This window comes from Python bivittatus, unplaced genomic scaffold (genome assembly GCF_059951505.1).
Source record: "Python bivittatus isolate LINGU-HERP-01145 unplaced genomic scaffold, Pbiv_v1 ctg000020_np1212, whole genome shotgun sequence".
Lineage (NCBI taxonomy): Eukaryota > Metazoa > Chordata > Lepidosauria > Squamata > Pythonidae > Python > Python bivittatus.
The window spans coordinates 57,671,009-57,743,097 of NW_028277030.1; the positions used below are offsets into that span (position 1 = coordinate 57,671,009).

A 72,089-nucleotide genomic window follows, 5' to 3' on the forward strand; every position below is an offset into this window, starting at 1 on the left:
AGCACATGTAACACCACTACTCTGTGAGCTGCATTGGTTGCCAGTGTGCTTCCAGGTGCAATTCAAGGTGTTGGTTGTCACCTTTAAAGCCCTTCATGACTTAGGACTGAGTTACTTGAGGGACCATCTCTCCCCAGTTGTTTCAGGCAGGATGGGCATGCTTTGGGTTCTGTCAGCTAAGGAATGCCTGTTGGCAGGACCTAAAAGACGTACCTTTTCTGGCGTAGCACCCAGCTTGTGGAACATTCTCCCTCCAGAGATCAGGATGGCCCCGACTCTGCTGGCCTTTTGTAGGGCCCCAAAGACCTGGTTGTGTGCCCAGGTCTGGAGCCCCAAGTGTGTGCAGGGACCCGCTTCTTGGTTATGTTAGTGATTTGGGTTGTTGTTCCTTGGCTGCTTGTATCTGAACTTTTATAATGTTTTTATTTTATTTTATTTTAATTCTGTTCACCACCCAGAGTCACTCATTGAGATGGGTGGCCAGAGAGAGAGAGAGAGATAAATAGAATATTGCTTAGTCAGAGATAGTTATCCCAAATATTATATTATCTTCATCATACAGCAAGTCTGATGACATCACTGATGCTTATTTGTTTGCAGAAAAACTGGAATTCATTTTTTTAACTGAGATCAGGGTTTGAAAGATCCATCAGTTCCAATTCCAGATTTTCACATTGTTTTTTGAGTAAACAGTCCATAAAACTCAAACTTCTGAACTGGAATTGACAACCTGTCATATTTGGAATTTTGAGATGATGCCCGAGAAACACTCTCAGAATAAGTGTCATGGGGCTTCTAGGAATTATAAACTTCCATTTACCCAGAGACACCCTAATAACACTGTTTCCCGTCCTTTCTCACCGCTGGTCCTTCTCCAATAATTTAAAAAGTTAACTTCATGTCCACATTCAGGCCCTGGATTACAACTCTCCTAAACATGTAAACAAAAGTTCACTACGGAGCCTAATTTCAAAATCTACTTTATTTGATCCAGAGGTTTGCAGAGGGTTTTCTCTGAACAAGAAGTTAGGATTAGGGACAACAAATTTTGTAAGACTGGGACAAAACTGTGATACAAGTAATTTTAATAAACTGCATTCAGTTGAGTCCAGTTAATATTATTTGCCTTATATGTGTTTTATCTCTTCTTTCACATTAAAAATTATAATTTACTGCAACTTGGAGGAGTTCCCAGGGGCCATGTGGAAGGCTTTAGGGGCCTCCTGTGGCAGTGAAGTTTCATGTTTGTCTTCCAATTCAGCTGTTCTTGATTTGCCTGACCCACTTGCTTAGGCAAGATCAGAAAGTGTTCTGTGTGAATAGAGGGACGTAATGTTAGAAATACAGAGAGGTTTCCTTTCTTATTAGCTTTACTGTCAAATTCTATAATTATTTTCTGAGTTAATAAAATTGGAGCAGGGTGAATCAACTCATAATTTCAAAAGGAAAAAATATAATTTTTTTCTGTTAAAAAAATACTAAACTTTTTCCTGATTTTTTCCCCCTTAAAGGCTCCATGTCTAGGATATATCCTTGGAATTGCATAAAAGACATTCCTATTTCATCCTTTTAATTACAAGGAGATTTCATAGTGCATGAATAAAATATAAAGCTTACTGCAAAGACATACATCTGTTTTACATAAGACACATGTATTTAGGAGTGTGAGAAATTACTTCAAGATTACCTTGATATTGAGAAAATGTAATTTACTTTATAATTATCTAGAGTTTGCTTCTGACAACTCCTTTGTAATTTTCAGTATTTGGTCAAAGGAGTATATTAAGACATCCATTGCTACAAGTACCTCACCAGAAAGAATACAGAAGATCAGTTATGACAAACTAAACTATCTCAGAACATAATTAAATACCAAAAATAGTAGTATTAAAAAAAAAGACATGCTACATATTTTGAATACCCACTATTTCCTATCAAAATGCAAGCCAGTCTGTGGCTTATATTCAAAAAAGGAGAACTTTATTCTCAAGTTCTTTCATTCCTAATGTATACTACTCCAGCTAGTTCAGAAATAGAAACACAGTGAACAATCCAATTTATATTTCCTAAATCATCTGCATGCTTGTCAAGTGTTAGCTCTGAAGTCTTTGCTATACCTGCAATTCACTATTTAATCGCAACTATCTAAACCTAAGAAATTGCTTTAGAAATTCCACGCTCTCCTCTGTTCATGCATCTGGATTCTCACCTGTACCATACTCTGCTCACGAATGTGCTCCTTTTCCCCTGCCTTTGCAGACCGTTATACATATATTATTATCAGACTGAAAGACATTAGCATTAGTAATAGAGTATGTATCAAATGGTATCATCTGTACAGCAGTTATTTGATTGCAGTCTCCCACACAGTAGACCTTTTTTAAAATCTACAACTCAACTGACATGTCAATGCGGTGTTGTTTCTGGCTCTCTAACAAGATGGCCCTCTAACTAGATCATGGTAATTCTTTGAAACACTGCTCCTAACATGCAACAGAATTTTAAGACTGACTAGACAACCCATAACCTGTTGGGTCATTGTTTCAGAGATATTTCTTTACCTAAACAGGAACAGAATGACAAGGGCAAAAAAGCAGCAGGAGTGTGAGTGACTTACAATTTGCTGCTGGCTTCCCCATTGACTTTTCTTGTGGGAAGCTGGCAGGGAGCATCAGAAATCTTCCTTCCTTCCTCCCTCCCTCCCTCGTTCCTTTCCACATATAATATAGACTTGTACCGTTTGCCCTCCCCTCACAACCCTCAGGAGAGCCCCGATGAAGCCACCGCCTCCTCCTCCTCAGCTGACTCACAGAACTGCCTGCCACTTTGCTGGGGGAGGTGGAACAAAGGGAGCCATGGACCATGAGGAAAACTGCACCCCCACTCCCCATTCTGGCATGTCCCCAAGAGCCCCCTCCCTTGAGGGAGGAGGAAGATTCACCTGGCATCCCCCAGCCAGCCCTACCTTGCCAGCAGGCATCCAAGTCGCTCCTCATCCTTCCCTCAGTGCCCAAAAGATTTCAAATTTCTGCCTCATTTCCAAAGCAGTCAATCACTGCTCACCTGTTGCACATTGCCACCAGCTGATTGGGTACAGGGGACAGAGGGAGGCGGGAAAGAGGTTGGGGATATGCCCATGATGATCACATGACCTGGGCTGACTGAGGTGGCACAGCAGTGCTGAAGAGGCCACAAATTTCCCAAATTTCGATCCCACAGGAATAATGGGTCCTGAATTTTGGACACATTCTATAAATTAGCCCATTTGAGGTACCTTGGTTCAAAAATTGTTGCCCCATGATGCACCATTTCGCCCAGTTGAAGGTTACAGACACGAGAGTTTTAGTAGTATATGATCATAGCCCCTGAATTAAATGATCCTTCATTTCCAACATAGTACAGTACAAAGTTAATATCAGCACTTGATATCCTTGTGCAGCTGCTGAGCTCTGATTCTGTGGCGAGGACCACCACTGACCAATGGGCTGCTCCTTTGCCCAATAGAAATGTTACTGTGAACACTTGTTAACTTTACATGATTTATATGTATATTACATAGTCTTCTTTCTCTTCTGATTTTCCTGCCTTTTTCCTTCTTGGGTTCTCTCAGTAATATGAGTGTTAGCGTTCAGAAATAGGCATACCTTTTCAGTTTATGTGAAGTGCTTAGTTTATTTTCAGTGCTTACACATAAATATTATAATATCTTCACATAGTCATCGAATTCACTTTTGGAAAAAAACAATATGAACACAGATCCAATAATACTTCTGGGATCTGACAACATGGCTGATTTCAATTAAATTACTTATCTGATGAAACAGTGGTAATGTAATAGCCCAGGACACTGTCATATGATTATTTATGTATGTCTGTTTTTTATTCATTTGTTCAGAATACCTATCTGTCCAAGAGAAGCTAGATTATGTGGCTAGGTGAGAAAGGGTACAAGTCACAAAGGACAGAAACCAAGAGCTCAAGCTCACTGATTGGAATTAAACAGATAACTAGTCAACTTTTCTCAAAAAGCCAAGATGGATTGGACCTCGTTACATAGATAGAAGTTGGCAGGAAATAGCAGCTTTATAAACTGGACCAGTGAATTAAAAAAAACAACAGTATTTGTATTTTGCCAAAGTCAAATTTGACTTGAAAGAATCTTGTTGAAGTTACAATACAAGGCATTAATTAAGATAAGCATAAAAGGTATAACCTAACTCTTCTTAAGAATGTGCTCGGTAAGTGTAATAATTCCCTAGCCCAATTAACTCAAATTATATCTCAATAATTACAACCATTCTTGTAGGGAGCTACTAATGAAAAGCAATAGTCAAACCAATTTTTAAGGTACTAAGCCATTCTTTATCCAGTCAACCCACCCTTTCTTCAGGTGCTTTCTTATTTGTGAGCCTAAATCCCAAGATGCTTCTGAATCAAGTTATTTCTATTAATTAATTAAATTTGTATCCCATCCTTTCTCCAAGAAGAGCAGGAATACATGGTTCTCTGTGCACTTTATACTGTGAAGCGGGTTAGAATAAGTATTAAAAACAGCTTTAAAATACAAATAGCAGTTGCTAATAATGAGTAATAATGCTGTAGACAAACAGACATTTTAAGCTTCTATCTCCTGCTCTAGACTTCTTTGATACTATTTGAATTGGCAAGATTTTACCGTGTTGGCTGGCTAATTATTTGTTGGTCGCATCTTAAGCTCTGGGATTTCTGTATCAAAAAGGGATAAACATGATTGTTTATAAAAATTTCTCCATCCCTATGATTCTGTTACTCTAAATTTCTGAATTTTAGCACAGAAACTATAGAACAATTGATTATTTAAAAAAATGTGTGTGTGTGTACTGCTGGTGGAAAGCTTGTAAATGTTCTAAAATGAAGAAGAGTAGAGAAGAAATAATAACTTCTTTCTGTCCTGGAATTGGAAAGTTAGAGGAAATGACAGCAAATGAAAGCAAATGAAGATGGATGGAACCCTAAAAGGGTGAATGGGGTTCTCCTGAATAGGGGCAGGATGGAATTTTGACTCCTGGGTCACTTTAGAGGCTGTTGTCTTTCAAAGAACATTTTCAGAGGACACCACTTCCTGATGGAGACTGAGGCAGAGTTGAAGACCTTTAGAACTTAACTTGTAGGTTATTCAGAGGTCAATGTAAATTGAACTCACCATTTTTGATTGGCACTGGGAGGCAGAAAGCATTTGGGAATGTGTTTATTATGAATTACACTGTTTTTGTAAAATTAGTCAGGATACAATTGAAAAGCCCTTAAATGGTTACTTAATTATCTCCAAGGGTTTAACTCCAAGGATTAAAGGAAATTGCACCACTTAGATCAATTATTAGTGAAAGAAGCAGAGCTAGTTTTATTTTATGCAGTTGTGATAGAATAAAATGTTTATAATTATTAATTACATGCAAAAAGAAATAGCATTATGGGAGAAAATTATTGATGGGGGGATCAAAGCTCTAGGACTTTTCCATCCCGCAACTCTCAGAAACCCAAGGCAATATGGTCTTGGGCCATGCTAAATGGGAATTTGGTGAATCGTCCTCCCAATGCATCTGAAAGTCACTAGGGTTCCTCTAGACAAGCCCTTGAAATCTTCCCATATAGAAACATCTGTTTCATGTTAACGCTTCTATTGTAAACACATTTACTGAGAAGTAAATTACACTTTTCACTAAGGTATACATTCATTTCATACAATGAATGTATATCAAGATTCTGATTTAGATGTGCAAAATTACTATGGTTTTCCCAGTGTTTCTTTTAGTTCCAAACAAGCTTGGTTATTGCTCATCTCTGCATTACAAATATGGATCTATATGATTACACCCAAAATGTGACATTTTGATGCCTCAGAATGGATCTGTGACAGTTCCTTTAATTTTAAAAAATGAATTCATTATAAAGAATGTCGTGAGTTACCTGCAGCAAAATTTGTTACAGCATGTCATATATCTGACCCAAAGGTTTTACCAAGGAATATGGAACAGATTTTGTGTGCCTTGTCTCATTTACTTTCATTTCTCCCCCGCCCCGCCATAAAAAAATGGGTATGATTGTGGGGGCATGAAATTAAAAATTGTATTCTAAATATGCATGCCAATGTTCAGTTTGTTAGGTTGAATAGAAAGTCACAGAGTTGAAAGCGTTTTAAAAACAGCATTTAACTGCAGCCAGGGGCTTGTCCAAAAAGAAAAAGTGTGTGATTGTTTTCCCTCCGGAAGCCATGCCCAGGTGGTGAAAGTTAAGTATTGTTGCTCAGATAAGGTCTGAAAGCATTTTCCTGAATGTCGTCTTTGCCCTTCTGTTAAATGATCTGTACGAATGCAGACCTGCGGACAGACATAGTGCAGGCCTATTGACAGCGTTAGATGGAGTAGTAGGACTTTAGTCTGCATTTTAGAAACAAACCATTTCACATCTTTCACTAGAAGCTGTAACTAGCAATACAGAGGCCAGAAGTGGCATGAATAAGAAACTGCAACAGCACAACTGCTTTCCGACGTATGTGAAAGGATGTCTTACCCTAGAATGATTTTTCTTTCAGTCTAACTTCTGTATGAACTATGAATAACACGCAGGGGGAAATGTCACATAGCTTTGGCTTTTAGTACAAATGGTCACATATCTTGCTGTTTATTTTTGTATTCATTTTGATTCAGTAGCAACATACAAAAATGCCTTTTTCACCATTTCTTTGTATAGAATTACTATTTTTTTTAGTAATGTGAAGAATTATTTAGTAATATTCAGTAATATGAAGAATTATCTTGCTCAAATACCTATTCCCCTAACACCATTCTCCTTATATCCTAAATAATGTTACAAATTTGGTTATTTTGAACAATTGAAATGAATACTATATTCATCTAAAACCATGGAGAATTTTTGTATAACTACACCAGCTCTAGACCAGAAGAAAGTTAGCTTCTCTATAACCCTGCAGCACTTCTTCTAAGCAGTTGAAATGCTGCCCATGATAATTTTCTTTCCGCCATGAGCTTGGTAGGTAGAGTTTTCCATACTACTCAATGGCAGACTGAGTGTCATATACACACCTCTGTCACAGAATAGAAAAGGGTTAATATCTCAAGAAAGCACTAGAAAGAACTAAGTTCCCATTCACTGTCACCTTCCGGCATCTACCACAAGAGATAGATATCTGCCTAATGGTGGAGATAGTCTTAAGAAAGAGTTCCAATTTCAGTGACCTGTTATCCATTCGCACATTTGATAACCTTATAAAATCTCTGTTGAAAGTACACCAGATTCTTCTTTCACCACCTGCTCGAAGGTTTTTATATTTATACTTCAGCAGGCCAGCATCTTCTGGTTCCATCATTATATGCATTATCTGCTTATTTCTGCTGTATACATCTCTGTTTGTATATACCAGATTACCCAAAACATAAAATATGACATAAACAATATTCCCAGTTGCTTAATGTAAGTGTTCTTTTATATTCTGCGCTATTACTCAATATTATCAGTTGGCAATATGTTGATGATGATTATGCGCCATCAAGTCATTTTTGACTCCTAGTTGACCACATAGATAGATTTTCTCCACTGGTAAATATTATTGCAAATGATTATAATGTCATGTAGGTATATTTGTTTATTATGGTGAAAGTGAGTTATTAAGCCTTCAGACAAGGAGCTGAAATGAGAGTCTCTTGATTCTGTATTTTTGAGCCTGTCTTGAACAATCAAATGCTTGTCCCAAAAATCCTAACAAGATTGACTTCCAAAATTCCTTGGATTTGTAATGCTGGAGTTCTTTTTCACTGGAGCTTGGCTGGATTCCCTGCAGGTAGATTTTCAAGTTTATAAACTACAATATCACTGAGTCGCGCAGTAAACTAGCAGTAGGTGACTTAATACAACATTATAGGAAGGGAGCTGTTTACTTAGGAAAGTCCCGTGTATCAAATACTAAGGGAACAGGGATGGAGAAGAGACCTTTCAATTAATAGTCTGTGTGGCCTGATTGAAAAACTGCCCTGTGGCTAACAAAGCTTTGTCTGTAGTATCAGCTTGCTCCTCATCCAGTAAAGCAAATAGAGGGATTCTGTAGTTGGTCATTAATGGCTTCGTCACTGGGTGGAGGGTTTGTTCTTAAATGGGGGCTTTGTCTTATCCCTGCTGTTTAAGCCCCCTCCAAGCACTCCTCACCTGTCATATCTGTCATACATTTAATTCATCACGCTCCGTGGTCAAAAGCTACACTGATAGTATCAAAGGGAAAGGAGGGGGTTCTTATAACTTTAGCGATCAAAGGAGATTATCAGGCAAATAAGATTTTAATGAAGAAGCAGGTTTATAGAAAGACAATTTACTGCATTGTGATTCAGTAGCGTCCATATTTTTAAAATCTCCACTTGTATCCCTGATGTTGTAAAGTAAAGCTTTTTTGTTGAACTTTCAGATATGAACTGTTTGTTGATATATACCTGACAGTTGCTTGGGGGAGTTATGTGGGGTTTGTTTACAGTTAAAAACACATTTCAAATCCTGCTTTGAAATAAAGTAAAGCTTGATTAGTTGAGTGTGCATTACATAACTACTGAACGTGAGTTCAATAAGCATTTGGATTTTTTAGCTGTTTCAGATGTAAAGTTGACAGAAAGTCTTCATGTTTAGATTTTGTTCTTATAGAGCTTGATATCCAAAACATACTGCAATGCAGGTTCACAATTCAAACCTACACATCTTCTATAAATCTTTAGCAAGTCAATAATTACATATACTGCATAATTACTTACTTGAGTTACTACATTAATTTAATCTTCAACTGCCGTTTAAAAAACTATTGTGTCTCTGATGCATAGACTGATATTATTTTTTGCTTTCTTCATTTAAAGCTTAAATGTGGACTTTCAGCAACAGATGCTGGGGCTACAAATCTGAATGTTCTAAGTCAGTCCTCAAAAAGAGTCCATCAGAGTTGGGCAGGTATACACATTTAAGTAAATAAATAATAACTCAATTAACTGTAAACATATTAAACTAAAAACATAAATCAGTGATTCAGCAAGTATTAATATTACTATACTGTCCTGCCGATGGATATGTCAGCAGTAATACTGTATAGTTTTTTATCTAAGGAATATGATGTTGATAGGAACCATGAGCGATTCAACTAGCTGACTGCTGAAAGGAAAGCAAATTAATGTTAACTACATTATTTTACATTAAGGTAAAATAATATAAGCAGAATTAATATGAAATAACAATTTTAGATCCTGGCGCACACCTCAGTCATAATTTAAAATCACCTAAAGCTATGAATCGGGTTTTTCTAAATACCAGTATTGTTGACTTATAACCGTGTCAAATATTTTAAATGGCCTTATTCTAAAGGATGTTTAAATGCAGAATTATGTATATCAGTGTTATTAGAAATATAGAAAACCTGCTCATCCTCATTAGTCACTTTTTTCCTCACCATAAATCGCATACAGATCACTGTGAGCTATTGCATGCAGTTGCTGCTGAAATATTTCAAAGCACTAAGTCCACTCTGAAACCCTGGCAAGACTTTTGTAAGCATTTATGCATCCCCAATTACTGATATTTTTCTTAACAAAAACAAAAATAAAATAATCTAGACATAAAATAGATTCAGAATAATGACTATAACAACATATAATAACATAATAATAAATATTCATCTCAGAAATTACACCTGGTATATTACTGTGACATCCCTGTTATGCAGCTTAAGATGTCAATTGTTAGTTGATATATTACCATCCTGCATTTTGCAGACTATGTAAGATCAATGCACTGCAATTTTATAATGCGTATTTGCATCAAATTGGCATAATAGTTTAACAGTTCTGAACTACATGCAGACAGATACCTGACAGCAGCATTAGCACATTGTGTGTGATAATTTAAATGTTTACTATAAATATAAGCTATTTTGTCCATTCTATCATCCTTCTTTTTTTCTGCCTAGTATTCTAAGAGTTAAAAGGGGGTATGCCCACCCTCTAACATTCTAAGAACACTGGAAGATCTGTGCCATAAGTTCCTAACTTGTCAGATATGTTGGATTTTAACTACCATAGTAGTGTTTGGGGCTGATGGAGATTGAAATGCAACACATCTGGAACACATGGAAGGCAACAAGTTAGAGAAGAATATGGCAAGATTCCAAAATGAGGTATTCTCTAGAAAGAAGTAGGAGTTACTGAGAAACCTCCATTAAGCAATTTTGATTTGTCTCACTGCGTAGTTTAATAATACTACAAATCATTCTGGTCATCATATAGAGACTTAAAAACATCAGATGACAATGTAACTGCTACCGCTTCCTAGATATTCTCTGAGTTTAGAATTAGTTATCCACACACTTTAGGACTGCATTACAAATCTCTCTTTCTCTAATCACTGCCACCAATCCTAAATGTACTTTCTGATTTGGATCTTGAGATTACCATTTAATGATAAATGCAGTCATTTCTACTGAAATGTTTTACTATGCTTCTTTTAATGGTTATGTTTTAGCTAAAGTGTATCTGATTTCTGCTACTGACTCCTGGAAGTGAAAATAACACAAGAAGGACACATGCACTGTACTTAAATGTGGCTGGTTAAGAGCTCTCCTTTTTAATGCTGTTGAAGCTTTCCTTTATCTTTGTAGACTTCTATTGTAGCACCATCTGTTGAACCAAACATCACCCTGGCTTCTCAAATTAAGCTTTCATTGACAGTCCAGGGTGCTACAAAACCCAATAGTATTTCTTAAGCTATTTTCTCTTTGTAAATTGGCAATATAAATAGAAATCGTCAAGGAATTGGAAATGTCATAAGAACAAGGAGAACATATACTTACAGTGACAGAAGAATTCACTTCATTTATAGAGTTAAGTTTATAATATTGCTATTTGGTGGCAATATTCTTAAGTCTGGGTCACAAGATTTTATAGATGCTATAAAATATGTCCACATAAAATAAAATGCAATTAAACTATACCATGCTTTTCTAGTTGTAAAGACTTTTTATTTTAGAAGAATCAAGAAAAAGTTGCCTGGAGTGCTTTTTAAATAGAAAAGCAGCATAAACATATTGTAAATAAATTATTTAAATTTGCCTTATATGGAATAGTATCATTGTGCCAAAATAGAGAAGTCCCAACTCTTCTTAAGAGTTCTATTTTTTTTTGACAAAGCTGTTATTTGATAAAGGAAGGAGGGAGGGAGAGAGAAGGAAAAAAGCAAAGCAAAAAAAAAGAAAAAAGAACAGACTTTTCTGTGACGCGTGCCAAACACGTGGAAGGCAAATCCCCTAATACGTTCTATTCTTCCAGCATTCCTTGGCGGGTGGCCAAGCTAAATATTTCTGCTGGATAAAAAATGTACTGATGTACATAGCTCTCTACGAGGAGCACTGACTATAGTAGAGGGGCTTTTCCAAGTAGAGCAGGAGCCAAAGTATGTGTTGTCTTATCTATTTGTTTATGTTATTGAAAAGGAGCTTTATAGGGCATGATTAGATTAACAGTCCAGGAGCAAGAGGAGAAACAAATTGGGAAACACGTTTAGCACCACCACTCCTCCTTTTTCTCATCTTCTTTTGGGATTTCCTGGCTGGCTGCCACCTTGAGTCTGTTGAATGTTCTTTAGATAAATCAATTAAAAAGGGTTTAATATTTGGGTGAGTGGAGCACAACATATGGGCCATGGTGCTGGTATCATGTAGTGTTCATAGTTAATTAAAATGATTAATAGAGGTGTTATTTTCTTCAATACTAATTGACAAACGTATAATTGAAAGCAGGGTTGGCTTTTATTTTAGTACGGTTTAATCCTTCTTGATCCTTGCATATTTATTAACCATTTCCTAAAACTAACGCATAACAGAAGCCTGAAAATTAATATATAATAATCAATATTGTTTACCTAAAATACCCAAAATAGGTTTTCTAAATAATTGAAAGTACTGAGTAACATTCTATAAATAGGATGTTTTAATGAACTTCAAACAAATCTGTGGTCTGTTCATATCACAGCGCTTTATATTCGCAATACTGAGCTTTCTGCACCAACTGGTACTAAGCTTGACACTTAGTAATCACTACTATTGCATTACCTTCTAACAGCCGAATGGGTAGGTTGGCATTTTGGTCTTTAGAGACATTTACTAGGTTTCTTTCAAGCCTCCGGGTACCCCATGGCAATACTTAGTTTCCCTGGTGTTCTCCATCCCAGCTCTACCATTAGGCAGTGAGGCTGTTACTTCAAGTAGCAAGTGCTGGGGAGCACTGGTGGCAGTGAATCAGCTGCCTTTTCTGAATCCCCTGACTATTAGAGGAGAAAGTTGTATACATCATTCAGCCTCTCCTGTTCCCCACCCCACCGCACCCCCTCCCTGAGCCTGTGGCTTCTACTGTGATAGCGAAAATACTTTACCTGTGTTGAAGTAAAATTCTATCACCAGCTCTCTTCTGTACATTGAAAGGGGCAAGAGTACCAGAAGCAGTAATTTTAAGCTAACTCTGATGTAGTATATCAGCTGATCTGAGCAAGTATTTTCTTGTCATGCTTTATCTTACATGTTTCTGTGTTTGAACATATGCATACTTAATGGCTTACACCCATTTATATCACAAGTACAGAATCCAGAAAACTACAGTATATGGGCATTATTACATGGCCACTGAACATTTGACCAGCTCTTTTTGAGAAACAGCCTTTCCAGTCTTCCCACCAAGTTTTGGACCATGCAGATATAAACATATTGTAATCAAGTTTCAAAAGCTGTTTGAGGGCTCAAATCAAAGTTCATAACATTCCTTCTTCCATCTTTTCCTCACAGCAACCACCCTGTGAGCTACATTCTACCAATTCTGAAAAAAAAGTTTTATATTCCATCACTAATACCATATTTTCTAATCTAGAATTATGAAAATTTGCAGGAAATTGAACTCTCATATTTTGTGTACAGCTACTATATGCATATTCTTTAGCATCCATCAACAAGGTAGATGTTGTTCTGTTTGAATCCATTCCTGATAAATTAGTTGTTCTTGAATACTCTAACAGTATAATAATATTTGCCCACAAGAAACAGAGATGATACAGATACACCCCAAGATAGATATCTCTGGCTTCCCTTCCTCCTCCAGACAACACTCTCTATTTCAGTCATGTGAGTGGATTGTATGATCCAATTATAGATATCTTGTAGGGCTAGTATTCTGGACTTGTAAACATCTTACGTTATGCACAGAAGCCTAAATCAAATCAGTACCCACTTTTTACAGTCCATCTTTATATCTGTATGCACATGGCATACTTTTTCTGTTTTTATTTTTTGCAGTAACCAGAGTGTGGAACTGGACCACTAGTGCAGATTTGCAGAACATCAATTAGTATTCATGATTCTACTGTTGTGGCCTTTCCATGTTCTACAACAAGGATTACCAATGCTACTGAATTTATGCCATGAACAAACCTCTTCTTATTGAGGCATGTAACACATGAATTTTTGCCTTTAAAATCTCATTGGTGATTTGCCTTGAGTTTTGTTGGCATTGTTCTTTCTGTTGTTGTTGTTGTTGTTTTTAATATGTTCAGTTGCCTGTATAGGCTTGCTTGCAGTAATATTTTTAAAATCACTTCTTGTGAAAAAGAATTATTTTTGTTAGATGGCAGTTGCTTTCTACTACTTTAATATTAGAAAATTTGAAATTGTGGATTTCTTATCAGTTCCAAAGTACATTGAGCTTCTTGTATGGTATTTTCTCATTTGGCATTAGTTTCAAACTATCAGATAGTTGCAATTACTATATATGTATAATATTAGTTTGTTATGCCTGAATAGAAAGCTAATCCATCTGTTCTTTTCTATTGTAAAATAACAAGATAAAAGAGAAAGAGCATCAAACGTCTTCATACTTTGAAATGTTACATGATGTTAGTCCATGTACAAGTTATAGCATTCCTATACATGAATATTTGAAAGGATACCTGCAGAATTTACTTGCATCATGATAAGCATGTTTTTTCTGTACACACACACACAAGCCATATATAATATAGTGCTTGGCAATAAGAAAAAATGTGTATAAAATGGAATTAGTGTACTTTCAGGTCAAAAACTACAACAAAAAAGTTCATAGTGAGCAAGGTGGCCCATTCCATTCTACTTAGTCAGCAAACTGTTAGCATTTAGGAAGGGCTGAAACTTTGTATTTGTCATGTCCAAATACAAAAGAAAAAAGAAAAAAAGTAAAAACTTCTGATAATCTTGGAAAGGAAAAACTAAATGGATTTATGTTCTGTTGGTAAGTGATGGAGAAGAGATAGGGCATATCACGTCTTGCCCTTTGAAATGGCTTGCAACTCAGTGGATGCATTTGTCTAGCATGCTGGGAACTCTGACTTTCATATCCATGATGTACAAGTACACCAGCCGTTGCCAACTTGCTTCTCTTCATAACCTTTACCTTCCATAATCCCAAACCGATGGCCATGCTTGCTAGGCATTATGGAAGTAGTTCTTGAACATCATCAGGGAAAGGCAGGGGTATACCATGGTTACAGAATATAAAATACCCCAGCCTAGGAACAATCAAATACCTGTTTAATATGATAGATGAAGTCTAACTGCGAGAGTCAATGTCTTTTTTTAGGAGAATGTGCATTACAAAATCAACCCAGAGCAAACCATTGTTATGAAACTAAGACATGGGTCATGTGTTGGCTATGGTGGAAGAAGAGACTCTTTCCACTGTAGCCAGCAGGGAAACACAGGATACTGGCTGTTTTTATAAAGCCTTTTATCGGTTGAACTGATACACCAGAGAACTTTCATTCCACCCAGAGTCACCCGTTGGGGGAGATGGGCAGCATACAAATTTAATAAATAAATAAATAAATAAATTCCTCTGTGCTCTAGATTTAAGAAGATTGGTAGAAGATGTTTTGAGATGTTTGACCCTACATGGAATTCCTTGTTGTCTGGTGCTACTATAAATAAAAGCTGTTTGTATGGCCTATCATTTAAATTATAAAATTAAATGTAAAAATAATATAAATTTTTACTAATGTAGGGGTTTACTGCTGGGGGTTGGCAGCAGATACCCTTGGAATTTTAAAAGCATTCTGTGTGCATCTCCGTGTATATTTGCCTTTGTATGGAAGGGGCCAATCCATTCTTAAAATAGTTGCAGTGATGACTGTAGCCAGTCATAAAACATCCATTGTCCAGAACACAAATTAGTGAGGAAGTTTCCTGCTACTTTCCTCTACAGGCTACTCTCTTCTATTTTCCAGCATACCTTTGCTTTTCTTTTCAGTTTGTTTTTCCTAGGAACATGAACACCCTTGATTGCAGCCACCTCTTTTTTATTTTGTAAGAATATGTCTGAACACTACAAAATAATTATGAAGATGGAAGCTGAAACTTCACTTTATAGTATGAGATAGTTCCACTCTTTTCTCAAGACAATGCCAAATTTGCTTAGTACAGCAGAAGCAGGATGGACACCTCCTCTGTTACCATCTTTGGTGGGATTCAGGATGGTGGAGGGCTTGTTTTACTCGCGTAGTTTCCCTTTCTCCCAACAAGTTATTTCCAGGAAAGACAGAAAAGAGTGCTGGCCAACTTTTGTGAGGGTTTGTCCCAAGCCCATGAACAAATAATATTTATTTTCATTAATATAAATATCACTAAACAACAAGAAACTATTTATTGTATTGTGCAAATACAAATACAAGCAGTATGTGCCATATTGGTCTCTTTGAATCCAAATATATTTGCCCTGATCAGTTTGATACTGTTTGAGAGCTTATGCAACAATGGAGACATCACTTTCTGCTGTTCTAATAAATTCTCAGGACAGGGCATTTGGCTGAAATGCATTATTATTTTTATTATTATTATTTATTATAGCTTCCCATTTTCATAGAGTCTGGGCAGCTTACAAATACAAATGCAAAATAATAAAAAATAGTTAAAAACATTACAGGCAGCCCCAACTAAAACAATTACAAATCAAAACAAATGAGGGGCCCCACAAACACATCAACCCCAGGCCTGAGACAAAAGCTAGGTCTTAAGTGCTTTCCAGAACCATAGGAGAGGGTGCCGTCCATACCTCTGGAGGGATGCTGTTCCAGAAGGCAGGGGCCATGACAGAGAAGGCACGCGTCCTCAAGATGACAACACTTAATAGAAGGGACCTGGAGCGTACCCACTCTGCCAGAACGTACTGGGCGGGCATAAACAATTGGAGATAGACAGTCCCTCAGGTATCCAGGCCCTATGCCGTAAAGGGCTTTATATGCAATGACCAGCACCTTGAAATGTACTTGGAATCTGACTGGCAACCAATGCAACTCATGTAGCAGTGGTGACACATGGCATACTGGGAGGCTCCCATTACTGCTCACAGTGCTGCATTTTATATCACCTGTAGCTTCTGGATAGTCTTCAAGGGCAGCCCCCTGTTGACCTCATTGCAGAAATACAGTTGTGAGGTGACCAGGGCATGAGTAACTGTCTGAAGGGCCTCCCAGTTGAGGAAGGGGTGCAACTGGCGCACAAGATGAGCCTGTGCAAAGGTCCTCCTGGCCATAGCTGTCACCTGCTCTTCAAGCCGTAGCTCAACTCCAGAAGGACCCCCAAATTATACACCAGTCTAGAATGACTAAGTGCTACTTCGTCAAAGTGCCAAGTCCAACTATGGCAATGTCTCCAAGAGGGTAATTCCAACATATTTCTAACAATTAATCCAACAGTAATATTTGCAAGTATGAAGCACTTTTTAATTAAATGTAATGATTAAATGTACTTGCCATTATGTTTTTGTTTAAGATTAAATGTAGTTGCCGTTTAATCTTACAACTGAATGCAGTGAACTACAAAAATATAGTCCAAATTTGATTCCATCGATTTACTTCTCTTTCTTTTTCCATTAGATCTATTTTAGAATATTATTTATCTAAGAAATGGTGTTTAACTTTTTAAAGTATATTTTTATATTAACTAAAAACTGAGTGTCAGAGATTGATCTTTTTTTTAATGATGAAAGTTGGTGCTGAATAATGTCTTAATTTTCCTTTTTTTTTTTTTCTTTTGCTTATTTTTCAGAGGTCAGTCAGAATTATCACCCACCACCAACCTAAGCAGAGTTTATTTTGTTAATTGCTCTTGTTAAGCCTAATTACAGAATGGGGTGGAGTGGAAGGAAAGGGGAGGGAGGAGGGAACTCTCCCAGGGAGAAATTCTAAAATCCGAGGCTCATTGTAGGCAGAGTTAGATGAGAGTTGGAAGGAGAAGTAGAAAGCATGTGTGTTGTGTGTTCTTGTATGCCTAAGTGTGTGTTGGGTGCAGGCTTATGTAGTGTAGGGAGTTATAGAAGATATGCATATGGACTAAAAACTAGTGATGCGTGAATGAAGACGGGAAGTCTATCCTCTATGGCTAATCAAAGGTACTGCTAAACATCTTAAGTATTAATCTTATATTTTATGCATTAAATAATTGTTTTTGGCATATACACTTTAAGCATGATACTGACATCTTTTGCTGTCACTTGCCATAAGAAGCAAAAATGCTTTGTTTATCCCTTTCAATTATTTTTGACAGCCCATATTTACCCTATTTTTTATAGCACTGTTTATAGTAGACAATACAGGTAATGTACTAAAAGGGATGTGTTTACAAACAAAAAAGTGTTTAAAAAAACGTGTATTTTCTATTTGCTTCTGTACTGATAATATTCATAGTCCATCATTATATAAGACACTATGTAGCTTTCCATTATTTAAGATACTATTAAAATATTTTCCTCTGGTGTGACTATCAGGTTAACAAAATTGCACAACAGAGGTGGAATCTTGTGGGAGTTCTATTGTATGTTTATGATTGGAAGATTTTATTATCTGGAGACAAAAATGAAAAGCATTTGTATCTTTGCTTAATCAGTCTTTTCTGTGTTGTATGTAGCCCAAAGTTTTCACAGTGCATTAAAGGATACAATGGTTATATGCAGTGGAGAAAATACTACTGTGCTGTGACAAATGAGTGTATGGGTGGCACAGGCCAGACAGTTTCATGAATGATTTTTCCTGGGGTAGTTGAATATATTGCTGAGTAAATGTGTTTACTCCCCGCCCCCCCAGTCACTGGGTATTTATACTAGTTAATGTGTTGCACCAGATAATTCTGCTTCCTGAGTCCATCTTTTAGCTCACTCCTTTCCTTCTCCCTTGACAAATGGTTTGAGTTTGACACAGTTTTATCAGCTGGGCCCCTGCTGGGTGCTGTTTGTTTTGGCTTTTATCATGGAAAGTAAATTATTTGCAATATTCCAACTTGCAGTTGGCAGATCCAATTTAGTATGAATTGCCTTGTTGTCTTTTCTTTGCAAAGCCCAATTGTTATCCTAAATGAAAACAACAGATTGGGGGCATTCCTTATAAGCAAGCTGTTCTCTCTGTTCATTGCAAAGCAGCCCATAGCTCAGTATGCTGAAATGTACGTTGAGTTGTCATTTACAGAATCCTTATCTGCAGTCTCCCTTTTAAAAAGTACTTTGTATGTGTTGCAGCACAGAACATGTTTGGGAAGGGATTTGCAAGGCTATACCATTACAAAAAAAATTGGAACTGTAAAAGTGTAAAATGCTGCCTATTTTAAAAGCAGCATTTAAAACAAATGGAAATTAGTAAAGCATTAGTGTAGGAGTGTTGCTTTCATATCAGACAGGCAGTCTGACTCAAGAAACGAGCAAACAACACTTCCTGATTTTAAAAAAGTAAAATGTAAAATATCACAAACATGTTTGATGAAACTTCACATGTCTGAAAATAAAGGATTTTGGTTTGTCGTAATAAGGTTGTGTATAAAAGCCATATTGCAATTCTAACAAATAGGAAAGGGCACTGTGAGAAATTTGCAGTAGTCACATGCTTAACACATGTAATGTGATAGTTTTTTCTAGCAGAAGGCATTGCTACAATAATCTTTTCTGTTTTCCTCTGATGCTAACCCAAATATTCTTGAAATTATTAATCAAGAAGAGGATTAAATATTCTGTTTTGCATCTAATATACCTAGATAGTTATTTTTTACCTGGTATATTGACAGATGTAATAGTTACTACTCTTGTGAAAGCTATATGTAACTAGTTCCACAGGTTTTAATTTGCTGACTTGCAGATAACACAACTCAAGAACTAGTCTAAGTGAATTTTAAAAGAAAAGTATGGTGGAAGATAGCATGAGTATATTTGGTATTCCAGTGTATCTGGCTTATCAGAAAAAACTCAAACACATGTAGCCTTCTTTGAAATACAGTGAGACTGTGAGTGAGAATGACCTTGCACAAGTGTATGTGTCTGTGTATATGTGTGCAAGGATATTCAAGTGGGGCTTACTGTGCCATTTTAGCAGCCTCTTTTCACATAGTAATTTGACTTCTCATTGTGTATCACTCAATTTTTTGAGCTTTTAATAATTTAATAATGAAAAAGAAGATTAAAATCACTGAGTTTGATAAACTGCAGCTTGCTGATTAGTATATTGTTTGGAGCTCAAGAAATATTGACCAAGACACTGAATTCTGATTCTTCCTCTTTTCCTTTATACTAATTTTCCATAATGGTTTGGAGAAAGAGGAGGGGAAAACAGAGATCCAGATGGGAAGAAAACAGGTCCTGAAAAGACCACAAGAGGAACTAGGTCAGGTACTTTGGAGATTAAAGAAGCATGGCTCATCCCTGTGTACAGGAGGCAGGGACAAGAAGCGCATAATTACGAGGAATTAGAACAGCAACAAGTAGTTCAGTTTTATCAGCTTTAATTGTCTATTGTCAGGACAGAGCTTCTCTTGTCGATCAGGCTGCTGCCAATGCTTTAATACCTTTAATGGACTCTCCTTTGTGGGATTATCACTTTTATGGAGCTTGGTCTTTCTTCAAAAGTTATTGTTTCTGGACATAAAAAAGAACAAACCAGTTTCAGCCTTCAGGTGTTTCCAAGACAGGTCCGTGCTGCTCTTTGCTTTGATTTATTGTCTTCCTAAGGAAGCAGCAAAAAACTCTAAGGTACTTTCTGTCAACAGCTGGTATCCCTTGAGTGGAACTGAGAAAAACCTATTTGAACATTAACCGCCTTCTTCCATAAACCCCATTGGGAAACAATAGCCTGTTGATACAGCCTGTTGATAAAGCCAGAGTGCTTACTTGTGAGGGTAGGGAGGAGGAATCTCTTAGCTCTCATTGTTTTCGAAAGGTTTCATGGAGCAAACATTTTATAGGGTTCAGAAAAGAGGAGAAGGTATGAGCTGTTTAAGGAGACTAGAGGAGTCTTTAGACCTGCAGTTTCTCTAATTGGAAAAGGATATGACTATCACTGATAAGGTTACAAGTGAGGACACCTCCAAAATGGCAGATAATTTACCTGCAATATGAAGAGAGGAATTGTTGTGTAGCTTAGGTGAGTTTCATTTGGTTTCAAGTCAATATTCACATTTTAGAGTAAGTAATGTTTACAAGTAGAATTCAGTTTGGAAACTGTTTTGATGATTTTCAAGAGACACACCTGCACTTTGTAAAAAGAAACAAGGGATTGCAATAAACCTTCCTCTCAAGGTCACCTTTTATTTTTCTCTAAATATAATGCAGCCGCTCCTCTTCAACCACCAGTTTATTTCTAGTTCTGGGAAGTTTTGGTTACTGTTTCTCACATTCTAATTTTAATGCAAAACTTAGAAAATAAGGCACCATCACTGAATTAAAGTTAGTGCAGTTGAATGATGCTTAGGTTTTGGCCTGGATTCAGAATGTTGCCTGCCTTGTGCTATGGACTATTAGAAGTAGAATTTGCCATTAACAAAGTTAATGAAGAACTGTTAGAACATTTTAGCTTCCCTTGCAGAAATACAGTATCCCAAATCACTGTGGAAAGGAATTGCTGAACTAGTTTAACTTCATATATAATGTAGACCAGAGAAGACTTGGCTAGTAATACATCTTCAGATCCATTAGAAAGGTCTGAACTTTTATGTATAGCAGAGAGTTCTAGCTCTTACCACTATACCAAAGATTTGGGAGGGGGGGTGTAAAAAGAAACCCTCGCACACCTGATTCTGTTAGGTAGTACAACTGCTTTAAGACAGCTGTCACCATCCAGGGCCATCTAAAGTATTGGATTGTTTGTCTTCTTATTTAGACTGGAATGCTACACCCATTGGTATACAGGTAGTCCTCAAATTACGACCATTTGTTCAGCGACCATTCAAAGTTATGACAGTGCTGAAAAGACTTATGACTGGTCTTCAAAGTCGCGGCCGTCCCAGCACCCCCACAGCCACGTGATTGTGACCTGGGTGCTTGGCAACCTGTTCACACTTACGACCGGTTGCCAAGCACCCCATGATCACAGGATCACCATTTGCAGCCTTCCCTGCCAGCTTTCCCCAAGCAGAGTCAATGGGAAGCTGGCGAGGAAGGTCGCAAGTCGCCGGGGTAAGTCTCCTCCCCCCAGCCTTTCTTTGCTCCCACACACTACACCCTCCTTCCCCCCCCAACTCACACATACCTTGTATCCTCTTTCCTCGGCCTCCATGTGTTCACACACATGCACACATACCCCGTGCCCTCTTTCCATGGCCTCCCTGCAATCACATGCACCCTGCACTCTCTTTCCACGGCCTCCGTGTGATCACACACATGCCTGCATGTTCCCTGTGCCCTCTTTCCCTGGTCTCCCTATGATCACACACATGCATGCACGTACCCCATGCTCTCTTTCCACGGCCGCATACACCAGGTGCCCTTTTCCTTGGCCTCTCTGCAATTGCACGCACGCACACGCATATAACCTGTGCCCTCTTTCCACAGCCTACCTCCAATTGCACACACCCTGCCCCCTCTTTCCTCAGCCTCCTTGTGACTACATACACACACGTACATACCCCACACCCTCTTTCCATGACCTCCCTGTGATTGCACACAGGACCCCCTCCCCCAACTTGTGCACAGCCTGCGCCAGCCTCCCAGGGCCTCCCCCATCCCCCTACGGCACTACCTGGGACTCCCTTCACTTCCCGTGTTAACAACCCGCATGTCGTCTTGGGTTACCACAACAACCAGAACTGCCTGGATTGCTAAGTGATGCAGTCACATGACATCACACTTTACGACCACATTGCTTAGCAATGGCAATCCTGATCCCAATTGCAGTTGTAACTCAAGGACTATCTGTACCAGGAGGTATTGAACTCAGCCAGATTTCTGAATAGATGTATGCATGCTGGCATTTCTAGCTAACGTTACTGTCATGTCTAACCTCCTTAGCACCAGATGCTTAAAAAGCCATAAGGATATGGATGAAAGATAATTTCCACATGTAGAAGGGATGCTCAAGCTTCAGTACATGGCAATGGCACAATTAAACATGGTATGAAGATCTTACTGAATTAATTAATGCACATTTAACAACAACGAGAATGGCATCAATACCATGGGATCTGGAAATGTTGCTGATAGATTTGCAGTTATTGTTCCAATTTTAAGGAATTCAGAAGTGATGCAATCTAATAATCTAGTATGCTCTATAATTAAAGAAAGATGGAAGCACCTAGAAAATCTTGGCTGATTGAAAAAAGCTTAGAAGGCTCAGATCTAATTAATATTTGAAGGGGAGACCACTAAGAAATCCAGGTCTCTAAGCTAGACTGGAAAATTGAAAAAGCATCCTGGAATAATTTAGTAGCAAACCAAGTCTACCTTGCTGCTCAGAAAACTACTTAGATTGATCCATGTAACCACCAGGAGTCCAGCTGCACTGAAGGGCATCTGCTTTTTAATGAAAGTTTAGAAAACTAATTGAGAAGCCTTCTAGCTAGGAAGCTTACCAGAGTTTATATATTTTAGAACTTTTAAAACTTGAATCTTGGGCCAATTTTAAATGCATTTTTATTTTTATTCTAGGGAAATTTTAACACATTGAAGGAATTTTGCAGTATTTATGTTATCAAGATTATAATTTATAAGGTACCCACAGGGTAATTTTTCCAAAATTTTATAGAATTTTTCAGTGACAAGATTGCACAAGGAAAATTTGTATAGCTACATCTTCCCTTATACACCCCTTCTCTTTGCCCATCAGCCTTCTCAGATTTTCAGTAATCAATGAAACATTTTGAATTTGGACAGGGTCTTCATAAGATTTGTGAATTTAAATATAAAAGATGACTATAGCCAGAGCATACTTACAACTGTTCTCTGAATGTATATGACCAGAACCAGGTCTGCATAGAAGAACTGGAAAACAAAAGGTTTTCTTGCTTCTATTGTTCCTAGCCTTGTTCATATAAGGAACAGGAGGATGTAAAAAGTCTGCTTTAGTTTCTGATATATGTTAATGCCCCTACAGCGTCTTCAAGATCATCTGTTGAAGTCAGTTTCTCACAATCATTGCGCTGTTCTGCCTGCTCACTCTTTTAGAAAAAAATAGCCTTTGAGCAGAGTCATACAGAAGAGGAAAGGCAGCTTCAGGGACTTTTGAAGCTGCAGTAACATTCACTTACTGCTGAGCTCCAGTGGCATGAGATGACAGCATCAAAGGAAGTGAAGTGGGTGAGGGTGAAGACAGAGTTTCTGACATCAGCACAGTTTGAGCCATTCATGATTTGCTGCTGGGCTAGAAGCTACTGCAGAGAGAGAAAGAGAAGGTCCTGTATGAGAAATGCTGACTAATAAGGTAATTGAAGTTTTCTCTGAGCAGAAAAGGAAAAATAAAAATATGATTAAAAAGGCTGTTTTCTGAAATGAACACCACTGAGTTTGCAAATTCCAGATGGTATGAGTGAACTCTATGCAAAAACAACAAACAGCTAGCCAAATAACACATTTCTAAATATGAATATAAGTATAGAGTGTGGGGGGGACAGGAATGAGAAATTGTGTAGATCACCCAAGAAATCAGAAGATACTTTGATATATAAAGGGTAAAAAATGTATTTTTTATTTCTTTCCATAATTAAACCTACATATCATGGCTCTGTACTTCTGTAATATACTCTGTATTATATGCCAAAACTACTATTGAATAAGACTTTATAAAACAGTAACATATTTTGGATAAATACTATTAGAACCAGGCCCAGCTTAACACAATTTGCTGTCAAACCTAACCACAAATGGCAGTTTACCACCTACAGAAATCAAAGTGTGTAGTAGGGCAGTCAAATCATTTTGAGACCTGAGGTAGAAAATCCCCCAGCTAAAATAGAATAGAATAATTATAGATTAATTATAATTTATTAATTAAGGTCTGGCTCAACCCTAGCAAGACTGAGTGGCTTTGAATTTAAAGACCTTCTGCTTCTTTGGATTTACCATCTTTAGTTCTGGATAGGGCTGCACTCTCCCAAGTAGAAATGGTATATAATTTGAGGGTCCTCACGGATTCTTGGCTCCTGCTTTGTGAGAAGTAGCAGCCATGGCCAGGGAGGCCTTTACCCAGATACATTTGTGTGCCAACTGTGACTTTTCCTGGATCAGGTAGCTGTTCTTACAATCATTCATGCCCTAGGGCTCCCCTCCCAATTTGGACTATTATAGTGTGCTCTACATTGGGCTACTCTTGACCAATCAGAAGTTACAGCTGGTTCAAAATGCAGTAGTGTAAATAGTTACAGATACTTCCCGTTTTGCTCATGTAACTCCTCTACTCTGCAAGCTGCACTGGTTACCAGTTCTGGACACAATTCAAGGTACAGGTGGTCCTCATTTAATGACCACTCATTCAGTGACTGTTCAAACTTATGACGGGCTGAATGAGTGGTAGTTACGACCAGACTTTGTACTTATGGCCATCGCAGCATCCACAGTCAAGTGATCATAGTTTGTGACCTTCTTTGCCAGCTTCCCACAAAGTCAATGGGGAAGCCAGTAGGAAGTCAGAAGTCGCGGTCATGTGAGGTCCTCACTTAACAACCCATATGGTCCTTGTTTAATGACGGCAACCAGGACTGCCAGAATTGCTGTCACTAAGTGTCATAATCACATGGTTTTTTGACTTATGACAGTGTTTCTGGTCCCAATTAGCATCGTTAAACAAGGACTACTTGTATTGAATTACTTCTGGAAACAATTCAAGGTATTGAATTGTTCCTTGTAAAGCCCTTCATGAGTTAGGACCTGAGTACTGAAGAAACCACCTCTCTCCAGCTGTTTCTGCCTCTCCAATAAGATCTGGCAGAATTGATTTGTTCTAGGTGCCATCTGTAAAGCAATGTCATCTTGTGGGACTTAGGAAACAGGCTTCTCTGTGGCTATACTTGCCTTATGGACCTGCATTCCCCTGGAAGCCCATTTGGCCCTGCCCCTGTTATGCTTTTGCAACAATCTGGCTCTTTAAACAGGTCCTCAGGCAGGGTAGATTGTGATCTACTCCCTGGACTGATTAATTTCATTTATTTACAGGGCTTATAGGTTGCTCCATCAAACTAATTCATTGTCTGGAGGAATAGTCACAACAGCCCAACCACCAAGGCTTGATGGAATAACCAACTTTTCACCAACTTTTTCAAAACTAGAAGAGAAGGAAGGCATTTGAATATTTGGAGGAATGCTATTCCAGAGGAGAGGAGCCACGACTGAAAAGGCTTGTTTCCATGGCCCATGTAGGTGGCAGTCTCCAATTGAGGGAAGGCATAGAGACCCTGCCTGCTAAAACTTAGCAAGTAGCAGGTGTTATTGGGGGGGAAATTTATGACTTACTAGGTCTTGTTTTATTCTTCCCAATGTGCAGAGACTTTACAGTTTATTATTCTATTATTGTTTTTAACTCTATTATTATGGACCCCACCTGGAGTTATTTTTCCAATTAAGGCAGCATGCAAATGGAGTAAATTTAATTAATTAATTAATCATGCTGTTTTTCATGATATGCAGCATCTCTAAGGGAAAAGCTAGCCCTGATTAAAATACTTAATTGCCTTTAAAATAGCCACCATGTGTCATGCAGTTCTTAAAGCTACCATGTCCTTTTTTTCAGCACCTATATCTTATTTATTTATTTATTTATTTTATATATTATTTTTTCCTCCAGTGAACTGAATCTAGCCCCCATTGCTTTTTCATTTGCCCATGTATTGTGGCAACAGCCCTTTGAGATTGTTGACTATAGAAATGGTGACAGGCTGAGGTCCCCCAGTTGCATGCATGCCTGCATGCATGACTATTTTTTGTATTTTGTAATTTTTCTTTCTGTGTAACATGTTAAGAAATAACTAATAATAAAAACACCAAAAGTATTAGCACCAATACTGTTCACACCTATATGTTATAGGTTATATGTGCAATTACTTTCTACATTTAAAAAGTTGTTGAACTGGATTTTCAATTACGCTGTCCCATACATTTAAAAAAAAATCAGGGATTTAGAATAGTCTTGAACATTCTATCAAGGTAAGTTTTATATGGTGTATATATGGGGAAAGGAAAGAAGGCTTCTATATAACAAGATACACGTAGTCCTTGTTTGGCGACTGCCTCAGACAACAACCGTTTGCAGTTGTGACGTTGATGAAAAAGTAACTTTGCGACCAATGCTCACATTTATGACCTTTGCAGCATCTCTCTCTGTCAGGTGTTCACCATTAGACTCAGTTAGTACAGTATGATGTTGTCCTGTGCGTGACCCATTTTTTTCTTTTCCCCTCTTCACAAAGTGGAGAGATTGCCTAAACAAGCTATCTCTTCCTGAGGTGCTTTTCTCTGCAGTGCAGTGTGTCCCTAAAAAGAGCTAACCCCAAGTCAACAAGCTCAGTTCTGTGACCTTAATTAGTTGATTAGAAACCTCCTTGGCCAGCTGGCAGCTGCTGCCTGAAATTGACAAGATGCTAATCAGTTTCACACTGAAGGATTTTGTTTGCCTCCTAAGAGGCTGGGGGCACTAGCGCATTCCTTTCTATGTCTATTCCCCATTGTGTGCGTGCTTACTCTCTTGTCATCCCTTCCTCTCCAATAAATGTAAACACAAACATTAGTCCCCTTCTTGCTAATTATCCCAGCACCGAAAACCTTACCCACAGGTTTGGGCTCACCTGGCTGTTTGGGGTCATAGCCTTCTGATGCTGTAAGTATATTCAGGGACAATTTCTTAATAAACCTTGTTCAAGATTTATTACAGTCCTGGCATCTCCCTTAATCTTCTCATTCTTTGGTATCTGTCCTGCAAATTCTAAATTAAGTGTCAACGCACTGATTAATGGCAATACACGTATAACCTGCTCTTATTTTCACTTGCTTATTTACCCCATACCAAGATGTACTCAAAGAGAAAGAACTCCAGTTCAGCTGAAGGAAGTAGCAAGAAGCAAAGGAAAGCTGAAATAAAATGGCAAGCACAGTTGCAGTTCCATGATTTTCACTTAGTGACTGCTTCATTTAACAACCAAGTCACTGGATCCAATTGTGGTCACTAAATGAAGATTGCCTGTACATTAAAGTGAGTCGGGTCATTCATGTTAGAAGTAACATATGTGAGTTGGGAAACATAGCTATTTCCTCTACCAAAGCTGCTTTAGATTATATTGTTCCACTGGGATCTGTAATGCTCCCATGGGAAGTCATGTTGGCTACACATGATCCATGCCTGTTAGTAGAGTAGTGTGCAGAAATAGCCCCCTTGCTTCTGCTATTCCACAGAAATAGAATCAGACAGCCACATTGACCATTACATTGCATGGTGATAAAAATATGGAGAGGAGTTCATCTATAGCTTCTGTTTAGTTTATCCAGTTTTCCTACATCCACAGACTTTGGAGTAGTTACAGGAAGGTGGTAAGGTTCAAGTTATCCCATATCTAGAAGCCACAGGTTTATATTTGAATACAGAGTACTAAGTAGGTAGCAATTTTATGATTCTTCATCAATTATCAAAATCAAGGTGACCATATTCTTTTGTTTTGAATGTTTCTTCCTACTGTATATTTTATATTTTGCATAACCTCTGTTGATTCTTTTATAGAATTATCAGGGTATTTGTCTGATACTATGTCTTACTAATGCCCAATGATCTGCAGATATTTGATCAGAATATGTCAAAGGTCTTTACACAAATACATGCTACTCTCTGTACTGTGCCACCTAGACCAACAAATAATCCCGTTCACCTTTTTCCATAAGAACTTCAGAAAGCTGTGGTATGGCCTGTATGTCAAAACAAAATAGGAGATCAGTTCTATGAATAATAAAAATCCTCACATAGACATTCACTTGTATTTATAAAACAAGTCAAAACAGGTTTCTTCCTACGTAAGAGGAAAGGCACAGTAAAATAAACATGTCTGAAGATACGATGTAAAAGGAAAAGTAGGAGACTTGTCCTTTGTTGAACTGACTTGGTGTTTTTGATACTGTGTGTGACTATACATGGAGCTATGTGACCTCGTAATTGTTGTGAGCTGGAGGATTCCACATCGAAGGGCCAGGACCACTAAAGGAAGTTATGCCTCTGGTTTGTTTGGTAATGAGAAATAGGAATGCAAGGTCCATGGACTTCATAATAGACAAACAGGACATGGTATGCCATCATCACAGGATGTCCTTCCTTCAAGGCAGTGCATTAACATGGAAATAAGGAGGAAAAAAATGGCAAGAGCACATGCCTCTGCAATTACTATACACAAATACTTATTTCATTAGTGACACGCTCTTTAAGTGATTGTGTCTAATACAAATTTTAATAATTGAGATTTTCTTTCTGGACTATGTTTGCATTTAAACCACTCTGCAAAAACACCTGCAGGGCAAAACCGTGTTGTTTCTTCTTTAACTGATGCTATTTTAAAATAGTACAAAGTTAAGGCTACAGTCCTGTGCTCACTTTCCTTGGAGTAAAAGTCCTATTTATCTTAATAAGGGATGTAAAAGGATGGGGGAGGGGAGACAATACGTATGTATGTCGCACAGGAAATGTGGGTGTTATTTTTAATTTAAAAGCATATACAATTAATGACAGATCAAACTACATAACAACAGTATTTTTGGCTTCATTATTTTGTACATCAGTCGTAAACGGAAATTTAATTGGTTTTTGAAGTTCCTGGAAAGTTTAATTTAGAGATAGAAGTAAGGAACGGACAAATAATGTTGTCCTCTTTTACATCCAATCCTGCATACTGGGTTATATACTAGCCACCCTATATAATCACCTTTATTATTTTTCATCATCAAATATTTCCCCTTCCCATGGAAGACAATTCCAGTGCCACTAGCCTATTAACCAGCTTACATGTTAATTGGAAAGTCTGCATTGCTGTGATTTTCAGAAAGGAAAAATTCCTTCTGACTGGATCAGAGTTTCATTGGATATGTCTGTGTGAGTTGCAGGTATAGCCCCACCCCCCTGCTCTTGGCAGCTCTGAGTGAGTAAATCAGAAATGACTGGCTCATTGGAAACTTGTAGCAGGGAGGAGAAAGGAAGAGTCTGTTTCGCTAGTACAGATTGAAACATTCAGCCCTCCAGTGTTTCAAAGAAGTTAAAGCGAAGAGCTGCAGCACCTGTCTGACAGTGAGAGAGAGCTCGTGAGCGGGAGGCCGGCCCAAGCAACAAGAGTTAAATCTCCAGTCATGAGTCAGTCTTACTTCCACGGGCCAAGTGGAAGGCAGGGGAAATGTTTACTCTTTAGATATGTGTGAGACTTACCTGAAACGCCAGGCTGCCAGCTGGAAGTATTTGTGGACTGTACTTTGGTAAGCAACATTTTTTTCAGATCGCTTGAGAGGGTTTTTTGAATGAAACCAAGCAAGGAACAGGTTGACGGTGGCAAACGTTTTTCTTGAAAGTGCCCTTTCTAAGGTGCCTTCTTAAGTTCAAGGAACCTTAGTTTTTATGATGATTAATTCTTTCACTGCTAGCAGCAACTGCCAGTTGAGTTTCACTATTACTTCTCTCTCCTATCCTGTAAAGTGTTAAGCTGTGTTCGTGGGGTGCGAGAGTCTCTGGAATCTGTCCTATCTGCTCCATAACCATTATCTGAAGAATTATTAAACCTGAATACTGTGAGAAAATACAGAATGAAGCAAGTTTTGTTCTTTGTCTTTTTCAAAATATTTCTTTGAATTGGGAATATGACCTACTTGATCTCAGTCCAAAGATTAGTAGTATAATTCTGGAGCTTCAGGTTTTTGTTATGGAAAAGCTGTAGTCTGATCCATTGTTTTTATACTTGGGGAAAACAGAATGGTAAGTTAACATGTTTTAATATGCAAATTAGTTTGCTACTACTACTACTACAAGGATACCTGTAAGACTAAATGTTATAACTGTATTATTATAAAACTGTTCATATTTCTATAATATTACTACTCTGCTCTGTTTAAAATGTGATGCTCTTTTCTAAAGAGAGACAAATAATACTTTTTGCAATAATAATATTCAAAGTAACACTGTAAGGCAGGCCTTTAACATTATACCTGTACTATGGATGAGGAACTGAGGTGAAAGACAATATCTTGTCTCTGAATTTTGTGACTGTGTTTGAAATAGAAGTATTGTGGTCCATCTTGTAAGCAATGCAGTATTTTCAGTGTAATGCCAATGATGAAATTTGTTTTAAATACTTTTTGGAAAAGGTAGAAATATGCCAATTGGGAATAGGAAGCTCAATAGTATTTCTAGTTATTTTGGATTGTTTCTAGAATGATGGCGACAGGATACAGTCTTTCTCAGCTTTCCATACCAGACGATAAGAGGAAGTCAATATAGGGTAGGGAGGGGGGAATGTTGTTTTTAAAAGTTGTTTGTGTGTTGGAAGTTGTGGGAAAGTTCAGTCTTCCTCATTTGGAAAAAGCAAGCCAGGTTCCGCTCTTCCAGTATGCACTTTCCATTTTTAGCTCTTTCAGACGCAGACAGCAGTTCCTTCCTTTTCCTTTCCTTGTTTATGACACTTTCCTAATGCAGTTTTCCAACAAGCTGTGTTGTGCACACAGTTTTGTGCTTTCAGATCACCCCCCCCCATTCAGATAATAAAGAAACAAACTGAAAGAGGTGTGGACAGTTTCTTTTCTTTTTTCTTTTAACTAGGCTTAGCTGTTGAACATGTTGGGTCAGGGAAGTCACCTCAAAGTTCAGGGCATTTGGCTACTTTCAGTTGCCCCACTCATGTCCGCAGCGTGCCACTAGATAGCCATTTAAATCAATTTGCCAGCAGTGCTGAAAAGAGAATGACAAATATATTTTTTTTCCAGGCTGCCGCACAGTGTAGCTCATATATTGTGAATTCCAGAGGACAGAGCAAAGGGACAAAATTGATAATGAAAATGGACATGAAGGATGCTGATATGACTCTATGGACAGAAGCTGAATTTGAAGACAAGTGTACCTACATTGTAAATGATCATCCCACAGAACCCAGCTCTGGAGAAGGTTGCACCATAACTCAGGCTGAATCTTCTTTGCCAAGGAACTTGATTTTCAAATATGCAGGAAATTGCAAAGAGGTAAGAACAAGTTTACCAGGAATGATTACAACAACCTGAAGTGCCCTTTTGATTTCTGTTTCTTTTTAAATAGGCATCACCAGTTTTCCTTTCCTAAAAGCATAGAAAAGGCTTGAAGAAATTTCCCTTTGATATGTATCATTGTAACATGCCTATTTTACTGCATCAGAAAGAATGAACACTTCCTGACATGTATCTCTATATATTCTACATGTGTTGACATATATATAGAAATTGTGGGGAAGGTGTTGTTTAACGTGCTAATGGCAATTCCAAACTTGTATCCCTGGCCAGTTTAGAATTAGTTCTTTTGTACAGTCCTAAGCGCACATATCTGTAAAGTACAGGGTATATATTGCTTATAAGTGACCTTTTTGTTCTGACACAATAGAATTATGTCAAATCAGTGAAATCATTTAAATACCCTGTGTTTAAAGGACTTGGTTATCTAGGACAGGACCTTTATTGGTAGATGGACATACAGGTATATTTTAGTCCACATCTCTAGAGTGGGTGCATTTTTCGTTGTTGTTTCAGAAGGGCAGAGAAAAAAATCAGCCTAGATGAGCAATTGGTTGCCTGTTTATTCCTTCATATAGAGTAGCTATTATAGTTAGGCGTGATGTTCAGCTGGCTAATAATGGTAGGGCCAGCCCATCATTTTTTTGTCCCTCTCCTGTGACTTGTGGTGGAACAGCTATAACCTGTGTTGCTTCTGTGGCTAAATAAACTGACCACAGAGCTCAGGGAAGGGTGTACATTCATTCCTTTCTAGTTATTAAAAGGATCCTTCTTAAAACAAACAGCATGGAACTCTTACATTCAAAAACAGGACCAAAACTTGAACTGATATTAATTGTAATTCTATTAACATTACTTAGAAAATTGGTAGCAGCCTGATATCTCTATGGTTTTATTCTTGGTGCTGTTCTGCTCTGTTTCTGAACTGAATGATGAGCTGAAAAAACAGAAGTTTTCAAATATTCCCATTGTATACTGGGCCCTTGAGTTTGGCGATAAAGTTGTAATTCTGTGACTTATATATTCAACGCTTAGCTGATTGGCCTGAAAATGAATTGCGAAGAAGCAACTAGCTAATACCCATTATAAACCCATTTTGCATGTCTTAAATTTTCTTGCTTCATTGCAAGCAGTCTGAAAAAAAAATTAAAACTGTCTTGCTATATGCTGGCAAACATACATGCATTTTGAATCATTGTTAATTATATTGAACAGTGGTTTAAGAAACTACAAGATGTGTAGTTGTTTCTCATCAAATTTAGTTCCATGGATCTTTACAGAAAAGGTTATTGTTAGACAATATCCTTCATTTGTTTTTCATTCTAGTCTCCTTTGCTATGTGAAAAATAGAGAAATTGCACTATTGTACCCAGTCCCATATCCCATTTAGGATACTATATCTATACGCCGCCCAGAGTCACCTTGTGTGAGATGGGCAGCTATATAAATATGACAAATAAATAAATAAATAAATAAATAAATTTGTTGTTCATAGTATGCTGCCTCAGATTTAACTGGCTTTGTAATTATTATATCAGCTCTATGGTTGATTTGACAGGATATCAGGTTACTTGGTATTAGAGTTTATGAATATTTGAGGGGGGGGCAGAGGGGAGGGAACCTGAGCTTCGAATCCAAACATTTTCTCTGTGTTCTGTATGTCAATTATTAAAAACATACTTTTTCTCTTATAGCATAATATGTTGATTGGTAAACTTAGCTTTATAACATAATGCAAAATACACAAAAAAATTAATTGAAAGGAACCGCATCTTATATATATGTCTGAGCTTGTAGCTTTTGGCAGACTTTGGCCACAGAGGCCTTGCTATTTTTCAGAGGTAGATTACTCAGACATTATCACATACACTGATGCAAGCAGTGAGCTGTTTTTATGGAGAAAAATATGCTTATGAAATGTTAATGCTGTCATTAAGGAACTGTATTTAGAGTAATATTCCTAGAGCCTACAGATGCTCCTGTGTTTCGTATGTGCACCTGTGTGTGGGTCTTGTTTTTGTTTATTTCTCATTGCCTTACTAATCCTGGAGCTCCACCTTTTATTGAAACGGCATGAGAAACCACGATATGTCATATGGTTGACCTTTGCTGGGGATTACTTTGTGGAGCTGTTTTTCGTTATATAGTTACCCTTAGTAAGCATATGGGCATCTTAAAGCAACTTTAGTTCTTAATGTTCAAAGATGCATCATTCATCTATGGACATTCATGATGCAGTATTTCATACTTTTTTTCAGTGTCGCCAGGTAGATTTTTTTTTTTTTGAATGACACTCTTTTTAAATGAAACTCCCAAATCGGGCTCCTTTAAAATAATAAGCAATACTAAAAATCTCATCAAATGACAAAAAAACATTTAGTTCAAGCATCCACAAATACACACAAATAGAATACAAAGATCCACAAATAAGCATCCACAAACAATTATACGCTGGCCAGATAGAAAGGTTGGCACCAGGGAAGTGTCTATTCCAGTGCTGCCAATTACCACAGATGAGACTATGTCGAGATCCTTTGTAGGGATCTATAGAATAGCCTCCACTGTGGACTTTAATTTCTGGATAGATTTGTGGGGAGGAAAGCATGCCTGTATGATGGCCTAGTCCCAATTTTTTAGAGATTTACAGACCAAAAACTTTCAACTGATTTCAGAAAATGAAGATATTTTAAAAGTGGTGGTTGTGTTCCAGGAAGTAATCTAGATGCTGTATTTTTGTACTGTGACTTAGAGACACAAAAGATACTGCTCCTTATTAGCTGCACTTGAAGCAAATTATACTTCAGTATTTATGGTTTTGCTGTTTTAGAATTAATCCACCCTTCCACCAACAGGAAGATTAAGGTAGTTCACAGAAAATCAAACTAAACATTTAACCAAATTGCATGTTGACCCATTAGATAGATATTTACCACTTGAATATCTTGCAAATGTTGTTGCTGTGAACACGTAAGAAGGAAGCAACAGGCAAACATTTCCTCTCACTCCGCCCTTTTAAAAAAGAATAAATTATAGGATGTAAGCCCTCTTCAATGCATTATTCTCCTGTGTTGCTGAAAAACAAAAGAAAGTGTGTATTGTTCCAGACAAAAGCTTAAGTGAGCAAGTCATCATGGAACTAGGGAAATAAAGGTTAAGCTTACAGGCATATTAAATAGTTCTTTCCCATGGACAAAACTTGTCCAAAACCCAAAACTTTATTTGGTTAAGTTTTGTGTGTTAGTGGTATTATGTTAGTGCCCATTAAAAGAAATAATAGCTTGAATCTTTTATCTATATTCTTCCTGTCCCTTATGAAGGCTCAGTCTAATAAGATACCCTCAGATAAATATATTTAAAAATAGTAATGATTAGGTAAAGTTATAGAGAACTGTTTCTTATATAGAATCTGCATGTACTATATCAAGTGACAGGGACAAATGGGATGTTGGAGCAGAAAAAGTGCTGATGCCCATAAAGGATCAAAAGAAGTGGCTTCTGTATACAGATGAAACATGAAAGGGGGAAAAAATTTCAATGAAAATGTTTATACAAGAGATACAGTAGCTTGGGCCAGCAATGATCCTGCTTAGTTGCAACAATTTAGATATTCCTCATTTTTTCTTTTTTTAAAAAAACGCTAAAATCCTAATCTCACAATAATTTTGCAATGATTTTGTGATCTTGCAACAATCTGGTGATTTTTTAAAAAGAGGTGTCTGTTAATTTATTTTTATTTAATTCAGGAAGACTGAGCCTGTTTACGATGCAGCTAATGTTCAGCAGAATTAACAGGGGCAGGTTCCCTTTGTCAAATTCCAGTGTCCATTTCCATGAAGAAAAGCAAAGTTGCTTCCATACTAAAATCAGAACTGAAATCAGATTTTAAAGACAATTAACAGGGTTCAGCCCAAAATCTGGAGTTTAAGGATCACATCAGAATAATACAGTATAGAAGCAATTCTGTAACTTTATACCTTAAGCGCTAGTAACATATCGCAATTGTATTTTTATGAACAAGAATGAATTGGAATACTCATAATTTTGCTATTTTTTTAATAACTTAGAAAGAGAAGCTCTCTTGTGTCTTGTATCCCAATTGTCAGTTTTCAGAAGGCCAATACCATGGTTTAATGTGAGCAAGGAGCACAAGGGTCTTACCCTTCAGTGACACATTACTATAACTTTATATTCCATAAGTAACATCCATATACTAATGGCAGAACTAGTAATTAAAATTTCAAGAATTAAATACTTTCTATAATCATAACTTAAGAGGGAGAAAAAAACAGCCTATCTAAGTATTGTACTTATCATGGCACCTGGAGAAACTTTTCTATTCAGCTTCAAAACACTGGCATTACATTGCTTTGTCATCACAGTTTCTTTGTCAAAAAGGTATTCTTACTGTTCAGAAGATCCCCATTCCCATTAATTTGTAGAGAATTTGTGATGTGTTGGGACAGCATTATTCCAAAGCAGATGTGCTTAAGGACACCTTGTGGACAAATCTGAAACATCACTTTGTGTCTCAAAATACAAGACTTAATTAATTTACATTCCTTTTTGATTTGTAGTTGTATTTTTTAAAGTTGTGTATATTTTAATTTTATGATTATTTTAAAAAATGCTATGCTACCAGTTCATAGTTATGTTAATATGTCTTCTTTATGAAGTACAGCCAAAATCACTTTCCTGATTTGGGCTGTAAGCTGGATTGCTATAGAGCTTCTCCATAATGTATAATATTTTTCTTTTTCTTTTGGGGGGTTATAGTTAAAGCCTGGAAATATAATTTATGTACAACCATTCTACAATATATAATTACTGGTAACAGAACTTTGGGTAGTATCTCATTCACACACTGAGAAAATTAATGTGCTCTTTAGAATAAGTGTAAGACTCACACATAACTAACACTAAGAAAATAGCTATTAAGAATCTTTCTATTGAGGACATTAATGCAATAAATGCTAGTTATGTATATGAGAAGGACTAGACAACTGCAATTCCAGTGCATGTATTCTCAACCCTGACTGCACTTACCTTTTACTCCTGAGAGAATGTGATTCTTCCAGTACATCCAGTGCTTAATAATAGCTGTAATTCATTCAGGATGATACTTCATGCATCTAATGAGGTGGACATGAAAGCTTCGTCATACATTTATTTTTTAAGATGCCACAAGGCTATGTTTTGTTTTGTTTTTCTGCCACAGACTAACATGGCAGTTCCTCTGGAAATGTAATGCTGGAATGAACACTTGGGAGTTGCTGATTATGATGAACAGCAGCAAGCAGCACACCTCACTTTTCCCCTCCCATCAGTAGTGTTCTCATTCTCCCCTTTCCTCCTCTGATAGTAACTTGCAGATTGTGAAATTTTCATGCAGTGTTTAAAAAATATCTGGGAACTCTGTGCACTTTCTCTTAACCATTGCCTGAGCATTCAAACACTTGAAAGAGGAATACAGAGAGAGAAACGGAGCCAAATGAAATGACCGGGATTAACAAAGTACAGCTTGGTTGAATATTGCAAACATACTCTGTCGTTCTCATCCCTCACACCAGTAAGCAAATCCATTCCACTCTTCCCACACACACACACACACACCCATACACCCATTCACACACACTTACACTGTACTTAATGAGGATAACTAACACATCACACTAAATTCTTTCCAAAGGCCTTGCACAAAATATTGTTTGGGCATGCTTTGAATTATTGTACAAAAATCCCCTAGCTGTTTCCATTTGACAAGTTCCAAGTAATAATGATTCCTAGACGTTTTGAAAACTTCAACATATGTTTGAATTAAAATGAAAGGGGGATGCATTTTTTTAACTATGAAGAGCAAAAACAGCCAGACTTCAGTATAATTCATATACTGGCTGTAAACTTCTCTTGAAAGTTTTAACAGAATGTAAATTAAGTCAGATGGGGAAAAGTCAGAAGAACATCTGCCTTTTTCACCTCTATGAAAAATGCTTAAAAGTGGTAAAAATAAACACAGCCATTAGACATGTCCCTATTTGTTTCTACTTGTTTTTAAAAGATGCACAACTGGTTTGAATTTGTTAAAGTTTAGGGGGGAAAAAACCATGAGAGAGTTGCTCCAGACTCACCAAAAAAATTCATGGCAATCCAAATCCTATATATTTGTGTTACTACTTTGTCAAGATTTTTTTTTCCTCTTACAGATTTAACCAGGCTGAGCATCCATTCCTTTCTGCTACAAAGAACTCTGGGAATTGTAGTTTTCTGTGAGGTTTCAACACATTAGAAAACTACAACTCCCAGGAATCTTTGAGTGTAGCCAGGGCAATTAACGAATAGCTTTATCTGCTAGAGCAGGTGGTTTCAAACTTTTTCATGCTGTGGAACCTATTGGTTTTTTTAAAAAAATTTGCAACCCCTGATCAAGAGTAAAGCTCTAGTAATAGAAAATTGGCTGCATTCAAGTGAACCTTTTCCCCCTCTTAGTCTCATATGGAATCCTGTATAAGAGCATTTAGTTTTCATTCTTTCAGCACCAAGAAACTGCTTTGTTAGCAGGGCTGACAAGATCTGGTCAGTCCAGAAGTGTTTGTTGTAGATCCCACTAGCTAGATACTTTTTTTTAATCTCCTAGATACATACATACATGGGATGGTTATATGTGACTGTTCTGAAAGATGGCCTGCAAAACTCAGGTATAAATAGTTTATAAAGATGGGAATAAAGTTAAATCTCGCTAATCCCTAACTTGAATCAATAATCCTTCCCCCCCACACACACACACGTAAGTCTTACTTCCAGACTTCCCATTTAAAACTTAAATGCAATTAATAAAGCAGAAGATCTATCACCTTTGTAAAATATTACACATATTACATTAGATAATAATTAAGCTCTACAATATACATAAACTTGAGGAAAGGGAGGAGATACTGTCATGTTTTCGTTTAGTTAATATCCTTATTTTCAAAGTTAAGTGCAATGGAACCATAATGCAGTTTTATTTTGCTAGGTATAATGAAACTAGTCAGTAGTGTGAGAATAGCGTGACTCATTAGCTTGAACATGAATGTTTACTAAGTCTGTGGAACAAACGTCTTCTTTTGATCCCCCACTTTCCATTTAAGTTACAGACATCACTTTCAAAAAGTCCTTATTCATGGTTCCTGGTTTACAAAGTTACTCTGTTGTTTATATAATATTCAAAGCGAATTAAAATTTAGCGGGCTTAGTGGAGGAGGCAAGAGGAAGGGAGGAAATCCCCAGTTTGTAAGGAGATACTCAAATAGTCCATGATATAATTAGTAGCAAAGAGGAACTTGTATAGACAATCTATTTTACACTGTAAGGCTGTGGGTCCTTGGTTAAATCCACAATAAGCACATTAGAGGTTTTATGAGTGGTCGTCCTTCAATAAGTACTGTTTCAGATTATAATATACATCTGCCTCCCCATGTAGGATGTTAAGGTACAAGAATTCTAAAGTAGGCTGCTAAAGTACAAGGGCTGTAACTAGTAACTATATTAAATATGGGTGCAGTTGGGACATATTTACTCTTCATGGAAATATTTAGAAGTAGTCCTTAATGACTCTAATTGGGACCAGCAACTCTGTCACTAACTGAAGCAGTCAGTAAGTGAAACATCACATGACGGCGACTTGCAACCTCCTGCGGGTTTCCCCATTGATTTTGCTTGTCGGAAGCCAGCCAGGAAGTCGCAAATGGCAATCGCATGACAGTGGAATGCTGTGACCATCATAAATGTGCAACAGTTGCCAAGTGCCCAAATCGCAATCTTGTGACTGCAGGGATGCTGTGATGGTTGTAAGTGCAAGGACCATTTGTAAGTCACTTTTTCCTCATCGTTGTAACTTTGAACAGTCACTAAATGAATGGTCGTTAAACGAGGACTAACTGTATTGGAACAAATTGAGATTATTGGTCTTAAGCACTTCTTCATTTGGGGGGCTCCCATTCCCCAAATCTACTTTTATGGTGTACCTTTCAAAGTGAGTCAGTCATAATTTAGTTATGTGATATGAATTATAGCTAAATTGAATTCCATACTGCTGCATATAAATATTTCCACAAAAACAGAGCAAATTAAGCTATATGAATACTACTCATATTTGAAGTACTTCATTCTGCAGCAGTACCTGTAATCTCATTGCTGAAATATGTTATTCTAAATACAGAAGAAGGGGAAATATATGGTTCATAGTAATACAGTGAACTGGCAAACAATAAGTATAATTGCTTTTTGAATCACATTACTTTATACCAATGTATTCTTTTAAACTATGTATCTTTCAGTGAATATATTCTTAACATAATCTAACATTGCACTCCTATTTTTTCAGGTTATTGGAGTTATTAGCAAAGATATTATCCCCAAAGGAACACGCTTTGGACCATTGGTTGGTGAGATCTACACCAGTGACACAGTTCCTAAGGATGCAAATAGAAAATATTTTTGGAGGGTAAGCAAGGAAAATAACTTTATGTAAAAATATCACAAAACATTAAATGTGTTATCAGTGAAACAATACTGCCCTTATTTGAGCTACATGAGGTAAATTGATGAATTAGCAGTATAGTCCTATTTAGTTCTCACCAGACAGCCTGCGACCGGTTGGGTCATCCTTTGCCAATATTTACTTATCTAAAGAGATAAACAGAATGGCCATGGGCAGGCAAAAAAGCAGTGGGAGCAGGAGCGATTTCCAACTTCCTGCTGGCTTCCTCATTGGCTTTGCTTGTGGGAAGTTGGCAGGGAGCATCGGAAATCACGATCATGTAACTGCGGCTGACCACAGCAGCGCTGTAGCAACCACAACTTTTTCAGTACAACTGGTCTGAAGATCCTTGAAATTTCAACTCCACGGGAGTCATGGGTCCCAGATTCTGCACACATTCTTTAAGTTAGCTCGTTTGAAGTACCTTGCTTCAAAAATTGATGCACCGCTTCGACCAATTGAAGGTTACAAACAGACAGAGTTTTAAGTAGTAAATAGATAGATTTCACTATAGTCCCATTCTTAGGAGAGTAGAACAGCTACTGGTGGTCCTCTTGCATCTTGATTACTAAGAGCCACCACCTTTCAGGAGGAGAGACTAAAATGGGGATCCATATTATAGAGCAGTTTCTCTCGGACGTCTTTATCTGGAACACGATGACTGCTGCCAAAATCAGGGGATTACAGCTCACATATGTGATGCTTTTCTTCCTTCTCTCAGGAAGGGGGAAATTTAAGATGAATACTTAAATTAGTGCTTCTAGTAACTGAGTTGCTATAGTGTTAATTGCCAGAATGAAGAGAACACACTTTCTTGATTAGTCATACTACAATGTGTATAAGTAAAACTTTTTTAAAAACCCAGCTTGTTGATACTATGAGAATTTTTCCTGGATTATCAATATGATTGTAGCGCTGGATCCTGAGTTAGATATCTTATGCATACCCATTTGTGAATACATTCATGGCCATAATAAATCTCAGGCAAGATGACATCCAACAGCTTCAATTCCTCATTTGAGAAACAAAAATGATTTCTCTCATAAGGTTGCTGTAAGAGAACACACAATTAACATGAAAAAAGATTTGCTTTTTTCTAATGCTATACTAATGAGCAATAGTATTCCTCCCTATATAAGGGGTTAAGATGTAATTGAAATTGCAGGTGGGATGGGGAAGACAAAGATACAAAGTGTCATGTCCAAGCAATCAAGTCTTCTCTTTCAAATCTCATAACTTATGACAAGTTTAGTTCATTTTACCCCATCCAGTCTTTCTACTTCAGGATTAGGGTGCAAGAAATTTATTTAGCTTAAATTATTGATGGTGGTAAGAAGCCGTTATGCTGCTGGTGACTGCTAGCTTCATTGCAGTATTGCATTTCAAAAATTTAAGGCCATGTTATCTTTGCTTCCCTGTATAAGTATACATTTTGAAGAAAGAGTAGAAACACATCTGTTTTGGCCAGGTGTTCTCACTCACTTTTAGTTCTCCAATAAGGCAGATGTGTCATCAGCCAAGATGTAATTGATTTGCTTAGTCAAATCTTTATAACTACTGATTTTTCAAATTCTCATCATGGAAGAAAAAATAAGCACGCTTCTCTTCAGACTAATTGCTAGGGGAGAGGGCAACCTGGGCCCCTCTCGATGTATCGCACTATTTCTTTGATCCATTCTGGCTGGGAACAATGGGGACTTTAGTCTGACACATCTTCAGGAAATCAGATTAGGAAAGCCTGCAATACAGCCCTGAAAGAATTCAGCAACTCTTGGAACAGGATTCTGACTACCTAACAGGATGTGAGACAACTGACATCACACACGCACTACTTGCGTTTTGAAAAACCTTGGTTGAATACTGGGGTTGAATCTTCTGATTCACAGTGCCTGGGATTCTTAGAAAAGGTTCTTTCCTCAGTACCTGAAAACAGCCCCGTAGATGCAAAGGAAACTGGAAGATAATTTCCAACGTATCATGTAAAAAGACATTCATCTGGCAGGAACAGAAACATCTGTTATATGTACTCATAAGGGATTCATGCAGTTTATACCATCTAGAAAGAAAAAGCAAGAATGTGTTGTGCAAACTCCAAGGTGATGTCATTTCTTGTAATTGCGGCAGTATGACTCAGCACATTTTAATCTTGTTTGATTCACGATGATTATATGAGGCGGCAGAATAAAGTTTTACACAGCCCTGCAGTCTCACTGCACGGCATGTGTGTAGTGAGGAAAGGATATGATAAATTGCATTAGCTTTGGAATGTGACTGGAAGATCTTTCCTTTAAATTTGAAAAGTAGGTTCTTCCCTGTAACAGCGGTGCATACCAGTGGAACTGTCGAGTTCCTGGAAGTTTGCAAATCGGAGCTAACAAGCTTTTTTTGAGAGCATAATTCTTGAGTCTTTGTTCCATCTTTCTCATAACAAAAACACCGCAAAATCTCTCAGGCTTCTTTGATGAAGCCACATGTATTTCCTCGGCCTCAAATGACAGGAAGTAAGAAAGTGATTCTGGTGTTTACTGCGTGTGTTAAAAGGCCAGCTTTGTTGCTACTTCGTTTTTTTAATGACTTCTCAATATATTCTTCCATCAAACAGCGTTCAGACAAAATTGAATATGCATGTAAAAAAGCACAGGGGGAAGTGGGGCAGTTCTGCATTTTGACAGGAGCAAGCCAAACTCAAATCCTTTCTTAGCCATGACATTTCAGTTGAGTGTCCTTCTGGAAATCACCTGACTAATTTAACTCAGGGGTAGCAGTTGAGGTAAAAATGAAACTAGGAGTATGTATTTGCCATTTGCCCAAAGCCCATGGGAACAAGACAAGAAAGAGTGAGGTATTTCTCAATGGAAATATATAAAAAGCTTTTTGGTTCCAGTTAATACCATTTTTTTTCCAGTGGTAACTTTCAAACAATTACTTCAGAAAGCAACAATTGTTCAGTGTATGGTTTAAGGTTTAGCAGGAGCTCTCTTTGCTCATTTTCATAATCTCAGAGGCACTTTGAAAACAAGCATGTCTTAAATCCCATTATTTGTCCTGCCACCTGCTATAGAGTTATATTCTTTTAAACGTTCTTATTGAAAGAAGAAAGCATTTCACTTATAGTTAAATCTGGCTTGTTTCCAGATTTCCATTTAGTTATACCTACTAGTATAATTCACTTTACCCCACCCAGTCTTTGTACAAAAGGGCTACATTCTAGATAATGAGCAAGTGCTACTTTAGGACTGCGGGTGTGGGGGGGTACCTGAATAACTTAAATCTGTGATGGTGGTAGGAAATCGCAAAGAGAAATGCGGTGGGGAGAGAACAAAAACATTTGGCTGTAACGTAACTAAGAGAATTGGTCTTTGCAACAGTGGCTCGTAGCATTACTGTAGAGAGAGAGTCAACTTTAAGTAGATACTTGTTGACAAGACTTAGGTAGAGTTTTAAAGCAGAAACATTGAACATCTCACTTCTGCCTGTAGGTTTTAATTGAAAACTCCATAACAAAACTAAGCAACTACAAAAGCATAAAAAAGCATTTATTTTGGACCAAATACTGTTTTGGGTGTTTTTGTTTCCTACATTTATGATAATCTTATTAAAAAAGGAAAAGGAACTTTTTCATAAATAACATATTTAACTGTCTTTAGGGCTTTTGTCATTTCTTTATTCCATACATATATTCCATATGTATCTTTCCTTTCCTGTAGATCTATTCTGGTGGTGAACTTCTCCATTTCATCGATGGATTTAATGAAGAAAAAAGCAATTGGATGCGTTATGTAAATCCAGCCCACTCTGTTCAGGAGCAGAACTTGGCTGCATGTCAGAATGGCATGAACATCTACTTCTACACCATCAAACCTATTCCTCCTGGCCAGGAATTGCTTGTATGGTATTGTCAGGACTTTGCAGATAGATTGCATTATCCTTCCACTGGAGACCTGCTGATGTTGAATAGTAAGTAGTTTAGATTTACTCACATGTAAAGAAATGTCTTTTGCCAGTAGAATGTTGATAATGGATATGAATCATTGTATGAACGATTAACCTCTGAGGTTCAAATATGATTGTAGAAGACATTTTAAACAGGAAACATTCTTTTCTTAATTAAAAACCACACAACTCAGCATCAAAAGCCTGAGTATATCCCCTGGTGTATCCATTTAGTGAGACAAAAATTTAGATACACTGTTGACTGAACGTCCTGTTAGGAGGCTGTTGCTGTTTCAGAGCTTAACCTCAGCATGTATGTGTTGTTGCTGATATTATGTTTACGCTATCAAGCTGTTAGAATCCTTAAGCAGCCATTAACCTGCCAGGTGGGCAGGGGGGACCCAACCTTTTGATAAAGCCACGGGTGAAAAATGAGGAATAAAAGAACCCAATTCCAATATCTCGATGGCAGGAATTCAAGTTCCTGGGGAGGCCTATAATGCGTATCATTACAAGACTAGTGGTTTTTCATAATTTTCATGGTTGGTTTATTTGCTCAAAGAATTTTCCTAAAGTTTGAAGGCTCTGATATAATTCTTTTATGAAAAGGCAGAGCACTTTTCAATGGGCATGTAACTTTTTGTAATCTCCTGAATTCATGCCCATATACATTTTTATGTTATTGCTTTATACCACTAAATTTTATAAAATACTCTTGCTGTCTTAATGAAAATGCCCCAATAATTTAATATATTAACCAAGAAAAAAAATCTTTAGACTACCGTCCCAATGCACATTTAAGTGGAAATAAATCCCACTGAATGTGGTGGGATTTACTGCTAAGCAGACATGCATAGGATTGGTCTGTTAATATTTTAACATTACAAAGATAGAATTTGGTTTCAGTGCTTGTTCAGTGAAGATACTTTTATTTTCATTACTTTTTTCTACATAAAAGACACTATTTGGGGATATCCTATGAGGCATAGATCAGATCATTCTACATGGTTAGCTTTAATAGCTGTGTTAGAGTTTGGGTAAGGAATTCATTAAGCTACCTTACCTTGACTAATCCTGAAAAATCTATGCAGGGTCAAACCTAATTGGTATTTAGATGAGAGACTAGTCTTTGCTTACCAACTGCCTCATGCAGTGACTGTTTGAAGTTACAACAGTGCTAAAAAAATAACTTTGCAACCAATCCTCATATTTATGATCATTGCAGCATCCCTTAGTCACGTGATCACCATTAGTGTACTTCACAACCAGCACATATTTTCACTTGCAACAAGCAGAGTTAATATTGAACAGTGTGGAAGGCAGAAATAAAATCATAAGTTGCGGTCACACTTTTTTTCACTTAGCAACCATGTCACTTTGCAACCAAGTTGCCAGACCCAACTGTGGTCACTGAGCAAGGACACAAGGAAATACCAGGGCTAAAGAATAAAGTGGGAAATAAAAAATAATCCTAGAAGGATGCAGTGACAAATCACTTTCATACTGTTGCCCAGAAAACAATATTGACATGTCACCAGGAGTTGAGCTTACTTCAAGAAAAATGTTATTTACTTACTTAGGAAGTTGGGGTGCAAATTGAAGATCCGTTCTTATTTTCTTAATGAAGTATAGCAAAGAAGTGAGTCTGTATAATATTGCTCCAGCAACTAAAGAAATTGCTGAGATTGAAAAACATTATTCTTGGAAATTTTAAAATATGCATAAAAGATTATTTAGACACAAGTAGACTTTCCTTGAGTCATGTTGCTTAATGCCTCTGCTCCATACATTTTCTGTCTCCAGTACAGAAGCTGTATAGACTGATGAAATGAAGAGCTTTTAACTTGTTATACTGAGTTTAATCATTGTAAGCTACCCACAGTTATGTTTGATTGGAGATCCATAGAAATGGAATGAATTTATTTTATATTTTTATATTTCAAATTTGTCACCCCCCATCTCACTGTGGAGTGACTCTGGGCAGAACATATATACTGTCCTATAAAAGAACATCCTTACTTAAAGCAAGGAAATAGGCTGGGTATACAGATAGCATGTATTTCTCAAATAGGATAATTACTGTATCATTAAGTGAAGTATGTCTAATCTGAAATCAGTAGTCATATTTGCATCTCGCTCTGCATAGATTTGCTGTCTACTATCATAATGTCAAGTAGTAAGAGCCTTTTGACTGAACTTGAATTTTGAATCCTGGATAATTTAAATCCCCTCTCCCCAATAATTTCAAGCTCTTTGGCCATCTCACTTTTGTGACTGCTTGGGTTGTAGGCTATTGTGCTGCTTGGGTTGTAGGCTATTATGTCATGTTTTCATGTCTTCATTTTTTTCTTTTCATATTATTTCCCCTGTAACTCTCCATCTTTGAGCTAGGAACATAAATACATTCTGATTATTTATAGGTATATTCTCAAACAATGTATACGTTCTTGTTTTATAATAATTTGTGTCAAAAAGGGTTTCCTAAGCATTCAGATAATAAAAGCAGTTGTACTCTGTGCATCATGCACTGTTTACTGTAAGAAGTTTTGAAATGTAGGAATTATATAACTGTCCATTAAACATAAATTTAAATTATTACAAGTTCAGTAATCATAGGAATGCCTAAGTTGGTAGATTCCTGCACATGCAGTAAGTCAATTGTAAATGCCACGGATATGTGAATCAGTCACAATCTGATTTTTGAGCCTGAGATTCAAAGTAAAAGGTTGAGTTGATGTGAATCATCAGTTCACTTTGAAAAATCAGTTGGTAAATGTATATACAGACATCTGTAAATGTCTACTAAATGTTCTAATTGATTCAAAGGGACCTGATTCAACTTGACACGTTACACAGTCCTAGTAATTGTGTCCCAAAATGGCTGGGAAAATTCAGATTTATGTTGAAAACCCCAGGTTCTTCAGTTGCTTGCAATTAGAAGCCCTGTATTTATAATGCCTTCATATGAATTTGTGGTGTCAGAAACATTGGATTCCTGGCTGCTGAGGTTAAAAAGATGTATGGTAAAGCTTGTCATGTATTCCACAGATGGGTTGACAAAATGATTAGGAGCTTGGCTCATCTTCCTTTTGAGAAAAAGTTAAAGTGGCATGATTTTTTATTTAGGAGAATGACCAGCTGAGTAAAGAGATCCATGTAGTTTTCTTGGCAATAGTATAGATGTGGTTTTCCATTGGTGTCTTCTGGGATATTGATTTTTTTTCTTTTGATTTTTCAGTCTATCTTACAACCCTGAGGTTTTGAGGTAGTTTCTCATCCAAGTACAAATCAAAGCTGTGCTTAGGTTTTGGGGAATCAGCTAAGGTTCATGCAGAGGAAGCATTACAGAGGTTTATAATATTAAATATAACACGTTAAATTCTGCAGGTTAAGATTTTTATGTTTTATTAACAGCAGAACTAAATTGCCATTGATGAAATTGATTAGCGGTAGATTCAGAATAAAAGAGCACATTTCATTACATAATATATAATTAATTTATAGAAATCTCTGGCATAAAATGTGGTGTTCGTCACTAACTTATGCTAATTTTAACAGGGATTTAATATATGTATTAATGGAGGACCAATCTATTTGTGAATCTGCCAGTTTCTGGGAAGGAACAGCAGGAGAAGCTTTTCACTCTCATGGCCTAATACTGATCTTCCCAGAAATATTTGTCTGAAAAGGATGCTGGACTAAATTGATATTTGTTCTAGTTCAGCTATATATATATATTTTTAAACTCAGATCTCTGTTTGCTCATAAAGTGAATGGGAAGTAATTGAAACATTAATTAATTAATTATCCCTGCTCACTGGTCAAGAATCTCCTTGGAGGAAGGGAAGGATACACGTGATCACATTGTTGAAAATAAAAGATGCAGAATAGTAACAGTGCTAGGTTTATTGCTTATTGTCTTGTCCAAATTAAATATGAAACATCAGAACATAAATGTATATGGTCAAACTGACTATATGACAAGTGACTGGTGTTATCACTAGGTCTACCAAACACCAAATATGAATCATACACATATTATGTTGAGTTTTCAAAGCAATAGTGAATCTTTCTTCTCCCATCATATTCAAGGTATCGATGGGGTTATTCTGGAGCTGTGAATAAATATGACACATTTAGAAATAAAATTTTAACTAATGAAATTTTAAACAATAGCTTTCATTCTAGCGTCTTTGAAAAAAAAGTAGAACTTCGAAGTTCTCTTCTAGCAAAACAGGCATTTTATTTAAAACAAAAATGTGAATCAGCATTATTAAAATTAATCACTCAAAATGTTCATCAGCATTTACTCTAGAAATGACACTATACACCCACAGCTATTTTTTGAGGTCTCAGGGGAAAGAATTAAAATAAAATGTCTCAGGCAGTTAATAGGTTTACAAATGAGATGGTTCTTCCACCTAGATCTGGGGGAAACTTAATTCACTCTATATTTGTATTTCTTTTTTCACTGACTACCTTGTGGCTACACTGATATTAATTTTCATCAGACTAGATGTAATCTATAATTTATGTGTATATATGTAAGTTAGGACAAGGAACTTTCTTTGGCCTCTGGTGGAAATAATAAGTTGAATTTAGTACATTTTTGCCAAAAAAATGCCATTCACGTATATGATTATTTTAATGCAATCTCTGTGTTTCTGTACATGGATGATTATACAACATTACCCTGAATTAGACTTTATATGCAAGGAGATGTTTGAATGAACCTTAGACTTATTTCCCCCAGTGGGAAATCAGACCTTTATGTGCATAGTGATGTCCTGGCACATGAATCTGATTTCCCAATCTGCTTACCATCAAAATGAGATCACGTAAGTTGTGTGCGTAAGAGCTATGTTCAGAGAGAAGAAGTCCATATGAGGCTGAATATGCAATCTTTTCTATGTGTATTCCAGGGAACAAACTCCTGTATTTCAGTGTATAAAGAGTATGGACATTGGGCCTGTGCTGTGCTGTGCTGTGCTGTGCTGTGCTGTGCTGTGCTGTGCTGTGCTGTGCTTCCTATGATTTATCCAGCAGCATTATCTTTTCCTCTGCCATCGGTATTGGATCAGTAGAAATAATAAGAGTGGGATGTAGTAATCTTTAGTTATTCTATACTTTACTTTCCTTCCCCCAAACATAAACATTATTTTGTCACTCTGGGTCTTTTGCTTTGAATGAAGAGGCAATTAATTGAAAGAAACTATGAAAAGAACGGAGCCTCTAGAGAAATATACTAATGCAGGGAGGGCAACTTCGTGACTTCTAGATGTTATGGATTTCAGTTCCTGTCAGCCTCTACCAACATTGCCAACGGATAGAATTGTAGTTCAGAAGAAGTAGAGACTATTTTACACATTATTAAGAAATTAGCTGCACGTGCCAAGAAATGCATACCTAGCAGCCAGTCACAGTCGCATTGAGCTGGCAAACATGGTGCATTTGTTTTGAACATTTGTCTTTGGTACTTTCACAGAAAGTATATATTAACGTTCAAGTTTCAAAGAGCCGTAAATTTTTTCTTTAGCAGTAGCAGAAAGCGACCATGTATGTATCCTGTCCTTCCTGTCAGAACGCTCAGGAAGGCTTATGTGAGTCCACCATAGCAGCCTTGCAGACTATGTGAAGTGGAACAAAAAAGGGATGACTGTGGCTGAGCAGTTCTCTTCAGTTTCAATCCCAGCAATCAGTGAGTGTGGTGTAGTGGTTAAAGTAGTAGGCTAGTTGTGGGGAGACCCAGGTTCTTCTCCATCTTCAGCCATAGAAGTTCACTGGATGACTGGGCGAGTCACTCTCTCTCAGCTCGACTTAGCTCACAGGATTGCTGTTGTGAGAAAAAAAATAGGAGGAGGGAGCTACTGTACAAATATATGCTACTTTGAGCTCCTGTATAAAAGGCAGGGAATAAATCAAATAAATAAAAGATACTTCCTTGTGTGGCCTTGCAATACAGAATGCAGTAGTACAGGTTCTTCCATAGCAAAGCACCATATCCCTTGCTGTGTTCAGGCACTTCTAAGGAAAACAACCTTTTGAAAAAAACCCAGAAAATTTCTAAATGAAGGATCCCTTTTGGATCTCCAGACATTTTACAGAGGACAGAAGGGTACACTGTTTCTTTTTAGAGTGCTAGGTAACTGGAAGCAGTTAGAAGATATGTTGAAACCAAAAGTGTTGTCCTTAGAAAGGCATGTAGGGCTGACTTTTCCCCCATAAATCTTGCATATCAGCTAGGACTATGCTTTTATTGGTCATTCAGAGTATGGATACATGCTGGAGTTACAGAAAAGGTCAGTGAATCTGTATGAAATTCACAGTTAAAACTTGTGCTAATTGAAGAGGCTTTTATTTTTAGTTTTTAATACAATACCGCATCCTCAGTGTGTCTTTTCTTAAAGCTTAAAACTAGAAACCACTTCACACATCATAGCAAAAGCAGGTGTATATTAAAAATGGTGAACATGAGGAGGCCTACATGTCTTCTTTTCTCACCACATATATACCACAGAAACACTTCAGGGAGCTGGGACCAGTCATCACATCCCACAGTGTTTCAGCAATATATGTGTGGTAGGAAAAAATTATGTAGCCATCTGACACAACATGTGTGTACCCATGTCTACTGAAGCCACACTTAAAACAGGCATGTTAAAAGTAGGGTTGCTGTGCAAACCCAAACTGGAAGGAGAAAGAGAAATTCCATTTTCTTTTGATGAATTTATTAAAAAATGTGTTCCTTTTATAATCAAGTCTCATATACTACTAACTGGAATGTTGAAGAAGCTTCAGGATTGTCTAGGAAAGTAGCACATTATCAAAGAAATTATAATATCCCCACCCAAAAGGATCATGCAGAAAATTTATCTATGTGGTTGCTAATAGTTGACACTGACTTGATGGCACATATATCACAAAAGAAAATGTTTTCTTTGTAGAAAGAACTTTCATGCAGTTTCCTGAAAATTTCAATATTGGGGCAGAGGAAAATGCTTCTTTCCTGCATTTTGACATGCAGTTGAACTGTATGAATGATGATCAAAAACTAGTATGAACATGTGTAGTTGTCAGGGGTAAGAGGCTTAACACTGTTGTCAAAAGAATTTTTGAGAATTTGCTTTTCCTTGCAATCAAATGCTGTTTGAATCAATTTAAAATGGTCCAAGATTTCTGTACTTGAGCATTCAGCCTCATATTAAAAAAGTTGGTTGAACTGAGAACAAATGTAATAGGAAAGTACTGACAGATTTGCTATGATTTATTATAAGCATACAGTCTCAGTAGCTACTGATTTTATTTCCTTGAGTTTAACCTGGTGCTACTCATTCCACTAATTCAAAAACCCAAGACTTTTTTTTAGATAGCAGTTAATGATCTAAGTGGCTTCAAGAAGTTTGTTTGACAAGGGTTATCTATCCTTACTTTGGTAAGGTTGTAAAATGAACCCGTCGAGTGCCCGTAGTGACTTGAAATACTCATTGCCTATGTTTTTATTCTGTTCTTTTATTTCAGCACAAAGCCACAGTAGGCCAAAGCAACAACCCAGTGACAAAGATGAACTTTTTCAGAAAAATCTTCCTAGAAGAGAACACAGTGTGAAGGAAATCCTAAAAACTGACTCCAGTCATCCTAGAGGAAGGGACTTATGCTATAGCCATGTTGCTCCACATACTCAAGAAAAAGACTTGGAAGTCTTAAGGAAAAATTGTAGTCCAGAAAGGAGGCCTTTCTATCCTCGAGTCGTCTACCCCATCCGACCTCACATTCCAGAAGATTACCTGAAGGCTCCCCTAGGTTATGGGCTTGATAGACCTAGTTACATTGCTCACTCACCTGTCCAGTCTTCCACCACCCCAAGCCCTTCAGCAAGAAGTAGCCCAGACCAAAGTTTAAAAAGTTCAAGCCCTCACAGCAGTCCAGGAGTTACAGTTTCACCCTTAGCTTCTGTGACTCAAGAGCACAGGGAGCCTTATCCTTACTTGAATGGACTGTATAACGCCGAAGGATTAGGGTCATATTCTGGATATGCCCCCTCGAGCCATCTTTCACAAGCCTTTCCCTACCCCAAATTTCTATTACCGCCATACGGCATGAGCATCAACAATTTCAGTCTCTTTCCAAGGATGTATCCTTTTTACAGCAGCCTCTTCGGTGGGGGAAGCTTTTCTCCTCATATGCTGAACTCATCTGCCCTTCCAGGTTCCTTGCCATCAGATGGGAGCCGTCATCTCTTACAGCCAGGTCATCCAGGGGACCTCCTCATCCCTGCACACAACAGTGCCTTCTCCATCGCAGGAGCTGCTGCCAGCATGAAAGACAAGCCGTGTAGCCCTACCAGCGGGTCGCCCACAGCAGGCGCTGCAGCCACTTCTGAACCCGCCATGCAACCTAAACCTACCTCGGCTGCCACTAGCAGTGAAGGAGCCATAAATCTCATCAAGGGCAAGCGAAATATGACTGGTTACAAAACCCTTCCCTACCCCCTGAAAAAACAGAATGGCAAAATAAAGTATGAATGCAATGTCTGCTCCAAAACCTTTGGCCAGCTCTCCAACCTGAAGGTAGGCTCTTAAAGAAAGACGTAATTTCTAGGAAGATTTTTTTTTTTTTTTTTAACTACTCCTCAAAAATGACTTTTAGGAAGGCATGGAAGAGGTCAACATGCTAAAGAGTCTGGGTTTTTTCCCCTAGAAATTAGTCCCTCCCTAAGTGCTGATATTATATCTCTGGCATTGAGGTAGTACATTTATGTCTATGTTTTTGCATTTTTAAAGATTTGAAGACCAAATAGTTAAACAGTAACTATTTTACTGTTTAACTTAACAGTTAAGTGCCTTGCATTATGATTTCCTACAGCAGCTAAATAAACTGGCTATAATGCAAAGTGGGCCTGACTTTGTCACTTTCATTCTGAGGATTTCCTGCTGTACAAGGTTTTGATAACTGAACTAAGAAAGTGAGTGTATCCTAGATATAAAGTATTGGGTGGGAGGAGAGAGACGATGATGATGATCAGTTGTAGAAGTAGTGGTACTTGGTAGAGTAGCTTGTAAGAAGATTCTAAGCAAGGACTAATAAGGAAAAAGGAGGATTGTATTAGTATTCATTGCAAGAGGTGGCTAGAGACTTCATCAGATGCTGGGCTCCTAAACTCATCTGCCTAGGGTCCAGGTGCACTGAAGTGGTATTTAAATTTCTTAACAAACAAGCAGATATACAGTTCCTGAGCCCTGCAATCCAATCATTTTTTTTCCTATATAGTGTTTGAGGCAAGCAGTTCTTAGCCACTGGTGTTCCATATTCTTTTCTTATCCAACAATATTTGATGTCAATCTGGAAATGAACAATTCAGCCATGGACCAACCCAGTCATAATAGCATATAGGTAGAAATGATTATGCCCTTGATTTCTGAAGCTACTGCTCACATTAGTAATTTCCACAAGTGGTTCTCTCTTTAAAGTACAAACAGCTGTAGATCTTGGATGGCTGCAGTATTTAAGTAGTAATATACAAAACTCTTCCTTTGTTCCTCTCTTTTTATAATGCTTATAGAAAATTTAATAGCTAAACAATAATATTAATTCAATAAGAAAATATTAAATCATTCTGAATGTGCTGACCTAAGAGTTTCATGAGACCACACTAAGCATTCTGTTTCTTAAAAGGTTCATCTTCGAGTACATAGTGGAGAAAGACCATTCAAATGTACTACTTGCAATAAAGGATTCACTCAGTTGGCTCACCTCCAGAAGCACTATCTGGTACACACAGGAGAGAAGCCTCATGAGTGTCAGGTACATAGAGCTTGCACAGAATGGCGTTGGCAAAAGATGCAATCAAAGTGAAGATGCCCTTGAGTCAAATTTGATGGCTGGTTACTTGATGAACATATTCATGCCTTTCTGGGGAGGGGGGGGATGCAGAATTGCTTTGCAATAGTACAGAATTGCTTTCTTTGGGGAAGTGTTTTTAACTTTCTAGTCTAACTTAAAAGCACTGGGATGGGCTGGTGGCCTCCCATCCAAGTGCTGAGTAGGTTCAACTAAGGAGGCAACCAAAACATTATTTGATATCAGCCTGTTCCTCTAACCATCCAGCCCAGTGAAAAAGAGAAACTGCTTTTCAGTTCTAAAAAATAGTCAGGATTTCTTTCACATCTGTTGCAAAACTAGTGCATACCAGTTCTGGTTGCATGCTTTGGAGGGTGCAAATCCTGTGTTTTGTCCTCTTGCTAGAAGAATGGAGACATGGTTTTACAATTATTGGTTACACATGATTCACCCTAGACTAAGAAAATGTGGGGTACAAGGTTGGAGGCTGAATGACAGTTTATTCGTTTATGCTTTTCTGTTTAAGTGGGCCTAACTCCAATTTACTTCCTTCCAATTAGGTCTGTCATAAACGATTCAGCAGCACAAGCAACCTGAAGACCCATCTGCGACTGCATTCAGGAGAAAAACCTTACCAGTGTAAGCTGTGCACTGCTAAATTCACCCAGTTTGTGCACCTAAAGTTGCACAAACGACTCCACACCAGAGAGCGCCCACACAAGTGTGTCCACTGCCATAAGAGTTACATCCACCTTTGTAGCCTCAAGGTCCATCTGAAGGGAAACTGCCCTGTAATTCCTGCCCCCGACCTTTCTACAGAGGACCTCAATCGGATCAATGAAGAGATTGAGAAGTTTGACATCAGCGACAATGCGGACAGGTTGGATGATGTCGAGGACAGTGTTGATATAGCATCAATGGTAGGGAAAGAAATACTCGCTGTGCTTAGAAGCGAGATAGAAGGAGCCACGATGAAAGCATCGCTGCAGAGGAACCTGGGGAACGGGCTGGTCTCCTCTGGGTGTAATCTTTATGAAGCGTCAGATGCGTCGGTTGTGAAGTTGCCACATGCCCATCCACTACCTCAGGTACCTCTCAAGGTCAAGCAAGAAACAGTTGAACCGATGGACCCTTAAGTGCTGTGGGGTGTGCGTGTGTGTCGTGTGTGAGAGTATGTGCATGTGCATTAGTATGTGTGGCAAAGGAATGATTTTTTTTTTTTTTTTAATTTATGACCTGGCAAGTCAGGGTGCCTGTAGCGATTGCTTGTATATAGATAGTATCAGTGCTGCAAAGCTTCTCCAGCTGAAAGAAGGAACTTCCGCGTTGTACTACTCTCAGGGCATGGAAAGAGGCCAAGACTGTCCATCGCCTCTCCCACTTTCAAAAAAGACAATCTAATATCCATAATCATTTTCTAGTAATAGTACTTCATAATTTATTATGCAATTTACCATTCAAAAAGCAATAGTTAGAATAACATTTACAATGATAGGAAAATTCATTGTAAATGGAATATGAGTGGTTTTTGTTGTTGTTTGTTTTGTTTTGTCTGTCTTGTGGCCATTCTCCATAGAGTTGATTCCTGTACATCTGTTTAACAACAATAACAACAACAACAACAACATAATAATAATAATAATAATAATAATAATAATAAAACCCTACGACTGACTAGGCTGTAAGGGGGAAAACGTTAGCATGCCTATTTCAGATGTGATGTTTTGTTTTGCCAAAGGTAAAATTCATTTGGTTGGAACAGTGCTGTATAACTGAACAAAGTAGGTAAACATGTGGAATTACTGCAAAATATATGCAGCAGGGGGAGAAACTGATATGTCTAGGATAAGTAGAAAAGTAAAATGTCAGACAGAATGCATCAAATATAGTCCTCCCCACAAACCCTTAGTTTTACCTCATGGTTGTGAGCAATGTGCTTAGAAAAAAATGTATTCCTCCTCTTGCATACTGTTTATATAAGTATACAACTCATGATACCCCAAAGATACTCCCTGTAAAGAAGGGGTGTTGCTGAGGTGTTGGCTGGCTAGGTCCCAGACCTCACATTGAGATGCTGTGGGGGAAATACAACAACCTTCCCCCCTTTCATTCTCCCTCCCCTCACTTTTCTTGGATAGAAATTGGGTAACAAACTCTTTTCTTGGTATACCTAGCTGTTTTTTTTTTTCCTCCCCCCTTTATCATATGACTCAATTTTCTCTCAGTATTTGTATTAGCACATTTTGTGGTTAATTTAATTAAAAATGAAAAGGGCATTGCAAAGTTGCTGAACAACAGTTACCTCATTGAGTGTGTCCAGTGGTGCAGAAAATGCTGTCTTACTTAATGCTTTGCTACTCTAGAAAACAAACCAAAACGTGGAGAAGATGGAATGCACATCCTTTTCTTTTTGTAAATTTTTCATTTTGCTGAACCCAAAGATAACATGTCATGATACAGGGCATAGCAAATAATTGTATTTATAATTATTTATACCACTATCCTGTGTGTGCACATGCACATACATTTGTGAGCCAAACCTTATAACAAAATACTGATTTACATAGCTTGTTTCACTGTCCCAAAGGGATAAATTCTCAACATCAAAACCATAATACTGTAAAAGTTCTCATTCATCATAGTAACTTTTACTGAGGCATGATCCTGCACGTCTTTATTTGCTTGAACAGATTTATCCATATAGTATTTTTAAAAACCTCCAAAGTATTCTGTGAAGAATATGTGGTTTACTCTTATATCCCCTCATATTTTCATTGCAAACATCTGCCTTGGAAGAGGGGAAGAAATCTAAAAATGCTTGCGGAAGGTCAGACAGGCTCCATTATCACTCATCTCTGAATGCTACATAGAACAAAACATTAAGAAGAAGGATGAGTTGTTTAAAGTGCTCTGGGAGGTCTGCCCCGCTTTCCCTACTTCTAAAAAGGTGGCATGATCACAGATAAAAAGGGCAGCGTTACTTTCCATTCTGTGTGTATATTTGTATCTCATCATAATCTTAAGGAATTAGGCTGTTTCAGATATGACATTATTCCAATGCCTTCTTATATAAAGCACCAGACATATCCATAATCTACAGATGGCCCAAGAAAAACCTTATATTTGCCTTTTGAAGGAAGAGCTACAGTTCTTAACATTTCTGTTCCCATAAATTGTGAGGCAAATACAATTCAAATGTAGCAATGTTTCATAACTATAGCAATTAACTATTGGATAAACCAAAGTACCACTACTCCTGTCACTGGACACACACTTGCTTTTATTAATTACCTATAGTGCTTTCTTGTATTTGATACGAATTTTACAAAGATTTATATGCATCAGCTTTAAAACTGCTTCTTTGTCTCCTCTGTTTAAAAACTTTATATGTGAATGTAGCAACAATCAGTGTTTTTTTCCCCTAAGAATAGGTTCTGACCAAAGTTAACAGGCTTTTTACTTTGCTACAACAAACTATCTTATGTTTACGTACTGGTTTACATTGTTATTTATGTGCAAAAATGTCAAAATGTAAATTAAATATAAAATGTTCCTTGCTTTACCAATGGTGGCTTCTTCTTTCTTTTAAATATAAGCAGCATTACTTTAATTCCAGGGTTCATTTATGCCCTGGGCCAAAAATACTTTGTTACGACAAAAGTCATAAGATGGACTGCTTCTGGAATTTGGATAAAGGTTATAATTTAAAAATTCCCACTCAGCAACCCCCCCCCCAAAAAAATAAAGATTCAATTTTCTGCACTTGCATTCTTTTGATTGATTAGGTGCCATCTAGATGGTGTCAACTCTTACCAAGATAGATTTTCTCCATGATGATCTGTCCCCAGCCTGGTCCTTCAGATCTTCCAACAGTGCCCCCATTGGCTGGTGTGGGTCTTCCCGGCTGTGTGGCCGTGGTCTTGAAGTCTTGTTTCCTAATGTTTCGCCAGCACCTGTGACCGGCATCTTCAGAGTGCAGGAGCACAGACAGGAGCAGTTCTCTCTGTGCCCAGGGTGAAGAGAGAACTGCACCCTGGGCACAGAGAGAACTGCTCCTGTCTGTGCTCCTGCACTCTGAAGATGCCGGTCACAGGTGCTGGCGAAACATTAGGAAACAAGACTTCAAGACCACGGCCACACAGCCCAGAAGATCCACACCAGCCATCGTATGCCGGCCGTGAAAGCCTTCGACAATACAGTGCCCCCATTGCTGCTGTAATGGAGCCCTTCCACCTTGTTGCTGGTTGTACTTTTCTTTCACCTTTCCCAACATTGTTGCCTTCTCCAGAGAGCTAAGTCTTTGCCTAATGCATCCAAAGTAGGATAATTGAAGTTGTACAGTGACTCCAAACCTGGAATAGATAGATTTTCCATACAGAAATGTTATTTATCTTTGCAAATATTAGCAATAACCCATTCTCTAGCTTGTCTTGCAAACAAAGGTAGGCAGACACATTTTAGAGATGCTACAACTGGGACCTGAAATAAAAAGGGAAGGGTTATAATAAAGCCCAAAGTTATCCAGGGTTTCTAAGGTGAAAGGCAAGGGATCCTCTGTTTGCATGGGCAGTATCACTTTTACTATCTAATTAGCAGCAGCAGTAGAGTTTGTTAAGACAGAATTTTTCTTCCAGCTTTCTCTGAGACTACAGTGCTGGCCCTCTGTCCAGATTCATTTTGTTTTAGGTCCAGCTTTTTAAATCCTTGTGGTTCTGTTTTAAAGGGCGTCTTCCTTGGCTGGCAAGATATCTTAACACTCAGAATGGCCTTTTTCTAGAGAAATCTCCGATTCTAAATCAGGCTTCTGCAACTTGGCCTTCTCTGGGGGTGTAGGGCCACAGCACAGCTAAATATTTCTGGAGGGTGCCAGCCTAGGAAAGGCTCTTCTATGTTATACCTATTTAGAGGCCTGGCCAACACTGGATGGGACTTATAAAAAAAAAAAAAGATTGTTGTGAGTCTAGTGTACCTCCAAATAAAGGGCATCATGGTTGCTTTAGTGCACAAAATTCCCATGCAGAGACTTTCAAGGGAGACTAGTAAATCAATATATGTGTCATATGTGTTTTGTAATGATGTTGAGAAGTGACAATTAGCTGAAGTAGGGTGGTTTGATTTGGTTTTTTGGTTTTTTTTAATCTTCTGGCAACTGTATTGTATGGGCAAGTCCATGCAGTTCCCTAGAGAACATTCTCAGAAGCAATTTGCTATAGTCGTCTTCCCAGGGCTAAGAGAAAGTGACTGGCCCAAAGTCACCCAGTTGGCTTCCATGCCAAAGACTAGAATTCAAGTTTTCCTGCTCCTAGTCCAGCACCTGATCCACTAGACCAAACTGGCTTTCCTACCACCAGTCTAATCCAGGTAAAGAGAGTGATTTTGCAGTGAGTCACAGGATGCTTCACTTTTCCAGCATGGGACCCCTGATTTAAGTTTACTTGGAAATTATGTCTCCCTGAGCTTCAGCCTGGCTGCTGCTTTGGAAATGACAGCTAAGTTTTCTGCACACTAAAGCTATCAGCGAATGTGTGCCATGCTACAAACAGTGGTACAACCAGGGTTGGATCTCTGGTCAAGTGGCCAGGGCATAACAGTTAAGGAAGAGAAACAAAGGACAAGCCAGTGGCTGGTCAAGTTGGCAGTGACAGGCCTGGCATCAATACATGGGCTGATACAAGTGCTAAAGAGACAACACCTGTCCATACCCTTATGTTTTTTATACTCGGGACAACCAGCTGCCCATATGCTTTCAAGTGTACCTTTTATTATTTCCTGAAATGAAATGGTGCAATTTCCATTCCAAACAGATGGGCCCCAACAAACAGTGTAAGTCCACAGTTCCCCCTTGGTCCTGAAGCATTCCTGCTACACTCATTTAGACTGAATGATAAATGGGATTTTTCTACCCAGCTGTTGCCACATTTGCCATTGCTATCATTTAACAGCAGATCTAAAATCGGCAAACCATGTTGCCTATCTGAATGTTTTTATACCAAGATTTTTTTTAAGTATTTCTCTGTCCTCTTAAATTTATTTGAACATCTGTCTCAAAAACTTGAAAGACTGGCAGCACAGAACTGTGGAGTTAAGCAAAACAAGGCACCTTTGCCATATATATGCCAAATGCTCCCTCATATTGTATTCTACAGAGCACTATTTAAAAAAAAAAAACGCCCACACATATAGGTACATGCTCACTTTAGATTAACCACCATAAATTATTTCCCTTTACATGCAAGGAAAAGTATTTCCATGGGAGAGTTATGGCCCAAAGTCATTTGGAAGTTTGAGAAGATTTCATAAAACACACAAATGTCAAAAAAACTAGGTCAATATCATTTGCATGTTCATCAGGCTGCAGTATTCTGATAAAACCCTGCACTGAAGTTCCAACAAATTGACTAAATTTTAAGATTAATGGAATCAGATGATTAGACAGAGGTAGGAATGCACAATGCAAGTGTTAATTACTTCCAATTCAAGTTCAGCTTACATTTCTTAGCTGAAAGGTTTTCTACCATTCTCACAAAATAAAGGGCCTTTATTGTTGCAATCTCAGCAGACTTAACAGATTTTAGGTCCATGCACTCCTGCTATACTAGTGCAGCTGTTTTGGAAGGAAGGGTTGATGTGTGGAAAAGGCCTGGGTGCTCTGAGGTTTTCTCTGGAGTAAGCTGCCACTTGAAACAAGCTGCAGCAGTGCAAAGTCCCTCTCAATTCTACCCAGAAAGAAAAGGTTATCCAGCACCCTTCCGTCTAGCATGTTTCTCAAATGATACAGCAGCAGAAAATTGGGAAGATGCCTTGCCATGCATGAAGAGATATAGCTGCATTTAAAGAAACACTGTGTTCATCCACATTACCTGGCAGCACTTAGCAAGTTGGAGCTCCAGATGAGCTGGAAGTATGCATAAGGAACCAACAATCTTTGGGATCCAGCAGGGCTACAGTTTGAAGCTGCTTCTAAGAAAAAGTAAAATAAGAACACATATATCTTTGATAGAGAGCCAGTGTGGTGTAGTGGTCAAGGCACCTGGTTAGAAGCCGGGAGACCATGAGTTCTCAGCCTGCCTTAGGCACAAAGCCAAATGGATGACTTTGGGCCACTCACTTTCTTTCAGCCCTAGGAAGAAGGCAATGGCCAGCCACTTCTGAAAAATGTTACCAAAAAAACTGCAGGGACTCGTCCAGGCAGTCACCAGGTGCCAAGAAAGACTTGAAAGCCACCTCTTCCCCCCAAAACACATCCCTTTGATAACATGGTTTTATTATAGGCCCCATGAAGACTACGCTTCATAATTTTCTTGTACACTTGCCTCTAATGAATGGCCAATGCAAAATGAAAGGAACTGCATAACAATAAAGCTTTCACCATTAAGAAAGCAATTCTTATTGACCCACTTACAAAGTGTAAGGTCCATTGAATTCAATGGAGTACAGTGATAGGCAGGCATAGGACTGCTTTGTCACAAAAGCTATCTGCTTTTTCACACCATCGCCAAATTCGTTTTCAGGTTACATTTGAGAAGTCCTGTAAATGTTGCATTGGGTTTGGCCTAATTAGAAGAGTTTTGTTTTCTAAATCTGCATATTTGAAAAGGCTACACTTTTTTTAAAAAAAGGGAAAGCTGGCAGGTGAAGTGCTAGGTGGTTAGGAGATCTGAAAGCACTCTTTGAGCAAACAAGTCATAGGAGAACTGCTTTTGCAGGATCTTAGAGAGCAACTGCAAAGCTGTTGTTCTAATCTCTCTCGCAAAATGAGTGCACGCTGTCTCTGTGGGTGTCAAATATTTTTGCTCTCCTACTGGCAAGTTTCATTTTTATTTGCCTTTAAGGAGGACAAGGCACACTTGATTTACCACAACAGAATATTAATGGGATGACTTCAAAAAATGGACCCATCCAGCAAAATCTATGGAGCCTTTTTACAAGTCACATTAAGCAACCAAAAGGTAAATCGGTTTGTCAGAGGCTATTTGCCTGCCTGCCTGCCTTCTTTTCTTCCTTCCCCAGCTTTTCTAAAGCAGCTACTGAAAAATAAGGACCTGACTAAGGCTTTCTCCTCCAACAACTCAGAGAGTTTGTGGAGATGCAGCAACCTTTTAGCTATTTCCCTGTATTCTTTTTTGCTTCTAATTACAAAATGCCAGTCAACAGTGTCTTCAAAATGAAGAATGGATTCAGCAGTGCTAGCAGAATTGATGCCCTTCTTTCTACAGCCTCTAAAGCTGCTACATAAAAAGTTCATTCAACAGCATACGTGGAGCTGCACAGGATCGGAGACCAAGGGGAAGCCTCACTGCATGAGTGGGAATCCACTTGCTAGACGTTGGGTGGAGATCCATGTATTTCCAGTGCCTCACCCAAGGTTATTTTCCTTCATTATTACTTCTGATATTGTTTCAGACAATGAGAAGCCTTGTAGGCAACAGGACTCATTGGAGCTTCTAGGCCAAAGTGCTTTTTAGTCCTCCTCTTCAGAATCATTTCTGGAGAACTGGAAGCCCTAAGCAGAAAGCCATCTATGCCAGTTATAGAAATATAATACTACAGGTGGGGGATCCCCACCTAAAATATTGCCCCTCCTACAAACCCACACAGAAAGCTAAGAAATCTCAAGGAATGAATCATCTCCCTGCTAGGCTAGTTTTTATGTAACGGAGGGCTGTTTGTTTTTTAATGTTGGAGAGCATTGTAACATTTTGTTTTACTGACCTACAATATAAAACGGTGTAAAGCATATCTAATACAGGGTAGAGGATTTCGTTTAGGCCAGAATTGATTCTGTGTGAAATGGGAATGGTGGAGAATTGGCATTATTTTCCAGTATTTATTGGCCCTTGGCTTAAGACATAATCCAGTCCTGCCTTCTCTGAAGTGACAGTTGCTAATCCACAACTAAAAATCAATAGCTGCAGATGGAGACATATTGCTTTTCTTTTTTAAAAAGACATTACCTTCAACCACATTCTCTGCTTTAAGAAGCAGCTGGGACAAAAAAGGAATGAGGCCCTGCAAGAAAGGAACAAGATTTGGGACTGGCAGAGAGTCTGTTGTGTTAATGGGCACAAGTGAAGTTGGATAACTAAAACATTCTGCAGGAATTTCAGATGATAGGGCCAGAAATGGAATCTGCTCCTTAAAAGGCACTAAGCAATCTGGTGCTGAGGGAAATTCTTCTTCTTCAGAACTGACAATTGCCATTTTAGAGCTTCAACAAGGCATCTTTGAATCTGGACGGTTTGCTGTGTTTCCTGTAGGACACAATTCAAACTGGCAGACAAGAGACTCTAAGTCTCAAGACAGCATGAACATACATACATATCCTACTAGTAGTCAGGGTGCCCTCCCATCAAGACAGGATTATAGAAGGGCTTCTTCCTTGAATTATGCTTGATCTTCTGCTTCTCCATCATCCCCAACTTCCAGCTTGCTCTTTCATCCTAATATCTGCCTTGTTTTTGCCTTTGACTCTCTAGCTCTGGAGTGGAAAACCAGTTGCTGAACTACAACTACGGCTCAACCTCCAAATCCATGCTTTTTCCTTGTATGAATTGCCACATTGCCACACTGTATCGCTGCCATTCCCCATTAAGCAATAACATAACTGATGAGAGTCTAAGGCAGTGTTTCTCAACCTTGGCAACCTGAAGTTGTGTGGACTTCAACTCTCAGAATTCCCCAGCCAGCATGTTGAGAAACACTGGTCTCAGACTCTCAGAAGGAATCAGAATGGTAATTTCACCAGCCCCAAATATCTACGGAGTCCTGTGTGACAATGTGCCCCCCAGATCTCAAAATTGTTATTGTAATTACAAGTGAATGGAGTAGGGTGGGTGCCTTGCGGTATTCTAGCTTTCTATCAGACCCATGCTTGGGCAAAGCATATAAAATTGAATTAGCATCCAGGAACTCAGAAGTTGAAACTGAACAACAAGGAAGGAGGAAACATAGATATGGCTGAACTGCAATTCCAGTATGGTTAGTGGTGAGAATATGGGAACTGCAGTCCCGTTCCAGACGTAACACATTACCCATCTCCATTTTGATGTATTTCAGGATACATGTAGTCTCATTAGTAATGCTGGAAAACTAAGCCCTCTACTTAACCCTGTTCACAAAAAAAAAAAAAAAGTAACATCTTTAAGATAAATTATGGAATAAACTAAGGTTAAACAGGGTTTCTGGTAAAAACAATACTTTCTACTTATAGCAAAAAAAAAAAAAAGATCAGTATTTATAATTTCCTTTTCTGAAGCTAAATCAGCATTTAGCACTTAGATGTTATGCAAATAACAACCCCGTACTTCTACCTACTCAAGTAAAGAATGAGACATGCTGTTCAGTAATGAATAACTGCTACTAGAAACCTTGGAACTTTTTAATGCATCTTTTAAAAAGTGATCAAAGTGGATATTAAAGCAGATTTTAACTTTCACAGATGTCAACTATGGCAATCTCATCGTTTTTAGTATTACATGTGGCCTCTAGGTTAAACCAGACATTGTCCCTTTTCTTGCCCCCGCCCCCCAAATACATTATCTATTCTTCAAAACTGCAGCTGGTTCTACAGTGCATCCCAGTTAAACATATGATCTCTTATCTCTTGCCAGAAATTCTCCACACCATTAGGGGGCTGGAATCTTCAAAAACATGCTGAAACCAAGTACTCCCCCCCGCTCATGTAATTTAGGAATAAATATGTCCTAGACTAGACATTTTTGCTCTTGCTTCAAATCTTGAAGCCAGAGTCAAAGTTACATTTTCTGCAGAGTCAGAGATCAGAGCAAAGTTCTTTCAGGGAATCATGAAAGAAAATTTTCTCCTTGCATTGCCTGAAAATACCTGGCACAATTCAAATTTTTGCCCCATTTTTAAATTTATTTTTGCCACCCATAATCATTTCCAAACCCAGCTTTATAGGGTTAATTTGTGTATTCCTTGCTCTATGCTGATTACGTATATACTGGGTTTAGCTTTAATTCTGTATACTTTATTGTTGTAAATCTTCCATTCCCTACACAATTTACATATACTGTACAAATACATACTCTGCAGGAACTGGGATATCTATATAACTCTTTTACTGTTGTATTAAGGAGTGCATTTTTTTCCAGTGAGACTTTTTGTTATCTAAGACATGTTGTTCACTATTAATTTACTTTTGGCAGCTGTTCTTTATATAATTTGTTTTTAGACTAGACTACCTTGGTCTCTTAGGGAAGAAGAATGGGATAAAACTGATTTGAACTGATGAATTAATAAATACACATAATCTATTTCTATCTATCTATCTATCTATCTATCTATCTATCTATCTATTTATCTATCTATCTATCTATCTATCTAATCTCCTAATTTACACTCACCATCTGAACCAAGGAGCAGAAGCACGTGAGATAAAATTTAACACTTAGTTTAAGAAGATGCAAACTGAAGCATGAGAGACAAAGTTTAACAATTTAAATAGATACAAATTGGTCTAGCTGTGGTGGGCTACTAATAAAAAGTTGACTAATTTGCATAGAAAGCCAGTTAGCGTACAGTGGTGGTTAAGGCACCAGACTAGAAACTGGGAGGCTGTAAGTTCTAGTTCTGCCTTAGGAATGAATCATCTTGGTCCAGTCCCTCTCTCTCAGCCTAGGAAGAAGGTGAGGGCAAACCACTTTTATTATTATTATTATTATTATTATTATTATTACAGTTATACAGATAAAAACTAATACAAACTACAAAAAATAAAAGAATAAAAAGAAAGAATAGAAAGTGCAGAAAAGAAAACATAATATAAAGAGAAAAATAGAAGAAAAGAAAAAGTAAAAATATAGCAAAGAAAAAGAAAAGAAATATATAAAAAAGTGACTTCCCCTTTCATCACAACAAGAAAAAACAATTTTAACAACTTATCACCTTCTCTTAAAATATAACAAACAATCTCTTCATCCTATATCTCATCTCTTATCTATAAATAGATCCTTAAAACCTCCTCAGTCAGCCCTGGTCAGCAAAAGTCCATTAAGAGTTACCAGAAATAACAACTTATCTATTTTAGCCATGATCAAATAAACCCACTTTATATTCCTTCCTTTTATTTTTAACAACCTTGAACTTTAATCCCTTCAAATAATGTCCTAGAGCTTGTTTTCTTTTCATTTTTGCTTTGTCCTTTCTCACAAAATTCTTCAGAACTTTAACAGATTTCTTTTGTAAATCCAATATACGAAGGTTATCCAAGTCGTTCCTTTGGTTTGCCATTTGTGTATCCTTTGTAATTATTAAGACATCAGCTGGTTTCATTTGTAAATCCAATGGAGCATTTTTTTGCATATCATTCTTATAGCTTGTCATTTTTAAATTCACTTTCAGATCAGTCTCAGTTTTGTCCAGTAAAACTTATTCCTCTTCCATACATCTTTTAAACAAAGTCTATTTATAGAGGCAGACACTCTTAAAATTAACTTCTGGGTCCATTGTTCAAAATATCCTCCAATACATCCAATATTAATGTATTTTGTTCCATTCTATGTTAATAAGTCAAATTTAAGTGTGATTCCCCTTTAATTGTAATATTTAATTCCTTCTGGTTCCCTCTAGTGTCCACAGTTCAAATTCCCATCCTATCATGTTCTTTTCTTTTAAGAATTCAAAACAACAGCCTTTTCCTATGGGAAGGATTCTTATGATTAATTTCAAAATCTTATTTCAAATCCATCTGGACCTTTAGCCCATTTATAACTTTCTAAAATCAACATTCTAATCACCCTTTTGCTGTTTCTTCCAAAAAGAGAGAGTTTTTTTTAATGTCCTTAAATTTATCTTTAAAACTTCTTTAGCTAAGGATCAAAGTAAGCTCATGTGGTACATGTTATCAAACCTTTAGATCAGAAGGTTCTTAATAGGTGAAAAACAATTAAGAAGCAATTTTCAAAAGTCATTAAGAAATGAGGTTTGGCAAAACTTTGTGTCCATAAGACTACATTGTGGCTGTGAGCTTGGTGGAAATCCCTCAACTCCCACCGCCCCAACTCACGAGCCGAATGCAGAAACTTCAGCTCCTGCAGTTTACGCATGAGGAGCAGTTGCCCACAGTGCAAATGGGTGATCTCATGATCTCTCCTTTATCCAGAGATGCTTGGCTAGCCAGAAAAACCCCATCTGGCTGCCGATCTCACTGCAATGCTGTCTCTGCTCCTTCAGAGATGTCTAGTTTGCCATGGACCCTCACCAGAAGTGGCAAACCACTTCTGAAAGTCTTGCCAAGAAAACAGACTAGTCCAGGCAGTTCCTGCCAGTCAAGAATCAGTTGAAGACACAGGAGGAGGAGGAGGAGGAGGAGGAGGAGGAGGAGGAGGAGGGGAGAGGAGAGGAGAGGAGAGGAGAGGAGAGGAGAGGAGAGGAGAGGAGAGGAGAGGAGAGGAGAGGAGAGGAGAGGAGAGGAGAGGAGAGAAGAGAAGAGAAGAGAAGAGAAGAGAAGAGAAGAGAAGAGAAGAGAAGAGAAGAGAAGAGAAGAGAAGTCTAGACAGAAAACCTGGGGTAGATTATTCCTCTAAATTTAACCACAGATTGAAATGTGTGATATTAAATAGATATGTTTGCATTAAAAACAGTTGAGCAAACAATGTGCAGTAGAGAGCTTTGCCATTTGGTAAATTAGGTGCCTGAATTCATTCTGGGGACATGGCCCTGGACTATCTTTGTTTGGGTATGCTGTTTTTCTTTAGTTAAAGAGCCTATGGGCAAACCCAGAGCAAAACTGGTTATGTCAGTGGACATTTCCTCACTGATATTAAGTGTAGGAGCGAGCATTCTCAACAGCTGATCAAAAGATCAGACCTCATACGTAATTAGTCTCTTGAACTTGTCCTTTGCCTAGAATAAAGTGGTCCTTCCAGCTTGGCCTGTTTCTTAGCACACCCTTCTGACAAGGTAAGCTGTATTAGTTTTATTAACCATGCTCAGGGAAGGCTACAAGGTATCATTAACTTCACATTGAAGGTGTATTTAGCCTCATGTCTTCAGTCACGTTCTGCCACATGGGTATTGTGCAACTATCTTCATTTCTTCTATCCCCACATGATGCTTCCGATCCACTTTTATTTTATTCACACTGGTGCTGTAAATAGAACCTATGACTGCTGTGAAACTTTCTAGTTCTTAAGCAGACCATAATTATTATGAATGACCAATAAATACGTGGTGCCAAGACGCTCCGTCAATTAAATATGTGTCACTGGGAAGTATTGCTCTTTTACTCAGTTTATCAGTTCAAGTTGCAATACATGGAAGATAAACAAAGCTTCAATATAAGTGTCTTTTGAAGGTCATAAAGTTAAATTCACTATTTTTTTAAAAAAAAGGAAAGCCAGCTTCAAGGTTTCTTTTGTTATTTCGTACTTCATGTTAACACGCCAGAATTGATTTGCCTTCGTTAATGCATTTGTCTTCATCAGTCAAGCAATGTATATGTTCACACATCATGTTAAATCACAGAGCAGTTGATTTGTTAGGTTCTAGTGTGACATATGAATGTAAATTCATAATTTGTTAATGGTAAGTTCTGAAATGCATAACCAGTGTCAGTAACCATGGCTTGCTGTTGGCATAGTGCTCAGAACTATGGCTTAGTACAATAGCCAAATGTGAATTCATAGCTTGTTGATAGTCACTCTCTTCTTGAACTGGCAGAGAATGGAAATATACAGAAAGAAAAATTATTTATCAAAATGGCCTCTTCAATACTGTTGATCTCTCTGGTGCTTTTGTCAATATGAACCCTTCACCACTGATTTTATTTTAAAAAAACAAAACAGGAAGTAGGGAAAAAAAGGCTGAACATTGATTAATTTTGGAGGCATCATTGACAGCTTACGAAATGATTGTAAATACTGTAAATCTTATTCAGAAAACAGAAACTACCAAAACATTAGCCCAGATTCTCTCCCAGATGGCCTTTTCCGGCACACTGATCTTGGAGAGCTCCAAGGTACTCCAGGAAGGGAAGACTGGAGGAAAGGCTGACCCATCAGTGGAAGAAGCTCCGAGCAAATCAGACACAGGTAAGAGTTTATGTTTGAACTTACACTGTGGTGTTACGGGTAGTACAGTATACTTATTCCTCCACCCTTATTGCATCATCAGAATGTGCTTGAGCAGCCTTTTCAAAAATGACTCATTCCCTTTTGATGAGTAAGAGGCAAGTAAATCTGCTCATGGGACATTGTGAGATGTGGGGGCAGAACTTTGCTGATAAAAAGCACTCAGATTCACTTTGGCCTGAACTCTGCATGGGCGGGATCAGAAGAGGTGAGGAGGGCAGTGCCTTGCAGCACTGCCTGGGATTGATCTGGCTTCTTGTTTCTCAGGAATTCGGTCTTTTGTGGGATGCGTTCAGTGATATATGTGCTTACCCCACACACCACTCGGCTCCTATGGAAAACAAAGGCACAGGGGGAGGGGAGGGGAGGGGAGGGTTCAGTTTGAGGGGCTGTGCTCATCACTTTGAAGGTGGCAGTGGTGCACCCCCTCCTGAAAAGCCCCTCTGGACACCTGGCAAATTTAAACACCCAGTTTCCAGAGAGAGCAGTTAGATTACAACGACAAAGAGCTTCAGGGGGATGATGATCTAGATCCCTTTCAGTCAGTATTCATACCTGAGGATGAAAATCACATTCATCATCCCAGGGGATGATTTTTTTCAGGGCCTGGATCTCCTGGTCCTTTTGGACCCCTCAGTGGCCTTCGATCTATCAGCCATGGTATTCTTCTGGCTGGTTGCAAAGTCAGGAGCGGGAGACACTGTTCTGCAGTAGCTGCTGGTGCATTATTTTTGTCTGAATGTAGGGTTGTGGGAGTTTCTTGGTGACATTGCTCTGTCCTTGGGTGCAGGAGGTTGCATGTAGTAGTTTTTGTGCTTTTAATCCTTGCGTGCCACCCAGAGTTACTGTGTGAGATGGGCTACCATATAAACAAATAGTTCCTTTCTTTCCTAACCTGGTGGTATCAGTCAGTGGTAGTGAGGGAGGAGAAGTCATCTAGGTGGTTAGACGCCACTTGTGGGGTGCCATTGGTATTGCCTCTTTTCCCCTCAGCTTTTTAATATCTACATAAAGGTGCTGGGGGGGGGGCATCCACTGGTTCAAAATAAGGTCTATTTAACATGCTGTTGATATTCAGTTTTATATCACTACCCTGGGCCAAGCTGGGGATACAGTGTAGATCTTGGCCCAGTACCTGGAAGCTGCAAGGTACTAGTTGGGAATAAACAAGCTGAGATTTAATCCTGCCAAAATGTAGGCACTATTTGAAAAGAAACAAGCTGGCATTCTGCCTGCTCCAAGCACTCTTCTTGAAAGAGCAGTTCCATGATTTGAAGGTGTTTCTAGATTTGCAGCTACTGGAGGACCTGCCAGTTATGGCCTTGGACATGAAGCCCTGTCAAGTTATTAATGCTTTTTCCACTTATAGAATTTACTAGGCAATGCATTTTTCATGAAGCTGCTTTTTAAGATTATTCAGAAACTGCAATAAATATCAATTGCAGCAGCCTGCATGAGAATGAAAGCATGAGAAAGGTACTCAAGATTGCCCTGCCCTTTCTGTCTTTGGCATAACAGAGAAGGAAAGCGAAACTCTGACAGGTTCCAAGATTCTGTTTTTATAGCCTGTATGAATAAAGTAGAGTTATAGTATTGTTGATGGTGTCTGTTCATGACCTGATCTACCTCAAAAGGCTGACAACAACAAATATAGCCCTTAAAAACATGGGTGTACCAGGCCACCTCATCTGGAATCAACAGAAGACAAGATAGCTGGATACTATCACCAACAGCACAAACATGAGTTTACAAGAACTCAAAAGAAGCAGTTAGTGACAAAGAGGAAACTATGTCCATCAGGTCATGAAGAGTTGGAAGCAACTGAATGAGCAAACAACAACAAATATGAAAAATCCACATCCTGCAATTTTCTGCCTATAAGTACCTCTAACTGGGCAAGGCCATATATATAATATATTGGCAATATCATATTAATTGTAAAGTAAATATTTTTGTGCATTTGGGGAAAATCAGAGTATAACTGGTAAAGTACATGTTTCACTTGCAGAAATTCTCAGGCTCAGTCATGGGCATCATCAGGTTTTAAGATTTAAGAAGTATGCCTGTTTAAATCAGCCTTCTCCAACCTGGGGTCCTTCTAATATGTTGCATTATGGTTCTATAACTTTTCAGCTACCATGGCAAGTGGGCATGTTGGCTAGGAATTTGAGGAGCTGAAAGCCAGCACATATGGTTTTGGGGAAAAAATTAACCCTGGATAATTGCAGTCAGTGGACTAATAGTTTGATTCAATAACACATAATACTAAGGATTTTTTTAAAAACATAATTTGTTGAAAATGCCACAGTGGTCTAGCTTTAGCATTGTGTAGGCATTGACCCAAAATAAGACAGCTTCTTATATTGCTATGATAAGATAAAAGTTACTCTAATAATTGCTGGTTATTTTGTGTTTCTCCAAGGACTTGATCTTTCATCTTTTCCAGAAAATTGTGACTGAACATCAGAATTAAGAACTTGAAGCAATTCCCTTTCTCCAAATGTTTGTGCCACTGTCCAGGTGGCCTCCAAATATCCTCTGGCATTCTTTTAGCATAGGTTTTAAAAGTAAAGAGCCTAAACAACACCAATTAACAAATTTGGTTAAAACTCTCTAGGATGTTTTTAGTAAGCCAGATTCCTAGAACTGTTCTTCAAAAACTTTCTGGCCTGCAGGCACTGCTTCATTGATTCTTTGTTTATTGTTGATTGATTGAACAATTGATTGTTCCTGCTATTAGATTGAGGTTTATTCCAAGTGATATGAGCCCATCTGTCCATCCTTCTTCTTAGGAAGATGGCTCACTGAATGTACTGGATGACAACCAAGTCTTTTCCCAACATACAGGAACTCAGACTAGGATTCAGAAATCAATGAATGGGCTGGGAAGACATTGCAATGTTGTCACAGAATGCTCAAAGTGTAAATGAGAGATCCTTGGATAGTCCATGTAAACATTTGAAGAAGCAGCAGGATATCTCTAACAACAAATTACTACATTCAAAATGCTGGGATTCTGTGGACGTGCATTTTACATTGCAATCAGTCAAGTATGTAAATGTTGAAGTATGTGATGTGTCATTAATTTTTTTTAAAGTTTCAGTATCTGATGTGTCATTTAAAAAAAAGTCTTAAGCATGGTAGGCAATATTTATATAACTACACACCCAATTTTATATTTTGGAA

At 37.9% G+C, this 72,089-nt stretch overlaps 1 protein-coding gene across 1 annotated transcript; it reads left to right on the forward strand.

Annotated features, from left to right (window-relative positions):
• The first annotated feature begins 29,522 nt into the window (after positions 1–29,522).
• PRDM1 (PR/SET domain 1) lies at positions 29,523–55,036 on the forward strand. Its single transcript, XM_007433477.3, has 7 exons — positions 29,523–29,756; positions 31,254–31,505; positions 39,886–40,005; positions 43,749–43,998; positions 51,493–52,541; positions 53,647–53,775; positions 54,372–55,036. The coding sequence occupies exons 2-7, from the start codon at positions 31,320–31,322 to the stop codon at positions 54,945–54,947; spliced, it is 2,310 nt and encodes a 769-aa protein (XP_007433539.1). The 5' UTR covers positions 29,523–29,756; positions 31,254–31,319; the 3' UTR covers positions 54,948–55,036.
• The last annotated feature ends 17,053 nt before the right edge of the window (positions 55,037–72,089 follow it).

Bases quoted from the DNA above. Each gene is read 5' to 3' on its own strand.
- PRDM1 (XM_007433477.3), top strand. From the start codon at position 31,320: ATGAAAATGGACATGAAGGATGCTGATATGACTCTATGGACAGAAGCT. The intron at 31,506-39,885 runs GTAAGAACAAGT...CTATTTTTTCAG, and splicing joins ATGCAGGAAATTGCAAAGAG to GTTATTGGAGTTATTAGCAA. The intron at 43,999-51,492 runs GTAAGTAGTTTA...CTTTTATTTCAG, and splicing joins AGACCTGCTGATGTTGAATA to CACAAAGCCACAGTAGGCCA.